Source organism: Serinus canaria, chromosome 3 (assembly GCF_022539315.1).
Source record: "Serinus canaria isolate serCan28SL12 chromosome 3, serCan2020, whole genome shotgun sequence".
In the NCBI taxonomy this organism is placed as follows: domain Eukaryota; kingdom Metazoa; phylum Chordata; class Aves; order Passeriformes; family Fringillidae; genus Serinus; species Serinus canaria.
Genome location: NC_066316.1, coordinates 108,334,048 through 108,394,995, shown reverse-complemented (window position 1 = coordinate 108,394,995; position 60,948 = coordinate 108,334,048). Strand labels below are relative to the sequence as shown.

Here is a 60,948-nt window from a genome sequence, read left to right as displayed (position 1 = left end):
CTGGAGAGGCCACAGAGATGATGAAGCCTCTGGAGCATCTCTCTTGAGGAGAGACTGCAGGAACTGGGCCTGGTTAGTCTGTGAAGAGAAGATTGTGAGGGGATCTCAACAATCTGTGTAAGTATCTCCAAGACAGGTGCCGGGAGGATGGTGCCAGGCTCTGCACAGTGGTGCCCAGCAACAGGATGAGGAGAAGTGGCTATACAATTAAACACAAGTTCCACCTAGACATGAGGAAGAGCTTCTTTACGTTGAGGGTGACAGAGCACTGGAGTGGGCTGCCGAGGGATTCTGTGGATTGTCCTTCTCTGGAGAGATTCCAAACCCACCTGAACACATTCCTGTGTCATCTGCTCCAGATGACCCTGCTTTCCAGGGGGCTTGGACTGGATGATCTCCAGAGGTCCTTTTCAGCCAGCCCCAAGCCACAGAATTACAGAATGGTTTTTGTTGGAAGGGACCTCACAGACCATCTCATTCCAACCACCCTGTCATAGGCAGGGACACCCTGCATGTACATAAATTTATATGTATATAAATGTATATATGTATGCACACTTGTTCATGTACTTTCCACTTTCAGCCTGAACAGCCAAGGAGAACAGGATGAAATCAAAGGTGCTGTTTTATGTTTCCTGCCTGCGATTATTTTGTGATTCTTTCTGTACCCAGCAAGGGACTGCCTTATTGTTGGCACAATTCCGATCTTAAAGAGTATGATCGGTATTAGCTGAGATCTGATTTTACAGGAAAAGAAGTAACCATCGATCAAAATTGCTTAAACCGGGAATAGGTTTCACAGAGCATTCGAATAATTCTACCCAGGGCTGGGGGCTCCCTGGCCAAGGTGGATGACTAAACGGAGTTTTTAAACCACTTATGAGCACGTTTAAAACTGAATTTTAGCGCGTATTTGAAACTCTCACGTCCCAGGCCACACATTGCTCAGGCCGCGCCCCCGCCTCTCCCCCAAAGCCGGGAGGTGCCAGCGGCACCGCCCCCGCCCTCCTGCGCAGGCGCGCCCGGCCGGTGGTTCGAGTCGCGCGGCGCAGCGGCCCCGAAATGTCGACGCAGCCGGGAGCGGCGCAGGCGGGCGCGGAGGGAATCCCGCAGCCGGCCGCGGACAGCGGTAGGTGCCTGCTGGCCTGGGCAGGGAGCCAGCGCGGCTCCCGCGGGAGCGGCGGTGCTCGAGGGACGCGGAAAGTGGGGTCGGCCGGAACGGGGCGAATTGGCGGGCCCGCCGGGGCGTGCGCATGCGCATGGGGCATGCGTGGGGATTATGGTGGCCGCGCTGCCGTCAGGTGCTTCGGTTTTTTTTTTTTTTGTTTTTTTTTTTTTGGGAATTGCGATATTTGTGTCTGCTTCTCCTCGCAGAGCCCGAGGTGTTCGAGACTGTGCTGCCTATTACTATCTTGGTGCTGAGCGATGAGGATTTTCTCCAGGATGATGATAAGGACCAGGAAGCGTCCATTCCCGAGATGGAGCAGGAGTTTAAGTTAAACAACAGCCTTTGTCTAAAAAATGAAGTGGAGCCTTCAAATGACAGCAGCAGTTGGGATGCAAACAAGTCTGTTTCAAATGAAGGAAATTGTATTAAGTACTCTGACGAGGAAAGGACTGCTGAGAGTGTGTGTAGCGCATCAAAATTATCTTTAAGTGATGGGTGTGATGCAGACACGGATAAATATGGTCCAGATTGTATGTTACCTACATCGTCTTGCAAAACAGAGCTTCCAGAGATAGTGGAATACAGTGATGGAGAAGATTGTGCTGATAATGATGGCTTTCAGAAAATTCCTCCTCTCCTCTCCTCTGCTGACAGTGACAGAGCTGACACTTTGGAGACATTGGTAGTGGTACCCAAACACGAAGAAGAACCTGTCAGTATTGCAAGTGTACTTTTTGATGGCAGTCCAGAGACACAACCAGAAATCCACAAGGAATTTAAAATAATTGTTAAAATGGAAGGTAATATATTAATAAGATTATTGTAAGAGTTTAAGAAACACAGTAAACCTCAAGTTTTTGAAATCAAAAATTGTATAGAAAAGCTAAAAAACTAATTTCTTTTAGAGTAAGCATTTTAAATTACATTCATAAGTGCAACAGAAGGAAAATATTGCCTGGAGTATGCTCAGTTCTTTCACAGACTCCTGGTTACTCTAGAACTGCCTCCTAGCCAGTGAAACTAGAAAAATTTGTCATTCTCCTCCAATGAGAACAAGGGTGTCCTTTCATCAGGGAAATGTTCTCAAAATAAAAATGCAGAAAAAGCATGGGATTTGTGAGAATGGAGCATTAGAAAAGTTAGTACTTTGATAGGAATTGTGCCATAAAGGCACTCTGGATGCGGTGTTATCTTGTGAAATTCAGAGCCTTGAGTGAAAACAGTAGGAGAGAAGATGGCTTCTAAATAGGAGTAACATTTAAATGTTGGGGGTAGAGGGGAGCATGAAGAGAGGCATTAGGGGAAAAAATGGAGAGAGGGAAATAATAAGGAAGCAGAAGTAATGAAGAGCAAGCAAGTCATTAGGCAATTTGGGATTATTACTAGGAATTAATAACGAATATTTGTGGTTGTATGAAATGTGATTTTTTTATCTCCTTGTAGATCCTGATTCCTCAGAGAATGGAGATGATGAAATTGATTACAGGAAAATAAGCAAATTTGAAGATGAAACTCTGAGTTCTCTTTTGGACCATGGCTTGAAAGAAGAAGATAAATTTACCTATAATTGTTCTGATCCATTTCTTAATGAATGTTCTACCTTTAAGGAACATCTGGAAGATGTAGGGAAACCTGACATGAATGCTTCTACTTCTGCTGAATCAAGTACTTCTGGAGAGCATATTTACAAGATGTTAACACCATTCCCTAAGAAAAGATACCAGCAACAAAAAGTTGTTTCTTCTTATGCAAGTCCAAAAGAGTTCCAGAGACAGCAAGAAAGTTTACCATGGCTGAATGATGGTGTGACCATCACTCCTCTTCCTAAAACATCTTGCTTTACAAAGGAGAATGAAAGATTGAGTTTCAAGTGCAGGTTTTGTAGTTCTGTGTTTAAATGCAGTGCACACCTGAAGAAACATATTTATTCAGCTCATAAAGATAAGAAAATACATAAATGCTGCTTTTGTAAAAAAACCTTTTTCTTTTCTTTCAATCTTAAGAATCACCTTAAATTACATAAGAAGATTGCTAGGTTGCAAAAGGCAAGAAAAAATAGAATAAGTGCGAGAAAAGGGAGGCAGAAGGGATCTGAAGGACAATCTGAGACCAAGAAAAAAGAAAGTAAATACAAGAAATTTTTCATTAAAATTGAAAGAGACTTTACACCTCTGGATGTGCCAGTCAGCTTTTCCTGCAGAGTTTGTTTCTTTGTTTCATCCAGTCCTAGGACTTTTATTCATCACCTGAAGGGACACAAAGAGAGACCACCTTACCAGTGCCCTCAGTGTGATTACTCCTGCAGCAGCTTGTCCTACCTGTTAAATCACATGTACTGGCATGCTGGCTACAAGCTCTACCAGTGCAGGTTCTGCACCTTTTTTTCATTGTATTTTGCAAGCATGGTGAGGCACAGTCACGTCCACACAGGAGATAAACCATATTGCTGTGAGCTCTGCCACGTAGCATTCACCAGCACCTCAGGGTTGGAGAGACACAGGAGGACACATGCAGAGACAGAAACGTGCCAAGCACAGCAACCCAACTGCCTGAGTGGGAGAAAGAGAACTGAAAATCCTCCAAAGACTTACACATGTGATGAGTGTAACCTGGTCTTCTACACTAAAGGACATCTCAGCTTTCACAAGAAATTTCATGATCAGTTAAAGGCCAATGGTTACACGAGTCAGAGCAATAAATACTGTACAAGCACAATAAGCAAAGCTGATGGTGATTCTCAGGGCCATGTTTCTCACTCTCTTTTTGGTAGAGAAAATGATTGTCTGGATGGGGGAATCCTGGCTTCAGAAGTTGAGTTTAAGCAAGAAGGTGATGTGTGGGACAATAAGAAAATATGCCCTGGAAAGAAATTCCTTGAAAACAGCCAAGGAAGCAACAGCTTGGCTGTTACTGGATACAGATCAGAAGTTCCTCAGACCTCTTACCAAATGGACACCATCACTTACAAAGAGGAGCCTTTTTTCAAATCAGAGACCTCTCATTCACAAGTGCAAGATAATGCTTCATTTCATAACTTTGTGGAAAACTTTGAGGGTACATGTCCTTCTAATTTAAATACATTCCAAACCTACAGATGCCAGCACTGCAGTTATGCTACTGCTGTTCCTAACAACTTCAGGCTGCACCTAAAGATACATACAGATGAAAGACCATTTGTGTGTAAAGAGTGCAATGAGACATTTAAAACATCAAACCATTTGCAGAAACACAGCCTTCTTCATGTGAAAAATGGAGAGGAATTTGGAAGTTGCCTCTTTGTAGAGAGGTGTTTAGAGAATCTTGAATTGCATCGTGAAATCCAGAGAGGTGCATATCCAGAAAGGGATTTTGATTCCTGCAAAGTCTCAAACAGCTCCTTACTTGGTTCAGAAGTTTGGGGAGTTCAGCAAGGTGTTCAGAGGGGTGCAGCAAATAATGTGCTAGCACAAAGTCAGCCATTATTATATCAGTGTTCAGAGTGCAGCTATGCTACTGGCAGTTTAAGCAACCTGGAGCTCCACATCAGAACTCACACAGGTGAGAAGCCCTACAGCTGCCCCATTTGTCAGAAGAAGTTCCGTACTTCCAGTCACCTGAAAAGGCACAGGCTCACACATTTGAACGTGGGGCATTTCAAGTGCATGAGCTGTGACTACTCAACCAACAAATGGCTGTCCTTGAAGCAGCACCTGGCTTCGCACACCGGGGAGGGAACCTCCTCTCCTGGCTGCCTCTACGAGCACAAGGAGCTGCCTGTCAAGACATACAGGTGTGAGGAGTGTGGCTATTGCACAGCCCACAACGGGAACCTGAAGCTCCACCTGAGGATCCACACGGGGGAGAAGCCGTTCCAGTGCGGGCAGTGCTCCCTGGCTTTCCGCACCTCCAGCCACCTCAAGCGCCACTGGCTGACTCACCTCAAGCTGCACTGCAGGAGGTGCAAGTATTCCACGGTGGATAAACAAGCTTTCCAAAAGCACATAAAAACACACAAAAAGAAGTACAGGTGTGCAAAGTGTAATGTGGTGCTGCCCACCACAAAACTGCTGGAGAAGCATAAGCAGCAGCACGACGTTGGAATGTGAGGTTGAGAATTGGAAGCTGGTGCTTGGTTTTGGACGGGTTTGCATGTCCTGAGTTTCTTCATGGCTTTATGTTCCTTTGCTGTGTCCAGAGCAATGGTTGGTAATGGATGCATGCAGCATTTTGGTCGAGAGAGTAACACTTGGGGTACTGGTTTGCTGCAGGTGTTTCTGGGAACATCAGTTCTTGGAGACACTTTTTCATCCCTGAGTAACTGCTTCAGTAGCGGTCAGTTATTATGGCCAGTGTTCATCTGTGTTTAAGCAGTTATTCTGCACCACTTATTTTCTTGTAAAAATTTAATAAGAAAAAAAAAATCTCTTTTCTAACTGAAAGAATGTGTAATGGGAGGGAAGGAAGGGCATGTTATATTTTGTAGTAATAACTTTTCATATAAAAATTGTCAGTGCATCTGGAGGCTAAATGCTACTTCCCATCTGCTGAAAGTTGCCTCCTTTACTCCCAGGTGCTTTTGCAATACTTTTAAGAGGAAAAAAATCAGTATCTCACCAAATTGCAGAAACAAAATGTGCATGTCATTACTGAGTAATTGTGACATTGAAATGTTTAACATGTGTCTGTATATATAAATGTTTATTAAGCTGTTACCTTGTCTGTAATTTTGATAATTTTTGAGTAGTCTGACAGAAATGGTAATGTCTAGAAACATCTATTTTATGATACTGGGAGTCTTTAAGTCTTCAATTTTATGTGAATGTCTGATGTTAATCTAGTATGAAATGCCTTACATTTTCTCAGGTTGGTAGTTACTGTGTTGTTTGTTAAAATATATGACACACTTTTCAAATAACTTCTGTTAATATGAGCAGTTGCTGATAATTGTGAATGCTGTTTAGTTACACTGAAAACCTTTGCAGTATCTGAAATTAAAATTAGTTTAAGAACTTTATTCTTAGTCTAACATGTGTAAGAACCATTGTACTATGCAGCAGTTGGTACAGGCTATGGTGAACCCAGATGGATGCTGCTTCCAATTAATATTCAGATCTAGACAAATCTTTGTTTGTTTTGGAGTTACGCAGTGCTAGGAACTCTTGAGTATGGTAAGTGGTTTTAATAACAGTGTGTTATCCCCTTGCGGGAGGAAAGACAACAGTAGAGGCTTGGTGCAGACTGTCCCAATACTACAGCTCAGTCCATGGAGCAGCAGAACAAACCTGTGGTTTAATTTAGAGAATGTAAATGTGAACTCAGTGCTTTTTTCTTCTGCTTCTGGATATGTGTCTTTCTGTAGAAATACAGATAATGTCTTGTAGAGGCTTTCTGGTAACATGGGAGACAGGTTGGGAAGGGCTGCCCAGAGAGGTAGTGGAGTTCTCTTTTCAGGTATTTAAAAGCCATCTGGATGAAATCCTGGACAGCCAGCTCTGGGTGGCCCTGCCTGAGCAGGGACTTGTCTTCCAGAACTCCTGCAGCCGTTCTGTGATTTGGAAGACAATTTTCCAATAATGGATTGAAACTCATGGACATATGAATGTATTTAAGGCCAGATCAGCAAAGATATTGAAGTGATCCAGTTCTTTGCAGCTTCAGTGAAGTCAGAAGAGTATCTGTGCCTGAACCATTGTGGTTACAGATGAGTGATTTAGACCTTTAGCCACCTAATCCAGTTGTGAGAAAGAAGAATGTTATCCTGTATGAAGAAAGAAAAGCATTTCTGGGAGATATTAATGGTTACTCAAGCTTGGAGGCGTTTTTACCTGTGTTACATTACAGTTCTGAGCATTTATTTGAAAAGAACAGGTACAAAGAGAAAACAAAAATACTGAAGGAATTGTAAGCCTCTATATTGGGTGAGACTAGAAAGGCTAAATCTGATAGAGCACTGTTGTTTAAAAGCATGGTGTACAACAATGATGAAAAGAGCCTGGTTTAGGGGGATAAATTAACTGCAGTAAATTTTTGAAAGAGTTTGTAAATGTAAGTTTCTTCAAGTTTTAAGTAAGAACAAGAAGGTACTTTCAGAGCTTGATTTTATAAAAATAATTATTCCTAGTCATTGCCTCTAATAAAAATAAGCAGTTCAATGACTCCTGATGTTGCTTTCTGTTCCTTGTGCACTGCACTGGATTTTTGGGGTTTCAAAGGTATTCTCAGTCTGCTAAGTCAGTGAAATTTAAAGGCTGAGGCATATTCAGTTTCAAATAACACATGGGCTGTTGATGGATTTTTTTTTTTTGGTAGCTAGAAGTGTAATATTTTTTCTTCCTGCAGTTTCAACAAAAATCAAAGCCTTTCCTAAATAATACTATGAATTTTCCTATTTAAACCAAAAAGGTTTCATAATGTTCTCCATGAACATATCCTGAATTTGGACAAAACAGGGAAATGTTACAAGACAAATTGAGCAAAAGGCTGTCATTTTACTTGCTGTGCATCTGCTAAGTAAATTAATACAAGTTAAACTGGCTGTGATGTAAATGAACCATAGTGAGTCAGACCTGTATGGTGTGGTGGTGCATCCTCCTGTTTGGGCCACACTGTGGTCTCAGAAATGCTTGTTAGGGCTTGGCCTTGACAAGCTGAGTCAAGCTCCTCTTGAGCTTATCTAAAACACTGTCTGCTCCCAGGAACTTGTGCTGGCTAAGGAGCTCCCTGGGTTTTAAGAGCCTTTGGGAACTTATTTTTCTTAGCTTAATAACCACCCAGGAACAATGTTTTTGGTTTTGAACTTTCAGAGAAAGTTACCAACCTGAATTGCAGCCAGGGTGGAAAATTGCTATGAGCAAAACAAGTCTGTTGTGACTCAGCAGTGGTGTTTTAGACCCTCTGAGCTCTCCAGACTGCAGCGGGCTGAGACCAGCACCTCCCTCTGAGTGGGGCCTCACTGAGACACACAGCTCCCAGGCTGGAGATACCTGGGGGACCACAGCTGAGGGACAGTGACAGGTCCTGAGCTGAGATCCCCACTCCCTGAGACTCAGTCTTTCACCTGTTGAGAGGGACATGAGTACCGACCTATGAAAATTTCCCAAATTCAGGTACGTACCTTGAACACATTCCTTTAGTGTGCATGTGAGTGTTAATATGCAAATACACTATCAATGTTGCTTTCTTGTAGAATCATAGAATAGTTTTGCATTGGCACCTTAAAGATTACCTCGTTCCAAGCCCTGTCCAACCGGGCCTTGGACACCACCAGGGACAGGGCAGCCACAGCTTCTCTGGGCAGCCTTTGCCAAGGCCTAACCACCCACACAGCCAAGAATTTATTCCGCATATAAACGCATGGGGCTTTTTCCTGAAATTACCAAATATCTTGGGAACACTGAGGAGATGTCATTTCCTTCCGCTGTCCCTTTCCTCCCTCATTTGCGTTCTTTAGGGGAACTGAAGAGTTTAATGAACGCGCAACTCCTGTAGGCGCCGGCCGGGTCCCTCCGCCGTGCGCTCCTCCGGCCGGCAGGTGGCGCTAGCGCGGAGCGCCGCCTCAGGACACGCGGGGGAGGGGGGGCCGCGCATGCGCCAAGCGGCCAGATCCGCTTTCCTGGAGGAGCAGCGGCCTCACTTCCCTTGGAAAAGCCGCCGGACCCGCTTCCCGCTCTTCTGGCTGAGCAGCCGGCCCCGCTCCCCTCGCCCTCGGCACCCGCTGCCGCTGAGGGCGACCGTGCGCCGTCTCGGCCGGCCCCGCTGACGCCAGTGGCGCTCCCGCCTCCTCTCCATTCTCTCGCTCCCGGGGTTCGTCCCCGCCTCCCTTCGCCGCCAAGATGCCGCGGATTATGATTAAAGGTGGCGTGTGGCGGAACACCGAGGTAAGACTCGGCAGGGTTCGAGCCCCCGTCCCCCCTCAGAGCCGAGCAGGTGGGGGGGTAGCCCTCACTGGTGCGCAGGCGCGGGGGGGGGGGAGGGCGGGGGCGGGTGTCGAGGTGCGCCTGCGCGGGGGGTTCCGGGTACTCCGGGGCAGGGTCGGCTCTGCTGGAGCCGCTGTGCCGGGACATCAGAGGGCTTGGGGACTGCAGGAGCGAGGGCAGGGAAGGGCAACGCCGCTGGGGAAAGGTCTGGAGCATAGGTCTGATGAGGAACAGCTGAGGGATCTGGAGGGACTCAGCCAGGGGGGATTTTCTGGCTCCCCACAGCTCCCTGACAGGAGGGTGGAACCAGGTGTGGGTCGGGCTCTACTCCCAGACAACAAGCGACAGCACAAGAGGACATGGCCTCAAAGTGCACCAGGAGAGGTTTAGGTTGGACGTTAGGAAGAATTTTTTTCACAAGAAAGGATGATTAAGTATTGGAATGGGCTGCCCAGGGAGGTGATGGAGTCGCTGTCCCTGAAGGTGTTTAAGGGAAGACTGAATGAGGCACTGAGTGCCATAGCCTCACTGACATGGTGGTGATCAGATGAAGATTAAACTCAGTGGTCTGAGAGGCCTTTTCCAACCTAACTGATTCTGTGATTCCTTGGTTCTGTGTTGGGTGCATTCCCAATAACCTGTGCCTTCTTCCAGTGGGCAAAGGTCACAAGGTCACATTAGTATTGTTTTTCCCTTGGGCTGCAGATTGGGAAGCTCAGCCATGGGTGTGTTGTGTCCTTCTGCCCCAGGGAAACTGTTCCCACTGCCATTGGAGTGGAAGCATGGGCTGTGCTGTGCTTGGAGATGTCTGTCTCGAAGGCTAGAGTGTAACTTGTGCTGCACAGGCGGGTTTCTTATGCCCTAGGGGAATAAGGCAGCAGGAATTTCTTGCCTTTAAGGATATTTCCAAATGTGAAAATGAAAAAGGAAGAGTCATACAATTTTTAGGATTGGAAGAGACTTAAGATCACAAAGTGTCCAGCCATCAACCCACCACCACCACCATGTTCGCCATTTAACCCACTCTAGAGTGCCCCACCCCGTGTTTTTTTATCACTTCCAGGAGTGGTGACTCCAGTACTACCCCTACCAGCCTGTTCCAATGCTTTACCACCCTTTCCATGGGAAAAAAAATCCTTATAACTAATCTAAAGTTAATCTAACCCCTGGTGCAGCTTCAGTCTGTTACTTGCAAGTGTGTGTGGGCTCTTCATCTGCAACCCCAAGAATCATGTACACAGAAATTACTGTTCCAAAAAAGAATGATCCCCCTCCAAATCTATCACAAGCTTTCAGAACCACAAGTGGTCATGAAAAAGAAATAAATAACATGAGAAATCAAGGATGTCAGTTTTATTAGATGCATGTTTAAAGCAAAAGGATATACCTGGCACTGTAAAATACAGAACTCTGTTACTGCGTACTGTGAACACCAGGTATGTATGTGGTTCCAGGAATCAGTGAGGATAAAGTAATAGGAGATAAAATGTGCTGTGTGTGCTTTTAAGCACTTGTGCTGTATCGGTGGTGTGCCAGGAAGCAGCTAAATTTGGGGTCAGCAGAGAACAGGAAAACTCAGATTGTCTTCAGCCCGTTCTGAGGGGCTTCCATACTTGATGAATTTTGGTGACAGTTGAAGAGAAAGAGCAGTGCATTAAATGGAATCACCAAACCACCCTTCCTGGGTGGGAAGGGACCCACGAGGTCCATCAAGTCCAGCTCCTGCACAGAACACCCCTAAAAATCCCACCCTGTGCCCGAGAGCATTGTCCAAATGCTGCTTGAACTCTGGCAGGCTTAGAGCTGTGGCCACTGCCCTGAGGAGCCTTTTCCAGTGGCCAGATAGATCCCTAGTTCACCAGGCTTTGTTTACCAGAGATAAAAGAGGTGTTGGGGTTTTTTTGTTTGTTTTTAACATTTTGATTATGCATACAGTATTAAAGGCAGAGAAAGGGAAATCAGGTGATACCAGGTCATTCATAAAATGACCAATTACAGGGAAAAAGCCTGTTCATGTCACTGGTACAGCTCTTGTATGCCATGGAGCACCAAGTAAGTTAAAAAAAAAACACACAGGGGAGGATTTATTATTTGTTTAAGAACAGTAATCACATGAATTGTTGCCTGTAGCAGTTCAAGCCAGATCAAGGGCTGATCATGAGCTCACAGTTAAAGCTGTTGTTCCCTGGGAGGTGTCAGTGGAGACAGTGTCAGACTCACTGAACTCCCACTGGAGAGAGTACAGGAGAGGGATATGTGTGGTTGACAGGGCTGTAAGAATAGCTTTAATGCATTTAAAATACCACTTCCTCTGAATAAACCGGAAATAATGAACCCATCTATCAAGAAAGGGAGAAGGGGGATTGACAGACAATTGATAGCACTTCTGGCTTTTGATCAAACTCAGTGCACGCTTCATTGTATGTGAAAAACCTGGCTCCCAAACTAAATCTATTACATTTTTATTCCAGTTGTATTAAAATGTGAAAAATAGATAATTTTAGAGTAATTTTTAAAACAAGGCAGCCAGGGATATCTGCCAGTTCTACTTTTTTTCCCAGTTGTGATGTCATTACCAGACAAACACTTCTTTACCTCTCTTGCTGTCCTTCAGGGAAGACACACAGAGCCTTTAAACATTAGTGCAGTAGAGAGCATTGAAAATAATTATTTGGGAAGTTCTGTTGGATACATGAAGTTTGGAACAATAATCATGTGTCTATTTCATTTAATGTTTATGGATTTCATTGACCTTTGAAATACAAATGCTCATTTTTCTTGAGAATAAAATGGAACAGAAGTAGCTGTGTTTTATGCTGTTTCCTCCGGGACAGCCCATGAAATTTACCATGTTCTCCTTTGCTTGAGCTCAGACTTTCTGTTTTGCAGCCCATAAGGGTATTTATTTATGTTTTTTTCAAGGATGAAATTCTGAAAGCGGCTGTTATGAAATATGGCAAAAACCAGTGGTCTCGAATTGCCTCATTATTGCACAGGAAATCAGCAAAGCAGTGCAAAGCTAGATGGTAAGTGAGAGGTGCTGTGCCTGGGAATATGACCTTCATAATTAGTGAAAATTTAGGAAAAAATGTTACCACAGACTGACTTATGTCCACAGACCAACAGCAGTTTTAACACTGTTTGATTTTATCATGGAAACTTCAAATTCTTATTGCTTGAAAATTGTTGGAAAAAAGTAGCCAGATGTTCTGTTTGCCAGTGACTGCAGTGTTAGCAAATGCAGGATCACTTTAAATTATAAACATTAGTTTTACCCTTTATTTAAACATGCTTTAATCAGTGGATATTGCCAAAGAAGTAAAACTGTAAGATACTAATCTCTCTTACATATAATTTTCTAATTTCATGTAATGGGAGTTTAGCTTGAGAGTAAATGTTAAGAAAATGCACTGTGAAATTTAGTATTTTAGGAAAAATAGGAGCTTTAAACTGATGCAAATACTGATGCAGCATAAGTGTATTTGAGAATCAGACTTAGCTTCTCAAGTACTGAACTGCACAAATTTAATAGAATACTTCTTGTAGAGATAACAGTACTGGCACAGTTGAGGATTAGTAAGACAATTGTTGAAGGCTCCAGACCAAACAATTTTACCATTTCTCTATCTTTGATAATTGCAATTTTTACTTTTGTTTTCAGGATTAATTCTGTGACTCTTTGCCAGAATAGAGATGGGAAAAGGAAGAAGAGGCAGTATCTTTATGAAAAGTGCTGGATAAATAATACAGTTTAAAGATCAAATACATATGTCATGAAAACACTCTTGAAGACAAATCAAGGGATAACTTGGATCTGTCATCCTTAATTTTTTCCCTTACTACAGGTACGAATGGCTGGACCCGAGCATCAAAAAAACAGAGTGGTCTCGGGAGGAGGAGGAGAAGCTGTTGCACCTGGCTAAGCTGATGCCAACCCAGTGGAGAACCATTGCCCCCATCATTGGGAGAACTGCTGCACAGTGCTTGGAACACTATGAATTTCTGCTGTGAGTTTCTGCTTGCCTAAAGGAAAATCTAGCCAAGAATACCCAGAAAGTCTGTGCAGTTGTAGCAGTGTATCATTCCCTTCTCCTTTGGTAAATTAGGGTGGTTTTGACTGAGTCCTTTTGTAAGCAAATCTTTAAGGTTGTTTTCAGTCACTTGTGTCTAGCTTGAAAGAAGTTCCTGGAACCTGGAGAGCAGCTTGGATAAAGATAGGTCTATCTCTTCTTGTTCCTGGTCATTCTGACTAAGGGATTGCCAAGAGTTGTGCTTTTATTAGGCTGTTTGGGCATTTTTTGACTGGCTGATCAGCAGGAGTGGGTATGTGAGAAAGAAAAGAGACATAAAACATGTGTTGAAGTGGCTGAATGTGCAGGTGCCATCTCTGCTACAAAGAGTTTCTTTTGGCCATGAGAAGAGAATGAATGTGCTGTTTTCCCTTGTGAGCATTCTTAATTCTTGTGCAATTGGTTGAATAGAAAAAACGTAGCATAAAACTTGATTTTTTTAATTTTGTCACACTGCTGAAATTCTTGTTTTTATTATTAAAGAGGGGATTTCTTTTCTAACTGTATGCATATTGTATTTTATATAATATTTTATTGTTGCAATATAATCCTGTGTTGGTTTCTTCCTCTTGTCCTGTTTAAGATTATGGAACAGTACCACATCTGTGAATTGTATAACAGATTTACTGTATTGTACAGAGCACAAGGGTACTGCTTTATCATCAGTCTTTGGAGACATTTAAGGGATGGTTATTATGAGTCTGGGGAAAAAAAAGAGCTGGAAAACAAACACCTACCATGTGTTTTTAGGGACAAAGCTGCTCAGAGAGACAATGAGGAAGAAACTGCTGATGATCCTCGGAAACTGAAACCTGGAGAAATCGATCCAAATCCAGAAACCAAACCTGCCAGGCCAGATCCCATTGACATGGATGAAGGTGAGTTAGGAGTGTGTTTACCATATTTGACAGAAATATGATCTGTTTGATTTTTCTGTTTACACAGCCTTTGTACCTTGGTTTCTTCTTTTTTCCCATTAATTTACTTGGTCATTAATTTACTTGCAAATTTTGTCTTATTTCTGTATCTGGCCAGTCAGTTATACTTTTCCATTTTTTCTTTTCTTGGTGTTTTTTTTGCCTCCTTATCTGTCACCTTCATCTGTTACCACGACTGGCTGTTCTTTACTTTGACAACTGCTCTGCTCATTTGCATTCTGTATCTTCATCATTTTCCATCAGGTCACACCTCTCAGATGAATCCATGCTGAAGCACAGGACTGCCTGACTTCCTTTTTTTTTTTTTCCCCTTGTACAAAGCAATGTTATAAACTGAAAAATGTGCATTGTTAAAATTCCATGAATGGACCATTAGTGGTTTCAAACAGTCACAAGTTCACAAAAACAGCGCTCTCAGCTCTGGATGTAAATGCAATTAACAAGTTCTCAAGAAAATACTCTCAGATAAAGATGTAAATGAAGTTTTACTTTCATTTATATCACTTGGCCGGTTGGCCTCTTTATGTAAATATTTTAATTTGGTGTTGATACTTATTGAAACTATTTTCAACATGAGGCTTTTTTTCTAAAAGTCTTCATTTGACCTGGCCAGTGATTCAGTAAATATTTTGGGATAACTTGGACATTAGTGATGACACAGAATGCCTGTGATTGATTGTTTCAGCTTTTAAAGATGGTTTTCTGATCTTAATGTCACCTTTTCTTGACTTTGATCTTTTAAGTGCAGATTCACTGCTGTATTTATCTGTACTATTGTAGATGAGCTTGAAATGCTGTCTGAGGCTCGAGCACGTCTGGCAAATACACAGGGAAAGAAGGCCAAGAGGAAAGCCAGGGAGAAGCAGCTGGAAGAAGCTCGGTAAACTTACATTTGGTTTCATATCCTGGGACTCCTTTTCTTTACTTTACACCTTAAATCATGTGGTGGTCCTGTTTCTTTAGACGTCTTGCTGCTCTCCAGAAAAGACGAGAACTTCGCGCTGCTGGAATTGAGATCCAGAAGAAAAGAAAAAAGAAGAGAGGTGTGGATTACAATGCAGAAATTCCATTTGAAAAGAAGCCTGCCCCTGGTTTTTATGATACTTCAGAAGAAAATTATCAGTCCCTGGATGCAGATTTCAGGAGATTGCGTCAGCAAGACCTGGATGGAGAATTAAGATCGTAAGTGTGTGTTGTAATAAGGAGGGAACAGAGTAGTTGAAAAAAAAGCAACCCATATGTCTTTGTGTTAAGTCCTGGAAACATAGTGTGGGTGGGAAATGTATTTCCCATGGGACAGATAAAAGTGCAGGTGGCCTCTGCCTTTCCAGTTTTCTGTGGTTTATTTTACCAGAAGTTCTAGTTCACCTGTTGTCTATGATCACCTTTTTTCTTTCCTCTAGTTCACCTTTTATCAGAATGTTTCTCTCACATGTTCTTGCTCTTTAAGTTGAAATGGGGTTTTTTTTGAGTTTTTTTTTAAGCTGTTTATTTGCTTGTGTATTTAGTGCCCTTTAAATAATAACCTTATAACAATTGCTTAGAGGAGTAGATTTGTAGTTTTACTTTTGATGGAGTTGTTCTCAAGTTGATGTCCTTAAATTTCTCCTCCCCCCCCCCAATCCCCAAAAGTGTTGTTGAAAAGTTAAATGCCACTCTTGGGTACATATTTAATTGTACAGTTGCATTTCCCACTACTGCCAAAACTGCATTTTACTGAGAGGGTTCAGTGCCATGTACAATTTATTTTATTAACTCATGTGGTATTACTAACTGATATTTCTGCATGGCTCTTTGTTCAGAGGGTCAGGCAGGAGCTTCAGACTAAAGGTTATGATTTTACTGACTGCCTCCATTGCTGTTTGAAGGAAATGCCATTTTTATTAAAGACTGAGGAGAAATTAGTTCCCACTTTCCACAAAAGAAAATATTCACCTTCCTTTAGCAGCCGCTGGAGAAAAAGGGACTCTTCACATTCCTTTATTTTTACTATCTAAATTCTTGGCCTGACATTTTTGTTTTGATCCAGTGAGCCTGTTGATTGTATTTATTCAGCTAAAAGCTAAATCTGTTGGCTAATTCCATGATTTGAAAGCATTACACTGCTCTGTAGTAGGTTCTGCTGCAAGATCTGCAGATCACATCTAATCACCCACAAGGTGCTCCACACTTCCTGCAGTGTTTTATTTCAGCATATCCAGTGTTTGAAAAGGGTACAGCCCTTTCGCTCTTGGCGTGTTTGCTTTGCTTTGTAGCTTCTCTGTGTGTTCTGAAATGATCCTGTTTTCCATAATAACAGTGAGAGGGAGGGAAGAGAGCGCAAAAAGGACAAGCAGCACATGAAACGGAAAAAAGAGTCAGACTTACCCTCAGCTATTCTGCAGACCAGTGGAGTGTCAGAATTTACCAAGAAAAGGAGTAAACTGGTGCTTCCAGCTCCTCAGGTGAGGTGTTTACTGATGATAAACAGTTTATAAGGCCACTAAAACAGTGCTTTCTATTTTATTGAATGGATCTCCTAGCAACATTGTATCTTACTGTGCCTTGGGATTTTCTCTTTCAAAGATATCTGATACAGAACTTGAAGAAGTTGTAAAAGTTGGCCAAGCAAGTGAGATTGCACGGCAGACTGCTGAGGAATCTGGAATCACAAACTCAGCTTCCAGCACTCTTCTCTCTGAATATAATGTAACCAACAACAGCATAGCTCTGAGGACTCCCAAAACTCCAGCAGCCCAGGACAGGATCCTGCAGGTAGAGTATAAGTGTACAGGATGGGTTTTAAGTTTTGTAGCAGGAGTCAACTGAGTAGAAGGTGTAAGTGCCAGAGAAACCCTCCTTAAATTGTGTGCAGTGTTGGGATTTGAAGCAATCCCAGTCTTCAGGACACACTGAAGGGCATAAAGCAGATCTGCTTGTATTTAATCAATTGTCACTGTGTTTCAAAACATTCTGATTATTTTTCTTTTGGTCATATATTGGGTGAAGCTTTTAACCATTCTCCTGGCGTCTTGCATAATTTTCCCTTCCTTGTATCTCAGTCCTTAAGATGTATGAGTTCATCTCCTTAAAACAGTGTATTTTATGTTGTCCAACTTTTATTTCAAATGACAAGTAGTAATTAACTGCAACAACTCAAGAATATTTTCATAGCACTTTATTGGCTTAAAACTTAGGTTAGCCAAAACCTGCCTTTGCAACCTCTGATTGCCTGGATTTTTCAAAAACTGCTTATGTTGAGTAACATTTTGTTGAGTATGTGGAAATGGATAAATTTAATCAGTGCAGCTAGTGTGTAGTACAAAACAAGACCCCAAAAATCCCACTTCAAAACAAAAAACCCTCTGAGTTGACAGTGAGCTGTATTTCAGCAATTCCATGATAAGAGAAAAGAGAAAGTTCCTTGCTCTGCAGGTCATAACCTAAGACTGTACAATGTTTGCAGGAATGGTGAGTCTCACCTTCAAATAGAGTTTATTCTAAATGTCACAGCATTATGCATACACACAGGTGGATTAGTGGTCTTCTGGGAATATATTTGCTATTTGCAGTAGTATAATTAGCTAATTTTCAGAAAGACTTAATTCTTCACTGTAATAAGGAAAAATGAAATAAAAAAGGGGGCTATTCATAAAAGCCTCAATTGAGTAATGGACCAAAAGTCTGAATACTGACCATCTCTTTTGGAACATTGTCTTTGAAGTGCAGTTTGGATAAAGTTGATTGAATTCAGGTTTCAGAGTTAAAGTGTGTTCCTCCCTTTTAAAATCAGGATTCTTAGGATTACTTGAGTGTTCAGTTACTAACAAATCTTGGAGATTTATGGAGTCTGGCAAACTGAAGGAAGCTGAAACAATAAGTAAAACACTCAGTTTTGCAAGTCCAGTTCATAACATATTTTACTGGAAATGAAGTTCAAATGCCTCTCCATGGTACAGTAGGGTTTGTAAATACCAATGTATGGGTGTTAAAGCTAAAAAATTTTAAATATTTTTCACAAACTGATATTCAAATAACTCTTCTGCTGTTCTGCTGCAGTAGCTGTTCTGTTACTGAATTTGTTGAACGTGTCTGTGAATGTCTTGGTGAAGCACTGCTTGTGTTGTCTGTTACACAGGAGGCCCAGAATCTGATGGCTCTCACAAATGTGGATACTCCCCTGAAAGGAGGTCTTAATACTCCCTTGCATGAAAGTGACTTTTCAGGGGTAACACCACAGAAACAGGTTGTTCAGACTCCAAATACTGTGCTTTCCACACCTTTCAGGTAAACAGACTCCTTTTGTGATGGGTGCCTGAGTGGGCATGTGTGTGTTTGGAGGTGGGTGAATGGAGCAGATTCTGATGTGTAAAATACTACCATGATTAGAGCTTCAAAAGAAACTCACTTTTATTTCAAGCCCTTGTTCTACAAGTTTTTCCTTCTCTGTGTCTTTAGAAAGCTCAGCCATGTTCTCTTCATCTGTGTTCATACAGCTCACTGGAGTTTTGATCCAAATTGTGGCCTTCTGTGGTCTGGAGCAGTATAAATTATTCTGGAGTAATGCAAGAGTATAAATAGTAAGCTGGAGTGTCATTCTGTATGTGGATCCTGGCCTTTCCAAAGTATTACCTTGGAATCAAAGATGTGGGAGGTCCCTCAGCCAAACCCACACTGAATTTTTGAAAAGCTGGAGTAAATATTTTATAAGCCATATATATCCAAAATAAAATATTTCTTATATTGCCAATCTAAATAGTACAGAATTGCTGGTTTAACTCTTAGAGTGAACAAATATATATCCCACAAATGTCAAATACCATACAGCTAAAACATGTTACAATTGGTACATTTTGTGTGTGAGGTTTTTCCACTTAGCATCTAATTTTACTTGTATCATGTTAGTAGGAAAAGTGGAGAATGAAATAAAAAGGACTTTTATGGCAGCTTTTCCAAAGCAGCTTTATTTGTTCAGAAGCTGTGTGCAAAAGCCCTGATCTTTTAATTAAAAAGAGCAGTTCCAGCAGTGAGTGTTTTTTTGAAGATCTCTTGGTGTCACTGTGGTGCAAAATGAATGTAGAATTTGACCTGGAGTGATCTGGCTGTTGATTTGTATTATTTTATATTTTAAAAAGTAGAGATGCTCTAATTTTGTTGTTTAGGATTTTTTGTGGTGTTTTTTTAGCTTCTGAAGTTCAGATTTGCACATTACCTGTGGGTCAACTTGACTTGCTTGCAGAAATGCTCTGTGAGTGGGAAAATCCAATCCTTGAGCAGAGGGAAAAAATAACTAACCCATGAAGTAGCCCCTCATTCATGCAGTAGGTCATTGGGATAGAGAACAATATTCCTTTCTAGTCTAGAGGAGAAGCAATTGGGGCCAACAAAATCTAAGACTTAATCCATGTTGCCTAACCATAGATGCTTAGAAGTAATTATTATAATGTAATTATTTCTTCAATAGTCAGTGAAAGCAAAGGATGATCCATTCAGTTGCAGTGTGGGACAGCTGTTGGGCCAGATGATTTCAGAGCAAATGACTTGCCCAGGTGGGGAAATGAGAGCTTGCAATTCAACCCTGGTCACTGTATCCCAGAATAATGCCTGGTGACTGGAAAAGCTCTTCTCTCAAAAGCAGCAGTGGGAGTTAATGTTGGTGGAATTCCTGAAGCTTCTCTTAAAATGATGATGTGCCTAGATTTCAGCTTGACAGGACCTTGGTTGCACCTTGACAGGCTTAAACAATTTCTTTTTAGTATTCTTGTAATTGCACTTCACAGTTTCACTGCCTCCCAAGAAAAAAACTCTAGATTGAATGTATAGACTGTGTTTCTGTAACTTTTCCCAACATTCAGACTTTTGTAAGTAGAGTTCTTTACTAAAAAACTAATGACTAATTGCACTTCACTAGAACACCCTCTCAGGGGTCAGAGAGCTTAACTCCTCGAGGAGGACTGACTCCCAAACCTGCACTTGGCACAACTCCAGGGAGAACACCCCTGCGGGATAAACTGAACATCAACCCAGAAGAGGGAATGGCAGATTACAGTGACCCATCCTATGCAAAACAAATGGTAAGTAGTACTTAAGAAGTGGAAATCTTTGCTCTATCAATTTTCAGGTCTTTAGTTCTCATCTGCTGAAAATAATTTTATAATAAATGTTACTTCTTCCACCTGTCTACAGGTGGGTCCTTATCACATAATAAAATACAGTCTTTATTTAAAAGAACAGAAGTCTTGCCACTTAGAATGGCTTTCAGGGTGTTCAGTAAACACACTAAAACTTTTTTGGAGAAGACATAGTTAAGTTTCCATCCTATTTCTATCTTTGAAGCTGAGCAGGAAATGCATCTTGAGCAAAGATTAATGTTTTTTGCAATCCTACACAATCCTCAAATTCCTCATCATCTTGACTTCCTGATTTACCTCCACGACCTTTTAATCAGTCTGCCGTGTTGACAAGACTGAGCTAAAGGAGTTTAATTTTTGCCATTAGGAGCACTGGGGTTTGAGATGTTCAGAAATCTGAGTCCCATCCAGACTCGTTCATTACCTTTGGCAACAGATGTTTCCATTCTTGGAGATTCAGCCAGATGGGCCCTGCCAATTAGACATGGTGTAAAAGGGCATATAATAGGTAGCACCTTGGGAACTCCTTTTATGTGGCTGATTCTGCAGCCTCGACTGTGGCTTTGAATATCTCCCACTTGAGCTATCAGCAGTTTTTGGCCTAGCTAAGATATCCACTCCAAGTGTTTGCCATGTTCTCACAAAAATAACTCCTCAAGTTCAAAATTCCAGAACTCTTCTTAGCTTGAAGGAGAAGGTTTATTTGATGTAGTTATACTTTAGTTCTCTCTTAACCTTTTTGTAGTAAAAGGACTTTTTACTGCTGGAAGGGAAACTGAGGCTTCAAATCCCTGGTGGACTCCCCTGGTTTCCAGATCTGGTGCTGGCTGGCTTTGCAGCAGGCTGAAGTGGCCAGGGAATAATGAGTGTGTTGTTCCTGTCTGTTAATGCAGATGAGGGGAGTCTGATTGTGTTCCATTCAGGGTATGAATCCAGAAGCATCACATCTCCCTGCTCTTCCCACAGGAGAGGGAGTCTCGGGAGCACCTGCGCCTGGGGCTCATGGCCCTCCCTGCTCCAAAAAATGACTTTGAGATTGTTCTGCCTGAAAATGCAGAAAAGGAACTTGAAGAACATGAAGTAGATGAAACCTTTGTAGAAGATGCTGCTGATATAGAAGCCCGCAAGCAGGTCAGTGTGTGAGATGTGGAAGGTGCTTTTTCTGTAAAATAAAATGTGTTTCTTATATGTATTTCACACCTGTTCCAGCTTCTTCTACAGGATAGCAAAGTAAAATTTACCTGTTTTCTTTGCTGCTGTCAGAGTATACACACACAGAGGCCAAATCAGTTTTCTCTCTAAATAATTTTCTTAATTTCTTAATGTTATGTATCACATCGTTTTCTGCTATGAAGTCCCTAAGAGTACCTGTGTCCTACCTGCTGTGTTTGTCCCCCAGAAGATAAAAATTTAATTAAAAGCTTTTTTTCTACAGTGGCACTTGCTTGATTTTAAGCACATAAGAACTGTGCTTTTTTTCAGTTTCAGGTTATTCTCTCAAGGTTAAAAGTTGCTGTTTATGAAAGGTTAGACAGGTGTATACAAACTCAGGCAGGCTGGTAGCACACAGATAAAAATCTGCCATGCAGGGAATTGGCACCCTTGGCCACCACCAGAGGATTACCAGGCAGCCAAGTTGTGAATGGGTCCCTGTTGTTTTGTTTTGTTTTAGAATCAAGGAAGGCTGGATAAAGTACAAGCCTAAATTCTGCCAGTTAAATGGCTGTACTGGCCAGAACCAGAGACACTTTAAATCTTTCTAAAAACAGTTCCTTTTCTATTTTTTGCTTAGCTTAAATTTTGTGTTGCAAATCTCTTTCATTATATACCTTATATAAATATACTTTTTTTATAAAAATAAATGGGATTTTTGAATCCAGAGAACGTTTTAACAATGGCTGTGCTTGACAAGTGAGAAAAATATTTTAAAAAAATCCTATGCTTTGATGTTTAAATTGGATAAGCATTTCCCAGAATTTGATTCCCCGTGTGTTTGGGAAGGAACATGTTTTATACATGTTTTTGTATGTCTTGTGCATACATACCCTAGTAAAAAGTCTGAATAAATACAAGTAATGTACGTATGTAGATTAGAGGAAGGAATCTGCGTTGTACCGTCATACAAGAGAAGAGCATCCTGCCTTCAAGTGAAGATATGACATGCTGGGATTAGAACATGGAGGATGTTGGTCATTGCTCCTGAAGTTCCTGACAACACTGCCTTTTCATGTTATGTATTACTTGAAAGTGTATTGTAAAGAGAACTCTCATGTTTTTCCACTTTAACAAGTATTGTTTTTAATGAAATATGTACTTTAAGTCATTGAAGATGAGAAACAGAGTCATGGCTGCTAATTTAAGAGTCTTTCTTTTCCCGGTGGATTTAATGTCTGAAGAATTAGAGCAGCTGTCACATGCAGAGAAATGTGTAAAGAACAAAATCTTGCTGCAGTTGAGATTAAAGGAGAATTTGATGCCTGGAAATGACTTTTGAAGATCTCTTTTCTGTTGGGAGTTAATCTGCTGTGCTCTTCCCATTCACTTTAGAGACAGCAAATTACGTTGTCATCACATTATTTAGCTCTGGCTTAGTAACATGAAGTCTGTATACTGGAAGGAATCTTTGCTGCAATAATCAATTAGTTTTTATATCACATACATTCCTAAGCAGCATCTGACTGTGTTACAATGGCTGGAGTAACACTTGGCTTGTTTGTTTAGGCTCTCCGAGAAGCAGAGCGTGCCAAGGAGCTGAAGAGAATGCACAAAGCTGTGCAGAAGAATCTACCACGGCCCTCAGAAGTAAGTGGAAACAAAATTCACTGTTAGGGAACAAAAATTAAAAATAAAGACTTTAACCATTATAGGAGGAAATACAGTCAAAGGAAATCATGAGAGAGTGAAATCTTTGACTATGCTGTTTTTCAGGAAACTTCCCCAGCAGAATTGTCATGTGGTATTTTGTCTGCACAGATGTTGAGATTGCTGCATGTGTCACAAGGGTTTTGGCACCTCCACTGCAGGGTTTAGCTGATACATAAAATTCATACTTGAGTGGAGATACATGAATTTAATACTATATTTTGTGTATATTATATTTACCAACTTTTTTTATTCCTGGACAGGTTAATGAAACAATTCTGAGACCCTTAAATGTGGAACCACCCCTAACAGACTTGCAGAAAAGTGAAGAACTCATAAAGAAAGAGATGATTACCATGCTTCACTTTGATCTTTTACATCATCCATTTGGAGAACAGTTTACTGGTAAGAAAGGTAAAGGCCCAGGATTTGGAAGCAACAATGCTGAGCACATGGCTTACTTGGAACAAAATCCTTATGAGAAGTTCTCCAAAGAGGATCTCAAGAAGGTGAGAATTGTGTGGCCTGAGGAGACCGAAAGTCTCCTTAGGGCATAGTTCTCTAATATTGGGGGAAAAAGCCTGCACAGAATTCAGTTGGGAGGTCTCCAGAGGGTTGTATGACAGGCTGTAATCATAATCAGGTTTGATCATTAACCCAGCACTGCCAAGCATTAAGTAAGGATTAGTTTATAAGTAAGGATGACTTAAGTGCACATTCTGCTTTCTGTGAGCTGATGTTAATCTGGGCTTTCAGCAGAATGATGAGGCTGCTGTATTTGCCCATAGACATTGTCGCTGAGATACAAATTTGAATGTGTTGTGGTTGCTTATCATTTTAAATAAGGCTAAGAGGAATAATACCCCAGTTAACCCCCAGAACAGTTACCAAATTCTTCTTTGCCATTTCTGTAAATTGCTGTTAAATCATTGAGGCATTAGCCAGGTGTGATACCCACCTTCTGCTGCCCCTGAATTTTATTAATCCAGAATTACAAAGCATTTTCTTGAAAACAGTGCAGACTGAATAGAACAATGGTAGTCAGCTTGTACCTTGGAGCAGCAAATCAAGTTGCTTAATTATGCTTGTCAAGCTCAATCCAGGCAAGCTGTGCTGGTGCAGAGCCTGCTGGGCTGTGGCAGCTGATCTTGCAGCCATACCTGGTCCAGAAGTGCTGAACAGGCAGATTGGGCCCTGGCTGGCTGCAGTGAGTGGGCGGCCTGGGCACTGTGTCCTATTTTGCATTGTAATCCCAAATTAAACAGCAGCTCTGGACCATGGTTCCAGTTCAGGGTGTTCATTTACTTAAGCAGCTACAGATGTTGCCTTTTGCTGCCAAGTGACAGATAGGCAATTCTGTGGTTTAGCTCTTTCAAAAAGCTTCACCTGTGAAGCTGTGCCAATAACCTTTGACCAAATGCCTACAGGAATAAAAATGAGTGAAAAGAGCAAAATCACGTGCCACCAAGTTGTCTGTCTCTTTAGACTTGTCCTCTAACAATACCTGTTGTATCTCTGCACCTAAACCCCTTATTCCTTTAAGGTGACTCTAAAGATACACAAGCAGATTTTAAATCCCTGTCCTTGACCATATCTGACCAATAAAAGTAGAGCCTGAAAGGAGAAACACTGAACAGTGTGTACTTCCAATTTGCTGTGAAATGAAAAATTGTACTTCAAGATCTCTTACCAGGAGATGTAAAAATGGAAAATACAGTTAGATCATGAATTTCACTGCCCTGCCAGTGTCAGATTGTTCCCTGAGGAATGTTCTCCAAGTGCTTTCTCTGGTTGTTTGAAGTGCAGCAAGAATCGGGTTTGCTATCACTTCCCTTAGAGACTATTACACGGTCCAGTAGTTTTTGTCTGGAAACTTTTCTTCAAAGTCCCTGGAAGTTTCGTCTCCTAACTGATGGGCAGAGGGTTTTTTCATCCCTGCTCCTGCTTGCTCTGTAACATTCAGCACAATATTCCCTCTTGTCTAAAATCCAGTTCAAACCAGAAAATTTTCCTATCTCTGTGATCTCACCTGGGGCTTGTTTATTTTGCTTTACTTCATTTGTTTTTAGAACATCTTCATCCTAAAACCCTTTCCTAAAATACTCCTTTCTTTTCCTGATGTGCAGGTCTGTTTTGGGAAAGATTAGCAGTGGTGCTGGGCGGGGTGTGCTAAGCTCCTGGAGCTGGGGAACCCTTCTGGTGCCACAAGTAAATACCCTCAAGTAGTTCTTCACAGTGTACTGATCTTGGCTAATTGAAATTTATAACGTTAAGCTTTGTCAGGTGTGGTTGCGTTACTCCTATTTTATCTGTCTTGACCATCAAGAACAAGTAATTAATTTTCTTTTCCCCTGTCTGTGGAATCATCTAATCTGGTGATACCTGAATTTCTACCTGGTCAGTGTGCAGTTACAAAACATAACGTCTGCTTGCAGTAAGATACCTACTGCTGATAGGGAAATTTGTGCTGCACCTGTAAATGCTGTTGAAAGAGAGGACATGGACATGTTCTTATAACCAATGAAGTCTAGACTGGCAAAGATGCTTTAGTTTTTTAGTTATTAATAAAATCAGAAGGACCCAGGTGCCTGTGTAGTTTTGTGGGCCAGGCTCTTTGTCAGAAATATTAAGAGTTGTAAGATCAACAAGAATCTTTTCAGTTCATTGTAAACTTTGAAAGCTAAACTGGAAGCAGCAGAGTGCTTATATCTCAGTTCTTCAGCCACAGAACATGTTAGTTACAGTCAGAGTTGTGTTTAGTTACAGTCAGAGTTGTGTTTCCTGCAGCACAGCTTACGCAGCTCACCCGGGAATGTTTAGACTTGACTTTCTAGGTTGTGTAGAGAAAGGCAAGCAAAAGGAAATGAAAAGTGATTTTTGTTTCATAGGACAGCGGCTTCTGTCTGTACAGTTCTCCCTCCCCTCAAGGTCCCTGCTTTTATCTCTGTTCTTGTGCAGCAAGATGAAGTATCTCACTGTGCCACAGCTTTCATTAGCCACGCCAGAGTGATGTCAGGTTTGGCCAAATTATATAAAATGAGGGATAGTTGTGCTGTGAGGAGCCTTCTAGCCTGGGTTTCATTTGTAATCCACAGCATCTGTATTTGATTTCATAGTTAGCTTAACCTGATGGTGAGCTTTGAGTATGAAAAGAAAAGCTGCCCCCATGAATTGCACACTGAAGGTTTGAAAAGAGGAGAAATTTCCTTTTATCCTGTGTATTGTAACTGCAACTTCTCTCATCCTTTCCAACAGGCACAGGATCTACTGGCACAAGAGATGGAGGTGGTAAAGCAAGGAATGGGGCATGGAGAACTGTCAAGTGAAGCTTATAACCAGGTGTGGGAAGAATGTTACAGCCAAGTGTTGTACCTCCCTGGACAGAGCCGCTACACAAGGGCTAACTTGGCCAGCAAAAAGGACAGGATAGAGTCACTTGAAAAGAGACTTGAGGTCAGTGTCACTTTTTTCTGTCTTTTGCACCTCCTTTTTTTTTGAGTTTCCTTGTGTTTTTTTGGTTTTTTTCCTTTGTAGGAGTTCAGTCAGGTCTTTTGAAGGGATTAATTTGAAAAGGTTGCTTGAGAAATTTTCCTAGGAAGTTTATAGATGTTCTTGAGGTGCTTAAATCACCTTCTCTCATCTTCCTCCTCACAATATCCCCACACAGAGTATTCCCACTCAAAGTTTCTCTCTGCACTGTTAGCTATAGCACAGCTCATCCACTCCATTCTCTACTGGAGAGAAGGTCAGGTTCTACTGTACGTTAATTAACATGTGGATTTTTTGATGTTTGCTTAATCTCTGCTGTGAGTGGATCAGATCTTTCTCAGTTTGCACTTGATTGTGGCCAGGATGAGGAGAAACCTCAGAGAAAGATGCTTAAAAAAAGCTTCTCTGTGCCAAAGTTCCTCTCATGTTCTCTTTCCAACTTAATTTTGGTTTCTGACTGACTATTACATACATGAAGATTAGATAGTCTTGAATTCTTTCCAGACTGGCATCTTTTTCCAGTTCCAGAGATTCCCTCCAAAAAAGAGAGCAATGGATGTTTGTGATTCCATTTCACTTATCTTTGTCAGACCCTTTGACACTGATTTCCCTTGCCCACTCCTCTCCATACAAAAAAACAAAATACTCCATACAAAAAACCAAAAATAGACAGCGTTCATAACAAGTAAGCTGGTCTGAAACAGTTTCTTCCCACAGAACATGTTTGTTCTGACTTGCAGTAAGTCATAAATGTTTTCTAAAATACTGCTTTAGCCTAAAATTTTCTTTAAATCAAGCAGGAATCAGATTATTTTTTTCCTATGGTAAAAGGAAACTCTGCAAAAAAAGTTTTTCTGTTTTGAATATCAACATAGCTACTGTAGCTAGAAGCAAACCTCCCCAAACAGCTGCTACCCCAGAAATAATTAAAGAGGCCAGAAAGGCTGAATTTTTACTTGATTCATACACATGAAATACAACGTGAGTGTGTGTTTTGTGAAGACTGTCAGTCAAGGGCGTTGTCCAGGTGCAGCTCCCGTAGTTGTTAGCCCAGCTCCGGGCCAGGAGCAGTTCACCTGTGTGTAGCCCGGTAGTAGCGGTTTAGCATGAGCTCCAGAGCCCCTGTCGTGCTGCTGCTCACCCAGCAGAGAGCACCATTGCCCTGCCCAGCGCTGCCTGACAGACTCTCACATGTTCTGCCTTCCCAAACCCGTGTGGGAGCTCAGCTGCAGCCTGGCCCTGCATGGCAGCAGGGCCTGGTGGGCAGCACGCCAGAAGTCAGAGGGCTGCACCTAATTTGTGTACAAATCCTTTTGAAATTTAAATATCTTAGGTCCAAAACGACGTTAGAAGGGCATTATTAAAGTTGCAAAGTCAAACAGTCCAAGTTAGGGAATGCACGAACAGCCTTAATTTGCCTGTGCATATGCTTTTTGAGACAGTCTTTAATTTCATGATTGCAGCCTAGTTTTTCCACAGACTCATTTACTGCACAGGGTGGATGGTACTTGCTTAATGAGTAGCTCTTGAATATTTTGTTTTCTCTTAATTGTTTGGTGTGTGGCCCTGTGCCTTTATCCTGTGCACTGTTTCTGCAGTCTAAATTGGTTACTTCTGTGTGGGCTTTCTTGTGCTGTTGATTTCTGTCCTTCTCTTCCCAATATTTGAATGAGTATTTGGTGGTGGAATGCGTATTAAGGATACTGAAGCAAAGTAAGGTCAAGTTTATAATTTATCAAGCTCATGTATGTTTGTTCTAAATGGTCTTTGCTCTGCAGTCACAAGACAGTCACCCAGGAAGGAAAATACAAATCAGAGGTCTTACCAAAAAAAAAAGAAAAAAAAAAGAAAAGGTTTTTTTTCTGCCAACATTGCATGGGACTCTGTGAAAGACACTTAACAAAATCCTGTTAGCTGTGTCCCATCAAGCTAAGAAAACTGATCCTGCCTCTCTGCTCAGCCCTGCTGAGACACATCTGGGGTGCTGTGTCCAGTTCTGGGCTCCTCAGGACAAGAGAGACATGGAGCTGCTGAAGTGGGTCCAGTGCTGGGTGGCAAAGATGATGGAGGGACTGGAGCATCTCCCTGAGGAGGAAAGGCTGAGGGAGCTGGGGCTGTTCAGCCTGGAGAGGAGACACAGCTGAGAGGGGCCCTCATCCCTGGGTGTCCCTGTGAGCAGGGAGGGCTCAGAGCAGGGCCCAGGCTCTGCTCCAGGGCCCAGCAATGGCACCAGAGGAACAGACAGGGACTGATCCCAGCAAGTTCCACCTGGACAGGACGCAGAACTTCTTCCCTGTGCAGTGATCAAGCACTGAACAGATTGACCAGGGAGGCTGTGGAGTCTCCCTCACTGGAGATATTCCAGAACTGCCTGGACATAATCCTGTGCCATGTGCTCTGGAATGGCCCTGTTTGAGCAGGGAGGAGGGACCAGATGAGCCACTGTGATCCCTTCCAGCTTGACCCCTTCTGTGTCTGTTATCAGTCACTGCAGTCTGGCTAATGTAGCTACACCCCCTGGGAGCTCAGAGTGCTGCTGGATGAGACTCATGGCTTGGTGCAATTCCACACACAATCCTGCTCTCCCATTTTCCTGTGTTCCAAAATACCACCCCAGTGGGGCTGGCAGAGCCCTGTGCCTGCAGGTGCAGTGAGCACTGTGATCCCTCTCACAACTCACTGTTGTTGAGTGCAGGTGGACTCTGTGCAAAGTTAAATTTGACCTGAAAATCTCTCCCAAGTGTGTGCAAAATGCAGTTTAGTGCAGCTCTGTGGCTTGACCCCAGAAGGCCCTTCCTAAAAGGAAGATATACAGGTTTTTTAAGCATAGTTCACCTGCTGAATTGTTTCTTAAACAATAAATAAAAAGCATAGCAGTTTAATGAACAAATGAATATGCAATAAAAAAGCACAGATTTTTTTCTTCGTACCCCATTCTCAGCAATGACAAAACCCACCTTCATTTTAATGTTTTTCCAATTAAAATTGTCTGAAAGCAATATCAGTTGAAATAGATATTTTAATGGAAGGTATCAGACAAGCTTAATGAAAAGCAGGGATATTAGGTCAGCTTTTGGTACCCCAAGACACTTGCTTGTACTCTTAGCTGTCTTTGTGAGAAGAGTAGAAACTGTAAAACAAAGTTTACCAGCAGCAGCAACTGATGTTGGTCAGTTTTGGGGGTTGCTTCTTCCCATTTATGGTGCACTAAGATTTCTAGAGGGAAAAAACCACAAAACTGTAGTGATATTTGGCACAGCTGCACATGGGGAAGTCAGTGTCTAATACTTCCATATGGGGCTGCTGACACCCTGCAGATCCTGTGCAAAAAAACCAAACTGTTTCTGGGTCTGTCTTTGTCACTTAGAGATTCCTGGCTGGATTGATGGTGTGGACACAAACTCATCTTCCTCTAATTGTCCTGTTCTCACTGCCTGAGTGGTTTAGTCGTGGCAGCCTATGTTGACATGACATTTATCTTTCTCAAATGGATGCTGATATCACAAACAGATTTGTGCTGTTATTGATGAACTTGAGGAGGCAAAGTGGAGCCGTTGTGGAGAGCTTCTGTTTGGCTGGGTATCCTGTCCAGGCATCATCAGTAATGCACAGCTCATCAGTAGTTCTGATGTTGGAGTGTACTGCTGTGTATTAGTAATACTTTTCATTGCTTTGTTTTGTGGGGTTTTTATTCCTTGAATGTGTTACTTAATGTGGGTTAAGAGTGTTAGAGGATTAGTATCTGAATTTTCTTGCATTACAGATGGGGAGTTTCAGGTCTTTGCAGGTGAATCCCTGTGACCTCAGGGTGGCTGTGGTACACCTTAGATTTGTGGAATTTTCTGATCTGTCCAGTAGCTTTAGAAATCCAGAGTATTTTTCCAAGGCTAGGCTACACTGCAGAGCATATGATTTCAGAAACTGAACTTTTCTGATGCTTGCAGTTGTGTTGAGTAACTGCTTTAGTTCTCTGCAATACCTTAGCTCCCTTCTCTTCCAAACAATACATTTATAAAGAAAAGCATTCCTACTAACATATGTTAAACTGGGATCATTTTAAGATGAAATGAGATAGTAAAGGCATCTATTTAACAAGCTAGTTGCTTCCCTTTTTAATTCACAACATAGAAACTTCCTGCCATCTTTGCTTTTCCTTTGAAGACCTTTAATAAAGTTGACTTGCAGAATACAAATACTTTAATTAAAATTGTGGTAGTTAACATTATCATTTCAGTTGATTACTAAATTATAAATGCAATTGGAAGCTTGCAGGAGAAAAGGTTCAAGATACACTGTATATGCAAAATCTAGTAAATTAGCTAGTCTTTGCAGTATCCAAGATAGATCAAGGTGATGATTTATCAAAGTGTTGATGTTCGCTTTTAATTGCAGCCCAAGTCCTCTGAATTAATTTAGATTAAAAACAACTTGCTTAGATGGAGTTTTGTAGGATACATGGTACACTCTGCTGCAGGGTGTATCACTTTAGTTTATTTATCTTTTAATTTCTCTCTAGTTTATGTGCTAAAGTTTGCAGTTTCTTTTGCATTTTCAGGTGTGCTGGTACTCAGAAAGCGCCCATAGAAAATAAGAGATTTTATAGGACTAGAAACAGAGAAATTACTCACAAAACTAAAATATGGTGAAAATCCTGAGTAACATTGCTTTCATGCTTACATGTTTTATTTTGGCCTAATGTCTTGCATTTGTGGAATACACTTCTTTTAATAAGGTCTGTTGAGAATGTAGTTGGCACCAAAGGATCACAGCAGAGAGGCGTCAGGGGTCTTCACTGTCAGATTGTTCACAATCTGGAAACTTAGTGTGCTTTGAAATAAAGGTCAGCATTGACAAAGCTCTCATTGCAAAGGCCTTTGCATACCCTCACTGTCCAGACCTGAGTGCTGCAGGATCACCATGGAGCTTCTGCTGTATTGAGAGGGAGCCAGGCTCTTTGGCAGCTCCTCTATTGCCTGAGCTTTCACAACTTTGTCAGCCTCTGGAAGAGGCCAGTGCAGGCACTCTGGTTGTGCAGGAGTGGTGTTTGAAGGTAATTACACTGTGCTGGCTGCCCTGTGACCTCACCAGACGCTGCAGTGACCCATATTTGCTTGTGGTTTATCAAAGCTCTTGGCCTCTGGTGGGTGTTACTGTCTGTGATCTTAATGCAAGGTTTTTCTTCCCCAATGAGTGGTAAAGAGCTTCCAAAAAAGTTTAAAAGTAAAAATAAATTATTTGTTTTCATCATCATTTGTTTTTCATCATAAACTATGCTCTTCTAGACATGTTTCTGCTGTGATAGAGATAGGATCCTCGAATCATTAAATTTGGAAAAGACCTCTAAGATCACCATGTCCAGCCATCAGCCTTATACCACCATCTTGTTCACCTCTAAACCATGTCCTCAACCATGTCATATCCACATATTTTTTGAACAGGGATGGTGACTTCCCATTCCCCTGTTCATCTCGTTACAATGCTTGTCAACCCTTTCCATAACTAAATTTTTTTTCCCAATATCCAGTGTAAATCACCCTTTGATGCAATTTGAAGCCATTTCCTCTCATTCTGTCATTTGTTACCTGGGAGAAGAGACTGACACCCACCTCAGTACAACCTCCTTTCTTTGTAGGGAGCGTATATGCGTATCACTGGTCTTAGAAGCAGTTCTCAAATAAAAATCTTCAAAGTGAACTTTATTGCCATGGCTGTAGATTAGCAATGATTACTGACTTGCACAGTAACTTTCCTAGATTATTCTAGTTCCAGTTCGATGCTGTGAGCCCCTATAGGAACACTTGCTTTTCATATACCCTGTATTTTTTTCACTCAGCAGTCACACTGACTCATGGTGTTTGAAGACAAGCCATTATAATTTCTGGAACAATACTTCAGGGGGAGCATGCTCTTGGGTCATTAGATTTGGCTGTGAGTAGACAGAACAGTGTTCTGCAGATATCAGTAAGGCATAATGGTACATGATCTACATGACAAAGTACAATACAGGAGTTTATCTGGGGCTCCCCTATTAAACTGGGAAAAGTCAGCTTTATATTGCTATGCAAGCTCTGAACATCTGGTCTAGTTTCAGTTGGGAAGTTGTAGTTGCTTACCAGCAATGCCTTAAATTGAGGAGTTTTTAAAGTGAATCTTTCCATAAAAAAGTTAGTGTGATTAGAATGAATTTCTTCTTTTTAATGTCTTATCAGCTACAAGCTCAGTCCATTTTTGACTGCTCTCATCCTGATCAGCACCTTTACTTCATGATCCTCTTACTCCCTCTCATACATTAAGTGGAGCACCTTACTGGACATGAGGTGTTCAGGGCCAGGTTGGGCTTGGAGCAGCCTGGTCTAGTGGAAGATGTTCCTGCCCGTGGCTGGAGGGTTGGAATGATTTGATCTTTCAGGTCCCTTCCAACCCAACCCATTCTCTGATTCTGTGATCTTATGTGCCACAGCAGAAATGTGAAATTGTGTCAAGCCCATGGAGTGGTTTTGGTTGATTGGCTGAGCTAAGGTTGTTTAATAGATTGAGGCCTTACTGTTCTGCATACTGGACATGCAGTTTTGGTTTGATGCTAACTCCAAGCCTCAGTTTTCAGCAGAGTTGACTTATATTTTCCTAACTTGGGGCTAACTCAGGCAGGGTTTTACAGAGAGTTTTGCATGGTCAAATTCTAGATAGATGTAACAGTGTTTCAAGCCAAAAAGGGAGAATTCTGCCCAAGAGCTTGGAACTGAAAGAGCATTTTGAAGTAGAGAAATTAATTACATATTTTTAAAACATGCTGTTGTTGAGTACACCATAAGCTTGTAAAGGCAGATGACCCCAGCATGGCCAGAGGATTCTGTAGTGTGGGGGTCCTTGTTGTTCCTGCAGTGGTTGGAAATGCCTGGCCTGGAACACAAGCTGCTGTTGAGCTGAGCGCTCTCGCCCCAGATGCTGCAGCTGAGCCAGCACGAGCCAAGCTCACAAGCCTGCCATTCCAGTTAAGTCAATCCATCTCCTGCCAGCAGAACTGAATTTGGGAGGGCCACGTGTGGGTCTGAGGTGAGGAAGGAAGTTACAGTAACATTTAGAGTAGTCCTATGTATGTTCCAGGAGTGCTCTGCTCAGCCGGCGTAGCTGAAGCTGGCAGAGGATTTTTCTGCACAAGCGAGGCAGCTTTGTGATGATGTTGATTCTCCAAGGTCATGGAACAGGTTGGTTTACTTTGACTGTGCCTCTGCTCTGAACATGCAGCAGTTTTTCTTCCATGTTTGTTTAATCCATCCAGTGTGATTAAGAAGATCAATTAAAAGACAAGAGAGCCTAATGCTGTTCAGGGATTACCAAAATCTCCACATTAAAGGGAAGGAAAACAAACCAGTCAGTACAGCGAAGAAACCCTTGGAACTGAGGAGGGGTGTCCTCAGTAGACCTGGTGAGATGAGAATTCTGAAAATGCAGTTTTTAAGGCAATTGAGCTCTTCCTTCCTCAGGGTCAGTTTTTCTTAAATCTTTCCCAGTGGATGTTTGTTCAGAGAAGGAGTCCTTCTCTGTCCTTCGTTGTCCTTAGTTAAACCTTACAACTAACATCTAAAGTTTCCTTCCCAAATTTAAGTCCCTTTCTCAGTAGCAGTAAGAACAGATGAATTTTTCACAATTAACTTTGGGATATTTAAAGCAGGGTGTTGTGTCTTTTTTTTCTCTTTTTTTGTTAGGCAGAGCAGAGGAAAAACAAATCAAACAAACCCTGGTTTTCCAGTCAGTCTCCCTTTTCTAGATCATGTTTTATAAACCTCTGGTTATGTCTGTTGCTCTTTTGGCTCTTTTGTCTGCTGTTTGTTTTGTTTTTTTTTCCTTGGTTCTCTAGTGCATTACTGAAAACTGAACACCACTTTACGAGTCATGAGGGAAGCTTTTACATCGGAGATTTGGGATGGGATGAGGCTCTCACACTTGCCTTAACATCATATATCATCTTACCCCGTGTCTGTACATGCTGTTCTCATTTTGCTGTTGCTGGTATAAAAGTCAGCAGAACCAAAGCTGGCCAAGGAACAGTACAAAATAAATAAGTGGAGAAATCTTTCAAATGTCTTTACTCTTTCTGTTAGGTTCAGGGGGAAATGGTTGTCAGATTTTACTCAAATCTATTTCTCTGCATTAAGCAAATAATGTAGACTACTGTTTAAACACACCTCTTCATAACTGCTTGGAATTTTTAGCTTGGTATCTGAGCCTTAAAATTTTATGAAGCTTGAACTGAAATTATATGCAGTTGTTGGCACTAATGCAGCAGTCAGCAATTTTTAATAAATAGTATTTGTTACAAAAGCTGAGACCTCCTTTTGACCTTCTCATAGTAGGTCCTAAAATTTTGTAGTTGGGAGGGAGGGGAAAAGGTGGTGAGTGTTCACATTTCTCCTTAAGCAGAGAAGGAAGAAAGGTCTGTTATTTCTGGTTTTAGAAATTTGGGAGGCTTTTTTCTTTTCTTTTTCCTGTTTTTTGTCTTTTCACAGTAGTGAGGCCTATGATAATCCAAGATGGGACAAGGACTGGAGTAGAAAAGCTATACAGGAACATATAACCTAAGGAGCTCTGATAGTTAAGAGTCCAGTATCCAGAACAACTCCAAAATATTAAGTCCAATTCTCTGAAAATTTCAAGAGTGCTTAAATAATCGGGGTCTGACAATGTAATAAGTATCAGACTTGAACTGGCCTTGTTAGAAGCTTTAAATTTAAAAATGCCTTATTATAGCTAACACATTAAGATAGTACACACTTGGGGTGTGATTAATCTACCTGGTCTTGGGTAACAGTGTCTAAACAGACAGTTTGTGCTCCCATCACCATCAGTGAAGAGCCCTTCATTGAGGTGTTTAATCTTGTCCCAAGGCCCTGGATCAGATAAGCCATGTCCTGGAGTTGCCAGTTTCTCTCCTGATGACAGAAAGATCTCCTGTGACAAAATCAGGTGTTGATGTCAAAAGCCAAGCAAAGTGAATCCCAGCTGGAGTGTAGAAGTGTGAGACCAAGCAGTACTGCCGCTGCTGCTGGTGGTACTTGGAACATGGGGATAATTTAGGGCTTGTGACCACAGTGCCCTGATCCAGTCTCTTTTCTGTATGCTGGGGTAGTGCTGATAACTGTATTCATGCCCTTAGGTACTCAGTGTTTACCATTTTATGAGAAAATCAGGTTGTTGAGAGATCATGGAATCACAGAATAGTTTGGCTTGAAGGGATCTTCAAGGTCAGCTCATTCCAACCTCCTGCCATGGGCAGGGACACCTTCCACCAGCCCAGGTTGCCCAGAGCAAATTTTGTATCCATCCAGCTGGCCTTGGACACTTCCAGGGATGGGGCAGCCACATCTCTGGGCATCCTGTGCCAGGGCCTCACCACCCTCACAGTAAAGAATGAGATCTTCACTCAGGATGACAGAAGAGTGGAACTTCTCTAAACGGTCTTTTTTAGTCTTCTCTGAAGAGTGACATTGTGATGGGAGTTTCATGTCATACCAGCCATACTCAGCATTGTCTGTAATGCTGGGAGCAACATGGACGGTTGATCTTTGTTACATTAGGCCTCTGTTACAAACAAAATTCTGTTTGCCTGTGCATCCATCTATTCCATGATCTCTAAATGTCACTGGTGCTCAGCACACATTTTTCATCCAAGAAACATTAATTGGAAAATAGTTCATTGACCGCACAGCTGTATTTGTTGTTGCAGTAATAGCATATTATTTACCAATGAAGACATTTAAAGCTTTCATACTTTTCCATCAGAGAGTATCCTCACAAATCCCTAATCTATTTATTTAATTTTCTCTAGATTTATATAAATATTGAAAAAGAGGCGCCTTTCTGTATGCTTAAAGCACCTTGGGCATAGCTTGAGTCTGCATTGCCAGCGGAGTTTGAAAAGCGTAGCAGTCTGCATGGCTCTCCCCAGGAGCAAACTAGACAGCTCAGAAAGTCAAATTTCTCTTTCACTCACCCATTAACAGTTTGCTCCCTTGACCATTCACTTTGTTTATCTATGCACCACTAACTAAAACTGTTCTAAATGAGTGAATAAATTGTTAAGGAGTCGGAGGGCACATTACAGAAACCTGCAGCTGTGTAACAGAGGGTACTTCAGTACAGTTGGAGGGCTGGAAGGCTGATGAAATGCACTTTGCAGTAGCTTGGTGATGGCTGACTGTAGTTATCGCTGTGAAGGGCAGATCCCTCTTCAGTAGTTCCTCCCCAAAGGAGTTCTGTTTTATTTGTAATAAATGATATATTGAGTAATTGTAGCAATGAAAAGATGCTCCATTTTTGTTGATTATTGGTAATTTCTTTGTATGTGAGAACATTCACTAGCAAAGCTTTGGTTTTTAAAGAAACAAGGCAAGGATTGGTGACTCAGACACTGTGGTTCTGAATTAGTCTTTTATATTTTAATACTTGAGAAGCTTTCATATCATATTTCATGTTCTGCACAAATATATCGTTAAGTGTGGCAAAAGTCAAAATATGATAAGTTCAATTTTTTCTTGAGCTTGTCATTCTTCACACGGTCCTTTCTAAAAAAAATGATTTTGTTTTGTTGGGGTATGTTTATAAGGAAGTGGTATTAAAAAAGCCTCAACAAGGAACCTTATGTCCCTGTTCAGAGATGTGAGCTGTTGGACTTCTCCACAGTTGTGCTCAGTGGTGGAGGCCTGTGTTCTGTCTTGGTTTCGTAGGAGCATAGAATGGCCTGGGCTGGAAGAGACTGTAAAGTTCATGTCATTTCATCACCTGCCATGGCAGGGACACCTTCCACTATCCCAGGTCTCTCCAAGCCCTGTCCAGCCTAAACTTGAACACTTTCTGGGATCCAGGGGCAGCCACAGTTTCTCTGGGCAACCTGTGCCAGGGCCTCCCCACTCTCACAGGGAACAATTTCTTCCAAATATTTAATGTGATTTAATCTTCATCTTTAGGCCACTTGTGATTAGGATTCAGTGTTAAAGATTTCTTTGATGCCTTTAAAAATTCTGATGGCTATTTCATTCTTTTAGTGCTCATTTAATTTTACCCCAGGTAGAAAAATACACTAAGACTTCTATTACCTTTGGTATTTTCTATGTTTTATACAACATTTATAACAAATTAACACAAATATGTTCAGTTATTGATGTTGTGTCCGAGGTGACAGATTTTTGTAATTTGTGTCACTTGTCTGTTTATGGATTTTGTCCGGATTACAAATTTAGAGATGTATTATGTCTATTATAAAGATTTTAATTCTGAAGTCTAGATTGTTGTAAAATGTGAAGTATGGTTTTTTTAATAGAAATCAGAGAACTTGTTCAACTCAACACCATTCCACAGATACATTTTTAGTTTTTTTTCCCCTCTTGACTTTTGAATTCTGGGTAACTAAAACAACTCTTGGCTTCCTTCTGGCAGATCAACAGAGGCCACATGACCACTGAAGCCAAGAGGGCTGCCAAGATGGAGAAGAAGCTGAAGATCCTTCTTGGTGGTTACCAGTCTCGAGCAATGGGGCTCATCAAGCAGCTGAACGATCTGTGGGATCAGATCGAGCAGGCCCACCTGGAGCTGCGCACCTTTGAGGAGCTGAAGAAACACGAGGATGCTGCCATCCCTCGGAGACTGGAGGTGAGATTCCAAAATCCAGTACCTGAGGTCACACACAGGCACCTCGTGGAAAAGATGTTTTTACAAGGCACGAGCTCTGGCCTGTCAGAGTGCTGGGGGGGTCAGACGGTCAGGATGGATGGAGACGAGAGATCTCTGAAGCCAGCTGGTGGAACTTGTGATTTATTGCAAAGGGCCTGGGTGCAGGGCCCTGCTGGGAGCTGCCAGCCACATCTCAGAGCAGGCCTGAGGGAAGTAAAGAGAGGGGTAAAGAGGATGAGAGAGAGAGGATGAGAGGATAAGAGGGTAAGAGAGCAAGGTTCCAGTTACAATACAACAAGTCTTCTTCTGTGTTGAATATCCTAATTTTCACTGGCCAATCTAGTACAAGATACAAATCCTATAGCATTTACATACAGCCTATAAGAATCATTACATTACCATACTGTGTTACCTTTTAAACCCTAAAAACTACTCTTTGGACCCCTTCTGCCAAGCTAGTAGGGTCTGCTCTGAGCCTTGGACATGTCTGCAAGCAGAGGCTATTGTTTCATCAAAAGGGGATTACCTTCACCTGGCCATACCATTGTTTTCCAGTTGTTCAGTAACTAAGGCTTGGTGTCTCAAAGCTTGCTTTCATTTCCATCTCACTTATAGTTTCTATATTCTCAAAATCTTTTGCCAGACAATCATATTTATAAGGCTTTCCTGTTTCATCTTCCCCTTTACAGCCTGAGTTGGTATCAAGTTTTTAATATTCTCTTAAAATCATATTTTTGGCTGTTACCAGATTCATCTGGTTTTTACTTCAATATCAAAGATTCTGTGATACACATATTAGAGGCTGTGACCAATCTGGCAGTGTGTTCTTTAACTTTGGGGTTTTTTTATTTCCGTGTGTGGTTTATTTTATAAGTCTTCTGCAATGCATATCAGTACAAGTTCCATCTCTCCCTAGATTTGGTTTGTTGCAGTTTTAATTACTCTTAGAGCTTCGCGTAAATGTAAAACTTGTCTAAAATCTCCTTCTTCTAAAATCTCCTTCTCCTCCTTCTTTAGTCTGGGATATACCAGACTAAATGCTGGTATATACCTGAAATCACTGTATTGGAGACACTTCTCTTCGTTTAAGGATCTCCAGGATATTCTTCTTTTATTCAGCTAATGAGACAACCCTTAATCAAGGCTCAGTCCTAGGTTTGAACCAACACCAGCCTTTCTTTCCAAGGAATAAGTGTTCACCTGAGCACAATTTTTATTGTAATGTAGTTTTCCTCCAGAACAGAGGCTTCCATTGAGGCTTAGATAGTCTCAACCATTTCCTAAAAAAAGATAAAATGCATCAGTTCTTAAAACCAATTTTGTGAAGATGATTTAGAAATGCTGATAGATGTGTCTTCAAACTCAGAAGTGATTAATTGATTTACTGAAAGATAACTGTTAAAACATATTAAATCACTTGATAGCTGCTAATAGCACCTGTTTTTAGTAAATTGCAAGGTTCCAAATTGAAATCTCTCCTTTTGAAGCATTTGATCTTAGCTGCTGTCAAAAGTAGGGTGAGCTACCTGACATTTGAAATAAGATAGCTGTGATTCTTGATACTTTACATCCACTGCTCTGTTTTACATTTATATTTAAAGTAAGTAATTTCAGCAATGTTCTGTCTTAATTCTGAACTCTTCCTCTGGAGTAACTAAAATACAGCCTTTGGTAATGATCTTCATGGGTGTGACTGGTGGGAAACTGACTGACTGGTTGTTTAATGATGTTTTCCTTTCAGTGTCTGAAGGAAGATGTGCAGCGACAGCAGGAGAGAGAAAAGGAGCTCCAGCAGAGATTTGCTGACTTCATGTTGGATAAAGAGACTTTTCAAGCAAAGTATTAAAGCACAAAATTCCATCTGTCACTGATGTAACATTTCTAAAGTGTGCAGATACTTCTCCAGCAGCATTTGCCAGCAGTTGCAGAAATCAAATGTAGTCTGCTGTTTCCATCTTCTCAAGTTTTGTTCCTTCAATGGACTATTCCAAATACTCTAGGTATGAATAGCTCTGGCCAGTGTTAAAAATGGGATTGAAATGTCCAGAATTCTATTGAAAGAAAAGAAAAATCACTCTGGTATGATTTCAGCCATGTCTTTATTTGCTAGGGTTATCACGTTACTCCTAGTGTTTTACCAGTCTTAAGACCTGTAAGATACATGCAGAATAATGTCTTTTGAATAAATCTGGAATGTTAAAAAGCAACGAAGTAATAATGTCTGTCTTTTAACTAAAATTGAATCTTCACCTGTCCCACCCTTCCTTTGTTTTTCTGGTCTTCCTTTCCCCCTGCTGCTGCCTTTATTTTCCATGACTGATTTGTAATAGGAATTACCCGTGCAGGATAGTTGATATCCAGATAATAAATACCATGTTCCCAGCTCTTCTCTGTGCCTGTGAATAAACACTCCCAGCTTTCTCTAGGTGCTCTAATGGTCATACTGGCACAGTCTCCCCATCCTGCACCCATGCAGGGAAAGGTTTTATAAAGACATCCAGCATGGCCTAATGCCACCATAGATTTCAGCAGGAAATGTACTGTTAAATTTTCTAAGTATTAATTTTTATAAATAATCTGCTGTTTTGTTGCCCATGGTATGGGGTAAGAAAGAAGCTCTGTGTTTTCTCCTCCTTTCACCACATCCTAACAGGATTTAAGTGTCTCATTGCTTTGTCTTGAAGGGTAAGGATAAAATTAGGGAAAGGTGGGAATGTGCTTACACTTTGGGTTTTTGAGCTATAGCTCGTGAAAAGGCACAGGGTAAAAGGCAAAACTGTTGTTAACAGCACAAAATTCAGCAGTTAAATACATCCAGTAACATGCATCATGCATTTTGCTTGGATATATTTGAAATTTAGATGGGGATTTTGCTGCCTGGAATTTTACCAGATTGCAGTGTCACTTTGTTCAGGCCTTGGAAATGTTACTGGGGAACACTGTCAGGGTTGTGCCTGTGTAGCTCTGTCAATGCCATCCATGGAGATTAATGATTATCAGACCTTTTAAAATGTAGTCTGGGTGAGTCCTGCTGTCACTGGCAGGAGTAGGGACACAGCCAGCCTTGGAATATCTTTCCCTTTACTCACCAAGACATCATTCTTCTGAAGTATTAATGCAATTGTAGACTACATTCTTCTAGAAATGTGCTAAATATTTAACTAAGCCAGAACACATCTGGAATGAAGTATTAAGCATCAATCTTGTAGCATATGGGGTATTTTAGCTTGGATGGTTATACCCAAAAGGAAAAATCATGGCATATCATGTCAGTTCTTGTGGTTGTGTGGTAGCTGGAGATATTAACAGAGAAACCCTTGTAGGCTTACCAATACCACAACTACAATTGTTTCTTTTCTTTTTAGGGCTGCAGCAGAGCCTCTTTGATGTGCCCTGTATTTTTGACAGCTTTGGAGCTAGACAGGTATTCAAACTCTGCCTTAAATTGTTTAAATGAAAAATTCAGAAGGACTGATCAGTCACAAAACACTTTTCTTTCTTGAAATGTATGCAGTTAACCAGTCATTAACTGCAGCAGGCATGAGGTGGTTCTGTTTGAGAAGTACCTGCAGGAGGTTTGCACAGTTTCTACAGCACAGTTTGTTCACACAACACTTAAGGAAGTTCACAGTTTTCCCTGTCATTAGTCAGAGTTTTTGTCCTGCAGTTTCTGTCTCAGTAATGAAAGAAAACTAATAAAGTCTCTTTCCTTACTTAGAGCTTGGCTGTGCCAAGCTCTAAGTGTGCTCTGCTGCTGTGCTCTGCTTTAGCTTTTTAACTGCCCTCAACTGCCTGCTCTAGGGCAGCCAGTCATAGATCTGCTGAAATTACCCCAAAACCTTCTCACAGGGTGCTCTGTGCATTTGTTGGTTCCAGAAAGGTGTGAATGGAGCAGCAGAGCCTGGATAAAACATCCTGAGATCATTCAGGTGCAGGATCTTAAACTGGAGTGCTCGGAAAGTCTGTCCAAGCAAATTCAGATGCTGGTAGATGTCAGTGCTTCCAGCTGCAGGTGATGATGGAGCTCGGGCTTGCCAGATCTATTTCTTGGGTTTTAGCCCAGTTTATGTCCTGAACAGCACTCCCTGAATCTCTTTCTAAATGGCTCTGTAGCTAAATGCAGATGTTTGTTGGACACAAGAGTGACCAGCACACCTTGAGAACAAATTTTTATTTTAAAATTCTGAAGCCGGCCACTGATTTGATCTTTCTTCCCAAGAACAATAAGTATAACCATAAACAATGCAAACTTAGGAACATTTCACTACAGTGAGGAAGCTCTAACCTGTGTGACAGAGGTGGGATGGGGGCTGTGCTGTGTGTGTTAACAATTATTTTGAGAATTATTTAACATTCTCCCTGAGAAATTCCTCCATTTCCATTCAGCATGCCAAAATATATCTGCAAGCCTTTAAATAATTTCAGCTGATGATTTTCCTCCCTTCCTGGAATCAGACTTGGCATTTATGTATTGGATCAATCCCATAGCTGGAGCCTGCTTCAAAGTCTGTGGAGTTGATAAGGCTGTCATTTACTTCAATTGACTTGGATTCCGGTACCTGGGAAAGCCAAGGGGACTAAATTATAACAGCTGGGTGTCTCATCCATACCCGACAGATAACAGAGATCCTGAGCTCGGGGTAAGGGGGAGACTCCTCGGAGGCAAAGGAGCTTCCCTGTGAGAAATCCAACAGAGCTGAAGCCAGCACTTCCAAACCTGGCAAATCTCCAGAAAAAAAAGCACTGTGTAACACTGCAATTAGTCACGGCAGCCAGCAGTGGCCAAGACACACCAGAGCTCTCTGGCTGCCTTAGAAAGACACTTCCAGTGCCAACAGGAGCATCTTGTCTTTGCCTGTTGCTGCTTGTTTGCCTTTTGCATCCCTGTTTGCTGAGACAAGCATTGGGTCAGCACATTTGGGTTAAAATATGTTAATCCAGCTTGATTGTCCAGTCCCCTGTACACGGCAGATGTGAGTTGGGCCACATTTCCAGGCAGGAAGTTCAAGTGAAGGTGGAAGTGGGGCAGAATTGTGTCCAAAGAGGGGCAGTGGAGCTGGGGAGGGGTCTGGGGCACAAGGGAGCAGCTGAGGGAGATGGGAAAGGGGCTCAGGTGGAGAAAAGGAGGCTCAGAGGGGAGTTTCTGGCTCTCCACAACTCCCTGGCAGGAGGAGGCAGCCAGGTGGTGGTCAGGCTCTTCTCCCTGGTAACCAGTGACAGGGCAAGAGGAAATAGCCTCAATTACACCAAGAAGGGCTAACTTGGATGTTGAAAAAAATTTCTTCATTGAAAGGGTGATCAGACATTAGAATGGGCTGCACAGGGAAGTAGAGCAGTGACCACCCCTGGAAGTGTTCAGAAGCCATGTAGATGTGGTGCTTAGAGACCTGGTTTAGCGTTGGGCTTGGCAGTGCTGGGTTAATGTTTGTGCTTGATGATCTTAGAGGTCTTTTCTGACCTTAATGATTCTGTGATTGCTTCTGTCAGAGGATGTCCCACTTCATTGTCTGCCTAAAGTGAGTGTGAAACATGGGCTGCATGCTCCGTGCTCCGGGGCCAGTAGCTGACATGAGGTAACTACCCACAATTAGGTCCCTGACAGACTCAGCTGGATCTGTGCCCCTGATGAAAACCCTGGAAATTCATTGTTTTTGTCATCATGGCCTGAACATAGATTTCTAAATAAAATGCATAAAAACCCATGTTTGAACTTTTGTTTTGGCTGCAGACTTGCTAACAGTATCATAAACGAGTGTGTGAACTTTGGCTTGCCTTCAGTATCCTCGGTCAGTGATGTTGCTGGAGAAGAGAGATTATTGCGGTCTGGACTTAATCTGCCTCGCATTCATCTCTGGAATCCAGCTTGCAGTTATCTTCCATAATGTGGGTTCAAAGCAACACCTGTCTCCTAAGTAGGATTTAAAAGTGGAGTATCAAATAGCATTTCCCCCATTTTCCTAGCTGAGTGAAAAGCACATTGAAAAATAGCCAGATACTCATCTCAAGGCAGAGTGTCCCTGTAACTCATTCCAGACCTGTGTGCTCTGCCTTTCCAGGGCTCCAGTTTCTACCTTTCCTTACCAACAAAAAATACCTTCTTCTGCTGATCTTAAAGACTTGCACTGACATTAGGAGTGAGATCAGACCCTGAAAAAGACTTCAAAAGACACATTTGACACCTATCTAAGCCAGTGCAGCCCTGTATCTCCCCTAAGCACATGCAATTTGCTTAGGGGAGTCTCACCCCTTGAAAGTTCCACACTAAGCACTTTTGAGACTTTAATAATGTTGAAGCAAAGGGGAGTAGTTGTGGATAAAAAAAAAGAGGAGCTTAACTTTTTTGGTTTCATGCAGGCCTTTAGGTGAGTCATCTCCCCTTCAGCAAGCCTCATTAGCTTTTTATGTATTTAAATGAGGTGGCTTTAACCAATTCCTGCTGCCTCAAGCGTGACTGTGATGCACACAGTAGGTGAAAAGGTAAAGAAGTGGGTATGGCAGTGTTTTACAGCCTCACTTCTGCTGCTGGTGTAATTACTCATAGTGGGTTTGATTGTTTGCCAGTTGTTGGGGGGTGTTGTCTGGGTTTACTGTGATTCATTGAGAGATGCCTTAGTGTCAGGGTTAGAAAAGTCTTGCTTTCAAGTCAAAAGTTTTTCACAGATCAGATTAGACAGGGCCTGCCTCATTCGATGACTTTCAGGTTTCCAAGTCACAGCCGTGGTGCTGATGTGTTTGGATTCCTCAAGGATTCCTCAAAGGAAGTGCAAGTTCATCTTTTAGGATCATTTATGTGCATTGAAAACATTTAGGAATTGCAACACAAGGAAACACAGACTGTTTTGTTATTTATTCACTTCATACATCACATCTTTTGCCAAGTACATGCTACTGGTAAATGCCTCACAGGATCTGACAGATGTGTGTGTTAGGTTCCCCTCTTCTCCTCCCTCTCCCTCTCCCCTCCCAGAACAGAAATGTGGGGTCTATTTTGTATAATTATCAGGCCAGTAGCATTTTTCAGTGTGTTTTGCAGCTTAGGTGAGACTGTGGCCCCGGTGAATTCAATGGGAGATTTGGCTTCTGCTTCAATGGAGCTGAGATTTCCTTCTCTTTCCTCTCCTCTCCTCTCCTGTCTGTATTTGATGACCCTTTCTGTGAGGAGTAGAAAGAGATTCTCTTTTGAAAAATAGTCATGAATGCTTAATAAAGCTAAATGAGCCAGCCAGGATTACGTTTTTAGCTCCATAGCCAGAAAAATCTATTCCAGAACTAATTCTGATTAAAAGAATCCACTGGTTGAACCTCAGACACAAAGGCACCCCTGGAGTAATTCAACTGTATGATATATTTATTTTTTAAAAAACCTAATTATTGCATTGATCTTTGTAATATCTGGCTCTTGTGTAAAACATTGATTTCAAAGCTGTCTCTCTCTTATCTATAATTGTTCATGAATTATCTTAGGGCTTGGGCAGGGCCATCACTGTAGTTAGGTCTTGAAAAAAGAGTGAGTTTACTGACCACATTAATTAGGCTCCATGGCAGACCATAAAATAACTATAAATAAAAGTTAAATTATTTCTTAGATTGTGTTCCCCTACTTTTTTTCTTGATTCTGACTCAACCAAATCAATCTCTAGCACAGAACAGGCTTCTCCCTCCTTGATCTATGCTCCTGCCAAGTGCTTCCAAGGGTCTGGGAAGAGGTAGGGTCTTTCATTAGAAAGGTGGAGAACACAGATATTTACAAGATCCTGAACTCTGAAACTCACCTCCCTGTTCCAGCTGGTTTATTCAAAGATATTCTCCCTTCAAACTGCTGCTTCTACATCCTTAGCGCATCCTGGCCCCAACAGTGACCTCCAGGGTTTTTGTTCCCCATTTTTCTGGTGCTTTAGTTGAAAAGAGACAGTGCTGGTCATCTTGCTTCAAGTTTAGAGGAAAACAAGACAAAACCTGGAACAGCAGTTTGGTGGGAACACCCATGAGGTGTTTTCACCCCACATAATAAATGGTTGGGCATTGCTTTAGAGGGCCCTGAGCAGTTTCTGTCCCTGTTGCCACAGATTTTAGTCACACAACTGTGTCTTTTTGCTATGACAAAGTGCAACCCCCCTTTCTGGGAGAGATGCCAAACTTTCAGCCCAGTCATGGATTGGAAGGTCTGGACCTTTGGTCACACTTTTGCCAGTCCCAGAGTTCAAGCCCCCACTGTGTTGCCTAGAAAACACACAAATTCTGGTGAAGGCAGATTTTTTTGTCTCTGGCTTCCTGCATGGTCTCTAGAGAGGAAGATGGGAGCATCTGGCCACTTTCTACCTCATGGAAGGATTATACAGCAGGGAAAAAAACCTATTTTATGGATTTCGTGCTTGCTATAGCACATCCTGTGGATTTTATAGAGTCATAGAATTATTAAGGTTGGAAAAAACCTCTAAGATCATCAAGTCCAACCTGCACCACAATCATGTTCAACACTAAACCATGTCCCACAGTGCTACATCCACACAATTTCTGAACACTTCCAAGGATTGTGACTCCCCCAATGCCCTGGGCAGGCTGTTCCAGTGTCTGACCACCCTTGCTATGAAGAAATTTTTCTAAATGTCCACTCTAAACCTCCCCTGTCGTGCAACTTGAGGCCATTTCATATGCCATTAATAATGGCAATGTTACCAAAGTCCAGGAAAAAGAAAAGGGGTCCTTGAACCTACAATCAATATAAAATATCCCACCTAATCCCAAATCACATTAAGCTGGGGGTGAACTTAATCATGTGGGCAAGGATAGAACAGTGAATTTGATTTCCTAGCAGGTCCTGTAATGTGTTTTTAGCAGCAGAACAACCCCTCCAGCTCTGCATTTAACTTCCTTTCATTGCAGATGCCTTTTGGTTAACAGCAAGGATCTGATTTAATTTTACAGTTACCCGGTGACCACAGGACAGGGATTGTGCATCACCAGAGAATGCACAAACGTCTGCCTGCCTCCCCTTCTTCCAGCAGGAACGAGGCATGGCAGGAGCACAGCCAAGCCCATGTGGCTGTGACTGTAATTGAAAAAACTGCTGAATCAGCCAGAAGGACAAGGGTTCACAGAGGAACTTGGGCCAGGCAGACACATGGCCTTGGAAGCACCAAGCAGAAAGTGACCACAAATAGTGGCATGGCCAGGAGAGGTTGAGAGACGGCAGCTGGGTGGGAGGCACCTTCCTACACATGAGGACAGTGGTTTACATCTTCCTCAGGAGAGGAAGAGGAGGTGCAGGCACTGATCTCCTCACTGGTGACCAGTGACAGGACCCCAGGGAATGGCCTGAAGCTGTGTGAGGGGAGGTTTTGGTTGGACATTAGGAGATGGTTCCTCACTCAGAGGGTGGCTGGGCGCTGAACAGGATCCCCAGGGAAATGGTCACAGCACCAAACCTGACAGAACTCAAGGAACAATTGGACAGTGCTCTCAGGCACAGGGTGGGCTCCAAACCCAGAGTCAGGCTTCAGAAGGCAGGCAGCAGCACGGATCAGCCTTTCCCCACCCATCCCCTTGGTCTGGGGAGCAGGAGCCCGGGAACAGCTGCAGAGCGGCTGGGAGCCTGTCACAGCACACAGCTGGAAGCAGTTTTCCTGCTTGGCAGAGGCTGAGCACAGCTTCCAAGCCCCAGGGTGGAAGGAGGATACTGCAGGGAAGCAGGGCAAGGCAGAGGAAGGGAGGGAGACAAGAAGCTGTAATGAAGTGCACACATGTGCATGTGTGAAGGAATGACCTGACACGCAAGACGTGTGCCAGCAAAATTTAAAAAAAAAAATAAAAAGTGAGTCCTGATACTTCTCTGCTCATGTAACACGTGCAGGGCTGACCTCAGATGCCTTCTGTCTGGCATCACCACGCTCCCAGGGATGATGGGACTCAGGTGACGTATTTGGTCTTTGGCCATCTCCGGCTCAAGCTCCTCAACAGAGAACTTGGCCCAATAAAAAACAAGGGAAGGGACAAGCACAGCTGGAAGAGAATCACAGAATCACAGAATCACAGAATTTCTAAGTTGGAAGGGACCTTTAAGATCATCGAGTCCAACCCATGTTCTAACAGCTCAACTAGGTCATGGCACTAAGTGCCACATCCAGTCTTTTTTTGAACACGTCCAGGGATGGTGACTCCACCACCTCCCTGGGCAGATGATTCCAGTATTTGATCATTCTTTCTGTGAAAAACTTCCTCCTTAATTCTAGCTGGTATCTCCCTTGGTGCAGTTTGAGACTGTGTCCTCTTGTTCTCTCTGTTGTTGCCCGGAGAAAGAGACTGACAATCATCATCATCATCATAACTCTGTGCTGCTGAGCAGTGCCTGGACCAGGAGCTGCCCAATTTTGCACTGTAGCAACAAAGCGCTCAACTTCTCTTCACCTCTTCCCAGGCCAGACAGACAAGAGCACTTCAAGGAAGAGCTTGGGAGACTTCAGTCAGATTTGTCTTTTTGTTTATTAAATCCAGTCACTGTTAAATGAAAAATATCTGAGTAGTCGTCTGGCCTGGGTGTGCAGTCCAGAGCTGCTCTCTGCTTGCTGGCTGTCCCTCCTGAGATCACAGGGAGCTCTGTGCAGGACCTGGCCACATCTGGAGGTGCTGCTGAGGTCACTTGGTCTGTTCAGCCCTGGGAAGAGGAGACTGAGGGGAGACCTCATTGCAGTTACAGCTTCCTCATGAGGGGAAGAGGAGGGGCAGGCATTGATCTCTGCTCTGTGGTGATCACTGTCAGGACCCAAGGGAAGGCCTAAAGCCGAGTTAGGGGAGGTTTAGGTTGGACATTGGGAAAAGGTTCTTTAGCCAGGGGGTGGCTGGGCACTGAACAGGCACCCCAGGGAGTGGTCACAGCACCAAACCTGAGAGAGCTCAGGGAGCATTTGGACAATGCTCTCATGCACACAATGGGATTGTTGGGTTTGTCCTGTGCAGAGACAAAAGCTAGACTCAATAATCTTTGTGGGTCCCTTTGAACTCAGAATGTTCTATAATTCTATAGTTTTATGATTCAACAATTCTATGATCTGTGCCAGGAAATGAAGCCACACCTATCCTTGTCTCTTACATGGATTATGCCCATGACCTTATTAAACTGGTTCTCCCAGGTTGATAACTGTGTCAGAAATTTGCCCTTGCCCCTGCTAACATCTGAGGAAAGCCTAGGAATCCATGCTGCAAAGGGAGCACAGAACACAGACCCTGGGTCCAGCACACTGGTGACACGTGTGTCATGTTTATGTATTTCATGCTTATTATAGCACATCCTGTGGATTTTAGAGAATCACAGAATCATGAAGGTTGGAAAAGACCTCTAAGATCATCAAGTCCAACCATCAACCCAGCACCACAATCATGTTCACCACAAAACCATGTCCCACAGTGCCACTTCCACACAATTTCTGAACATTTCCAGGGATGGTGGCTACACCACTGCCCTGGGCAGCCTGTTCCAGTGTCTGACCACCCTTGCTATGAAGAAATTTTTCCAAAGGTCTAATCTAAACCTCCTGAGGTGCAACTTGGGGCCATTTCCTCTTGTCCTGTCCCTTGTTCCCCGTGAGCAGAGTCTGACCCCCACCTGGCTGCACCCTCCTATCAGGGAGTTGTGCAGAGCCAGAAGGACCCCCTGAGCCTCCTTTTCTCCAGGCTGAGCCCCTTTCCCAGCTCTCTCAGCTGCTCCTCCTCAGACCTGTGCTCTGTGTGCTCCAGACCCATCCCCAGCTCCATACCCATCCCTGGACACACTCCAGCCCCTCAATGTCTGTTTTGTCATGAGTGGCCAAGAATTAGACCCAGGATTGGAGGTGTGGGCTCACTCCACAGCCTGCAGCTGGACAGCCTCCCCTGAGCCACATCTGTGTGTCCCTAAAGGCAGTGCCAGGCACTGGCTTCCCTGGCTGTGCAAGCGCCACAGAGGGACTGAAGATGCCGTCAGGTCATTTCTAAAAAATCATATCTCTTCTTCTTCACTGAGGCTAGAAAATGGCAAATAAGATGCAGGATTTGGCTCCACAGTGTTCAATGTTGTCATGACTTATGAGTTATTTTTATCTTTTCTGTAACAGAACAAATGGCTGCAGTAATTAATCCCTGTCTGTTCTGACAATGGCCTGGCCAAAACACATGATGTTTTTGCAGACAGTGTAAGAAGAGAAGCACAAAACATCATGTGTGTGAGTCAGTATTTTAAATATTTTCCTTAGATTTGCTTTTTTACGTGCTTTAAAATATGCTTATGTAGTGCATTCAATGTATTAAATGAAGTTAAAAGGAGCAACAAGTGCTGTTGCACAGGTTAGCTGCACAGATATAAATCTCTGTTTTGAAGCTCAACCACATGTGAAACAAGATCTAATCAAATCATGGCAACAGCAAAATTAATTTGAGTCTTTTCAAGCGGATCCAATCCCAGTGGAGGATTTTACTTTGCCAAGCTCCTTCCAACTTTATTAGATGATAATTATTTCTGTAGAAAGAAATGTTGCAATCAAACACTCTCCCAACAGTACTTTTGTTTTCTGCAGAGCTGGTTGAGCAATGAAAAGATTTATTAGTGGAGAATGTATTAACGAGGAATTTGTGGAGAAACAACCAAAAAACCAGTGAGTGGAATTTCCACGAAATATCTCCAGGATGTGAGTTTGCCAAGCACACAGTTTGCAGATGCCCAGTGCTCCCTGTGGAGTAACAATCATACCCCAAACTCTGTAAAAGTATTTTTACCACCCAGAATGCCTAAGGGGGAATACCAGTTTACAGTAGTATCACAGAATCACAGAATTCTTTCGTCTGCAAGGGGCCTTAGAGATGTCTTATTCCAACCCCTGCCATGGGCAGGGACATCTTCCTCTATCCCAAGTTGCTCCAAGCCCTGTCCAACTGCCCTTGAATAATCCAGATCTACAGAGCCCAATTAATCTGTGAGCCTGAAGGAGCAAGAACTTCATCTTTTGAGTTCAGGCTGCCCCTAATTGTTGGCTGAACTAAAAAACTGCTCATGCCATAAGCATAAATTATGGTTTGTTGTCCCTTCCTATGAAGCTCCACATTCTCATGGTCAAGAGGATATGAGCCAGACAAGCCTTACACAGACTTACACAAGCACATACTAAAATTAGAAATATCCATTTTCCATACCCATTATTCACTTATCATGTACTATCTGGACAGTCCTGCCATGCTCCTATTTAATAGATTTGTCATTGCCGTGATCCATTAAATAAGACAATAATTAGGCTTGTCCTTAATCACTCAAAGCCTGTTGCCCAACAGGACATTTGTATTATTATAATAATTTTTGTGATCTTGGGGAAAACAGCCTCCAAGTCTCTTGTAGCAGCAAATCTGCTGCTTTTGCTTCCTTTGGATTTTGTAAAAGTGAGAGGAGATCTTGTTTATGGCATTAATTAAGCCTTTCATTTTTGTTTATCAAATGAAATAATCTTTTCTAAAGTTGTCTTTTTTCCTCACCTATAGGAAAAAATTGCAGGCTACATATCCAGGTTCTTACAGTGCTGGGGTATCTGTATTTGTGTTGAAGATAAACAGTGACAAATTTCTCTTCTTTCTAATTTACAGAGAGTTTGGACTGATGTATTTTCTGGACTTTCATGGAACTGATGTGTTTCATAGAATTCAAGGGATATTTTTTGAACTGTTAAAGGAAAATACACAAGTATTTCCTGAATTTGTTTCTTCTTATCCCATAGTTTACATGAACTATTCAGCAAAGGGAAGCAAAAGCTGAGCTTCAACCAAACCCAGACCAAAGCAGAGCTTCTGGTAGAAACCATGTTGGGATTAAATGATTTCCTTTGGTTTCCATCCAAATCCAAGCTGAATGTGGATTTCTGGGTTGAGTTTCACTTTGAATTTTTGAGTTTATTCAGTTATGAAGAATTAAGTGAAACTTGGGAGGTTCAAACCCTCATTGAATGATCCTGAAAAACGATCTGCAAAACCCCTTGCTATGGAGTCCAATTTCATACCTTTGATCTCTGTGGATGCTGGGAGCAGCACCAGTGTCTCTTCCAACCTATAAAAGACAGACAAGTGAAGCCACCACATTTTTTTTAATGTAGAGCCATTCAAGAGACAATATCCAATATCAGTCATCACCCTGGGCCAGCTGGAAAGCAGGAAATCCCAGAATTTGCCCTTCTCCCAGACAAGGTCCCTCAAAGCCAGTAGGTACCACCCTGAGCAAGCCAAGAGCCTCCTGAGAAATACGGAGAGGAACACAACTAAGAGTCTTACTGATTTTTTTCCCTGAAAAGAGGAAAGAATTTACCTTCCTCAGCTCCCAGCCTGTGCTGGAGTCATAGGCAGTGCTCTTTGGGCTCCCCATCATGGTCAGGATGATCCATGAGATCCCATTTAAGTGGCGTAGCTATCACTGAGCAGCACATCCCACGTGACAGGAGCAAAAGGGCAACCACTGAGCTGGTGGCCATCCAGTAATGACCATTTTACTTCTTATCTACCCAGCTACTCTCAGGGGAGTAATCCCATCTGAGCCAGCTTTGGCAGGAGAGATGGAGCAAGAACTTCCTGCCCCCACCATTTTGAATCTTCATAGGTTGTTTTTTAATGGGAGTCATTTCCATGATCTGACTTCAGTCCTGACCCACACGAGGTGGTGTGATGAAACTGGGGATGGGAGTAATTGCTTCTCAGGCTGAGAATCTTTGGGGAAGAAGAAGCCTTTGAAGCTGCTGTCTCTCCCAAAATATCCTCAGGTACTCGGGTTGGACCCTCCTTATGGATGTGTGACACATGTCTCCCGCTTAAGTCATCTTTATGGAGCACGTATTTCCTGCTCCCTCATGTTTTTATTTTCTTCTCCCCCTTCAAATACTTCCTGCCTTTGGCTGTCTGTGACTGAACTCCCTGGAGCCTTAACAGTCTTGGAATCTCTCCACTTCTATAACTTGATTTTACTATTTAGGAGAAAGTTTGATTCATCCTCCCCAAACCAGAAAGAGAATAAAGGGGAAAAAAAATCCTGTTCATCTACCAGCAAAGGGGCAAGATACAAAAAGACAAGATTATTCTCATTCATCTATTCCTGGCTTTGGAGTGCATTTCATTTCACTGTCTGCACAGGCCTTTGTAGCCACCATCTGATTGAGCATTACTTATACTGCATATTATAGGCACTAATGAGAAAATTATTCTAAATTGCCCCTAGGGATGGTTATGATTAAACTATTTGCCTTTGCTTCCTCTAGTAAATTAAAGCAACCAAAAGAAGGAGAGGGAAAAAAAAAAAAAAAAAAAAGAGGATTAATCTGGAAAGCAGTCAGAATAACGGTTTGGTTAAGTTTCTGAATTCCTAGGAACATTTTTACTCCTAACCTGGTGATGGGCTGTGTATTTCATGCTGCAATTTGAAGCTAAAGCTGTGACAAGTATGTGACACGGAGGAGCCCATTTTGGAGGGCTGAACTGGGCATGATTTTCTGTGTTGTCAACCAGCTCGAAGCCCTGATCAGCTTTAATTGCAGCCAACAGAAGCCGCTAAACCCCTCTGCCACCAAGGAGCTCCTCCAAGGCGTCAGGCGTCTGTCTCTTAAAATGAGCATTTCAGAGCCTCACATACTCAGAGCCTCATTCAGATGTTTTATTTAAACTCTTAAATCTTTTGAGCTTCAGATGAATAAACAAGTCCCTGAAATGCAATCCATTCTTGCCGGTCAGGGTTTTGCAAGTGTTTTTCACAGGGAAGAAACAAAATGTCATTTGTGTTTCCTTTGGCCATTTCAAGTGCGGTGGGGTTTGGGGAGCTGGGAGCCATGTTCCATTGGATGTGCCTGGCCCTGTGTGTGTTCACACACTGGGATTTCAGTGGGACTTCTATCTGGGATCATCCATGGCTGTTGAATTACCTGATTAATTAATTCAGTGTGTGAAAACTCTGTGGGGCAAATTGCCAGGTCACACATCTTCTGCTTAAGCACTGGTTAAAATATTGGTGGGCCCCAAACAGGAGCCCACGCCTCTCTGGTGGTCCCCAAGTCTCTGCAAGGTGGTCCCCATCATCTTCACACTCTCTAACCTGGGCAGTCTCACTTCCAACACCCAACCCAACACATTGGAGTCAATTACTCCTTGTGGTTTGTGGCTTTGTGGTTTTGTGGGTTTGGTACCAGTGACTGGGAAAAACCCTGAGCTGACCTGTCTGCAAACACCCCAAAGCACCTCAGATTCTGTGCTACAACCTGAGACGTGCAGAGCCCCTGCAGATGCCTTGGGGGTTCCTCAAAAGATAACAATGGTTGTTCTTAGAGACCCAACAGAACAACCAAATGCTAAATGCTGCATTGTTGAGTTTTACTGTAGAGCTGCCAATGATTCCACACCCCAGCTTTCAAGAGTGTGTCCTGGGTTTATTGTCTATATAGCACAGGGACATGAAAGAAAATTATTGTGAGATTATCTGCATGATACCTGAGGTCACATGGAGCTTCAATAGCTTGGGATGAGTGGAACCTGTTCTTCCTTTCCTCTGGACACAAATAAGGGATCACTGGGAAATTCAGGTGCAGTTGTCTGCACCAGCAACCTCTGAAGCTGGAGGAGTTTTGTAGAGTTTTAAGCTCCATTTTTCTGGGGTAATGGAGACAACTCCAGGCTCAAATGATCTCTGAGATACAAGGTGAGATCTTGGCCCAGTTCTTGTGTCAACACAAGCACGAGATGTTCACTGGTATTTGTTCATACAGCTTAATCTGGGGTCCACATCACTGTGCCCCAGTCTGTGCCAAGGTTATAGGTGTCCAATTAATTGGTTCCCTTGAAGCAAGACATTTCTGTCCACACACAATCAGTGGTGAGAATGAAAAAACCAAACACAGCTCTGAAGGTTTTTTGTGGAACACAAGTACCAGCCTACCTGCTCACAGTAGCCAGGCTTTTCCCTTGGAGGATCTCTAAGGTGCTCCCCATTTATTACCCAAAGAAGTGTGGATCATGGTGGCAGAAACATCTCAAATATTGTCATTAGTTAGATGCCCAAATAAGAGGGGATTTGGGCTATCTCTCTTACTCCAGTGCTTCACTAGCCCTCAGAGGATGGTGAGACACTGGCACAGGTTGCTTAGAAAAGCTGTGGCTTCCACATCCCTGGAAATGTTCAAGACCAGGTTGGATGGGGCTTGGAGCAACCTGGGATAGTGGAAGGGATCTCTGCCCATGGAAGAGGGTTGGAATGAGTTGATATTTCAAGTCCCTTCCAACCCAAAACATTTATGAATTTATGCCTCTTGGTTAACATGGATAAGGTATAATTTTATGTATTTGGGTGATACAGGTATGTGCACCACCAGGTCACCCCTTTGGAGTCTGGACATGTGTGTTTCTGTGAATGAGTGCAGTGGGGTGGAATGAGATAGAGGAGAAGACAAGACTCTTCTGGACATTGTCATAACAACCCAGAGGTGTCACTTTAATGTCCTGCCTCCTTGTGCAGAAGGATTGTGGCTTTGGTGGCAGAAATGCATTTCCAACTGACCCTAGGCTCAAACCTGAAGGCAGAGTGTTCTTTGTTTCCTCCACACACTGCTCCCTCCCTATAACTGGAAGGTTATGTGTTTCTTAGCTACTGGTCAGACTGGTGGTGCCTGCCAAGAAGCTTTCACGGAATTTCCTCACTATGTAACAAATTTATGAGTCATATGAAAATCTGGGAAATGATTCAACCAGCTGTCTTTCGTTGACTCAAAGATTTTTACAACACCTCGGTGCCTCATCTTTGATTTGAGCCAGCAGAATGGTTTATTGTAACATCAAATGGTCTTATTTTCACTGGAAGGATGCTTCCTACTACCAAAAAAAAAAAAAAAGAAAATTACGGCAAAAAAAGCTGTAAAACTTTTGAAGGCAGCCTGTCATTAGGTGAGGGATGCACAGAGCAACTCTGGTCATTCACTATGGACTGATGAATGTGACTGGATTGCTGCTTCCCTGCAGGGTGGCTGCAAAGGTGGCTGTCACTGAGCACTGTGCCTCAGCTGCCACAGGCACAGCCTTTCTGCATGGCAGAAATCAGACTTGCAGAAACTTTTGTTCATATTTGGGTTTCAATGGCTATTTCAGTGAATTTTAGCAAATCCTTACTGAACAGCAACACAGCTAAAGCCAGGGAATGTTATTCTTGTTACGTAGCCTTTCCAGGTGGGAAAGGCAGGAAGTGGACCAGGACTTTTCATCACCATGGAAGATGCTCACTGTAGGAGGCAGGCACAAAGAACATTCTTTCCATCTTCTTTTTTGGACAAAACCACTCAGAGCTGCTCTTTGCTGTGCTGGAATCACTATCAGCCCTGAGCAGAGATGCAATGGGCAGCCCCATCTTACAGGTGATCCTGTGCTTTTTGAAAACCATGTAGGGGGGTAAATCCATGCCACTAGAGCTAGTCAGTGAGTGGGAAGCAGAACTAGAACAGAAGTGATTCTTCCAGTAAGAGTTAAATTGCTGCAAACAGAAGAAGAACTGGAATTTATTATTACAAAGCTAAACTGACACTCTACATAAAATATCCAAATGAATTTAATTATTAAAACCATGTTTCCAGCATGAGTTTCCATGTCCATGAAAGCAATCCGCCACACAAAGGACTGCTCCCAGTAGCCTCAAATCCTTTGTTTTAGACACTCAATTTCCCAGCCAAAATAATAGAATGATTTGGGTTGGAAGGGCCTTTAGAGATCATCCATTTCCTATCCCCTGCCATGGGCAGGAACACTTTTCACTAGACCTGGTTGCTTAAAGCCTCATCCAACCTAGCCTTGGACACTTCCAGAGATGGGGCAGCCACAGCTTCTTTGGACAACCTGTGCCAAGGCCTCACCACCCTCACAGTAAAGAATTTCTTCCTAATGTCTAAGTTTAAATCTACATAACTACAGCTCAAAGGTATTCCATATAAATGGCTGTAGCCAGCAGCTCTGAGCAGAGCTGGAACAAATGCACCTCTCACAGCTGTCACCAGGCACTTTGCAGGTGTAATATGGCTTACAAATCTTGAAATGCCTTGTGTCAGCACCTGGAGAATCCACTGTACCAATGGGGGAAGGAAAATAAAATAAACTTGAAACAGACAGGACAAGAAAGGGTTCAGAGGAGAGCAGTATTACTTTGATTTATTGAGGGTCACAGCCTGTATTCAGTGAACTGAACCACCCTTCTCAGTCCAGGGACTTAATGCAGCTCTACTCTTTGGTATGCAGGTAATCAGTATAAATCCTGGTCAAAGATTCTATCCATGTTGCAGACATAGACTTACTTGCATGAAACTCCTGTTTCTATCCATTTCCAAAGGATACAAACCTGGGAATGGTGGAGGATGAGGGAAGTAGAAATTCAGGGCAAAGAAAAAGAAATCCTAAATGGTGATATTGTCTCGTGACTATTTTCTGGTTGAGAACTCTCCTTTCATCTTTCCATCCCTGTCCCACTGAGAAGCTTTGTAGCTTCCATTTGTAAGAGGCAGAGAGTGGAAAAATATCTGACTTCGGGGGATTTGGCAAAGGTTCTGGCCTTGAACCCAGCAGCAGATACAGAACACTTGTAACATTCAAAACAGGCCCTCTCTTTCTTGACCTCTGTGATTTTTATTGCTTATCTGGGTATACATAATCATTTTAAGATGTCTCCCCTTACCATAAAATAACCATGAATTATTTTTAAAAAGGTAGATAATAAACTTCAGAATAACTCTTAAATGTACCCAAGCAGACAAGGGGAATGTGAGGTTGCTGTCATGAAGGATAGCTTCTGGCAACTGATCTGAGGGAGCCACTAATGATTTTAATTAGCTTTTGGAAGCACAATCCACCCGTTCTGAAGCCAGTGCCCTGCTGGCAGCGACGACGCTTTGGAAGATCGACAGCATAAAACATTTTCTGTAATGAGCCTTTGTACAACTCCATGTGTCAAGCAAGGAGTGCTCTGTCTCCAGCAGAACTGCAATAGGAAAGCTGTAGCTGGAACGTTTTCCAGCTGAGGACTTCCAGCAGGTAACACTCATGCTCCCCTGGGGAATGGGGGATTAATGACCAGGCACCGAGACCTGGCGCCGTCAGGTGCAAATCCAAAAATCAGCTTTTCCTTCTGGCAAATCACTTCACCTCCTAATTTATTTCATCTATTTAGGTTATAGGCTTCTCAGAGGGATGTTAATCTCTGACAACATGTTTGTACAGAGCTTAGGATATAGCAAGGGATTAATCACTGTTGGGGCTATCATCCTACAGGAACAGGAATGGTGAAGTAGCAGTAAATTGGGCAAAGCAGCAGTAGATGCTGATGCCTTGGAGGTGGTTGGAATAAGAACCAAAGCTGGATCACAGTTCAGCCAGGAACAGGGAATCTATTCTAGTGAGGAAACTGCAATAGGAAAAAATATTTAAGCTATTAAAAAATAAATTTAAGCCTACATGAAAGACCTTTACCTACATGGCTTTAAGATGTAGAAGGGTAATTTAGATTAGATGGTAGGAAGAAATTCTTTACTCAGAGGCTGGTCAGGCCCTGGCACAGGTTTCCCAGAAAATTGGTGGATACCTCATCCTTGGAATTGTTCAAAGCCAGGCTGGACAAAGCTTGGAGCAACCTGTTCTAGTGGAAGCTGTCCCTGCCTGTGGCAGGGGGTTGGAATAGATGAACCTTCAGCCTATCTCAACCCAAATCATTCATGGTTCTATATCCTTGTGCTCAACAGGTAACAGCTGCTGCCCTCCAGCCTCTGGATTATTTGAAGTATTTCAGAAGAGAGAAGGAAGAATCAGTAGATACTGAGGTGGAGTCATCAAGTATTTCAAGCTCAACATGAATTTATGCTGAGTGATGAAATAATAGATAGGTAGATGTTGGACATATTATTTAAAACAAATCAGATCAAAGGAAAGAGGGATTGACCAGAATTTTTACTAAAAAGGCAAACGAAATCTGGGCTTAGTTTTTTACAACTTATAAGAAATCTGGGTTCCTTTTATATTTTCTATTATAAATCATCAGTCCCAGAGCACATGTTCAACTACTTTGTTGAATCAGGGTCATTATGAATAAGAGCCTGGCAATGCTCCTCTGTTAATGAGCTTCCAGGAAATGTACAATTGTTTTTAGAAGAAGTCTAATGAAGACGGATTTGCAGATCTCATTTGATGCAGCCAGAAAACCCAAACTCATCAACCAAACAAAAGCATGAGAGTAATTTTTTTTTTCTTTTTTTTTTTTGGTGTGTGTGTGTGTGTGTCTGATTATCCTTCCAGGAGTGCTGGTGTGTAACGCTTTCAAACTTTCATTGAACTTTACTCTCTCGCTCCAGGCGATTATTTTTCCTTGATGTCTGATGTTGAATGATATACGTGCACCTGTGTGATAATGGCTGGTTGGATATATCTTTACTGAGCTGGGAAAACCCAGGACCTCACCTCCACACTTAACCATTTAATTTCTTTTATGGCTCTGGTACAGATCCCTGCACTAAAAGCTACCGGTGGAGCTTACATTTGTCAGGGGAAATGTGGGTGTTTTATCATACCAGCTGTTTAAAGTCTCCTACAACTTTGCAAACTGCTTTAAGAGCCCTTGCTTTTATCACTGCTCAAACTTCCAAGCAGTCACCAGAACAAAGGAAGGAACAGCTGGGAAGTTTTAAAAGCAGCAATGTTTGCCGTTGCACTCAGGTTTAAGTACGATAATTAATAAAACTTCCCCTCCTCTTCCACATCATCTCAGTGCACAATCACTTTGGAACAGGACTTCTCACTGGCCCCTTCTGCTGAGTTTCAGTTATATTTCCCTTTTCCAAAGCGGCAATCTTTATTACTATTATTATTATTATTATTATTATTATTATTATTATTATTATTATTATTATTATTATTATCATGGCACATCCATATTGCTCCAGTGTCCTGCATGTACCTGCTAAGAGGCAGCATGCTTGGGGCAATTTTGTACTAAGCAAAAGCAAATCTTCTGGAATTTCATTCATCTGAAGGAGAACTGCTGCAGAGAGTCAGGAATACAGCACCCATGGCCAGGAGAGATGAGGAACACCTATCTCCACTACAACCAGCAAGAAATTTGGAATCTCACAGGGGTGAATCATATGGGCTCCATCTACAGAGCTGGGCCTCTGAAGGGTGATCTATCCTGGCTGCCTCAGACACCTCTCCTAGCATGGGATAAATCATCCTCTGACCCTCTCCCACTCTCTTCACCAACTAGAAAAAGATATCTGGCATCAGCCAAGCTTGCATGCAGCCACAGTTAGGCCAGGCAAATCCTGCCTGGGCAGTGCAGTGGTCTGTCCCGCCTGGTTTTCTGTCAGCCCTTCCATCACTGGATAGTGATGGATGCTCCTCAAGGATGCAAAATAAAGAGCAGCACTGAGATCTGTTAAGTACGGAGCTACACAGTAATAAAGTGTGAAGAAAATTGCTTCCTTCCCCTTTGTGGTGATTAGCGTCGGCTCTGGAGTAGGAGCACTGGATTGATGGCTGCTGTAATTTTATCCAAACTGAAGCTGCTGGAGTAGATTTGAGGGGTGGAAATAGTGCTGCTGATCCTTGCAAGATGGAGCTGGGCCTTCTGAAAGGACCCAGAGGCTTGAAACAGTGGTTGCAGAGAAACCAAACTGTGGGTTTCATCAGAAACATCAGGCATCCTGTTTTCACACAGTCCACGCTTGCGGAGGTAGCAGCAGAAAGTACAATTCT

At 42.4% G+C, this 60,948-nt stretch overlaps 2 protein-coding genes across 2 annotated transcripts; both read left to right on the top strand.

Moving 5' to 3' along the window:
* The first annotated feature begins 1,014 nt into the window (after positions 1 to 1,014).
* LOC103823190 (zinc finger protein 845-like) lies at positions 1,015 to 7,303 on the top strand. Its single transcript, XM_018921784.3, has 3 exons — positions 1,015 to 1,129; positions 1,375 to 1,968; positions 2,612 to 7,303. The coding sequence occupies exons 1-3, from the start codon at positions 1,063 to 1,065 to the stop codon at positions 5,251 to 5,253; spliced, it is 3,303 nt and encodes a 1,100-aa protein (XP_018777329.2). The 5' UTR covers positions 1,015 to 1,062; the 3' UTR covers positions 5,254 to 7,303.
* A 1,436-nt stretch (positions 7,304 to 8,739) lies between these two features.
* Positions 8,740 to 41,918, top strand: CDC5L (cell division cycle 5 like). Its single transcript, XM_009095977.4, has 16 exons — positions 8,740 to 9,024; positions 11,986 to 12,089; positions 12,909 to 13,070; positions 13,884 to 14,011; positions 14,852 to 14,951; positions 15,035 to 15,253; positions 16,371 to 16,515; positions 16,637 to 16,825; positions 18,189 to 18,337; positions 19,962 to 20,124; positions 21,148 to 21,312; positions 22,903 to 22,983; positions 23,307 to 23,552; positions 26,299 to 26,496; positions 37,966 to 38,178; positions 39,941 to 41,918. Exons 1-16 carry the CDS (start codon positions 8,980 to 8,982, stop codon positions 40,043 to 40,045), a joined length of 2,412 nt encoding a protein of 803 aa, XP_009094225.1. The 5' UTR covers positions 8,740 to 8,979; the 3' UTR covers positions 40,046 to 41,918.
* The last annotated feature ends 19,030 nt before the right edge of the window (positions 41,919 to 60,948 follow it).

Coding starts and splice junctions, on each gene's coding strand:
- LOC103823190 (XM_018921784.3), top strand. CDS start 1,063: ATGTCGACGCAGCCGGGAGCGGCGCAGGCGGGCGCGGAGGGAATCCCG. Junction 1,130..1,374: donor GCAGCCGGCCGCGGACAGCG/GTAGGTGCCTGC, acceptor TTCTCCTCGCAG/AGCCCGAGGTGTTCGAGACT. Junction 1,969..2,611: donor AATAATTGTTAAAATGGAAG/GTAATATATTAA, acceptor ATCTCCTTGTAG/ATCCTGATTCCTCAGAGAAT.
- CDC5L (XM_009095977.4), top strand. CDS start 8,980: ATGCCGCGGATTATGATTAAAGGTGGCGTGTGGCGGAACACCGAG. Junction 16,826..18,188: donor CCCAGGACAGGATCCTGCAG/GTAGAGTATAAG, acceptor TCTGTTACACAG/GAGGCCCAGAATCTGATGGC. Junction 38,179..39,940: donor CCATCCCTCGGAGACTGGAG/GTGAGATTCCAA, acceptor TTTTCCTTTCAG/TGTCTGAAGGAAGATGTGCA.